This window comes from Cryptomeria japonica, chromosome 10 (genome assembly GCF_030272615.1).
Source record: "Cryptomeria japonica chromosome 10, Sugi_1.0, whole genome shotgun sequence".
NCBI classification, from domain to species: Eukaryota; Viridiplantae; Streptophyta; class Pinopsida; order Cupressales; family Cupressaceae; genus Cryptomeria; species Cryptomeria japonica.
The window spans coordinates 217993393-218065481 of record NC_081414.1 but is presented as its reverse complement, the minus strand read 5'-3'; the positions used below and the strand labels follow the sequence as shown (position 1 = coordinate 218065481).

Sequence of the window (72089 nt, the reverse complement as noted above, 5' to 3'; positions counted from 1 at the left end):
TCGTGAAGACTGAAATGCAGTCGAAATTGCAAGTGTCACAATTTTAGGACGCTACATTTAGCCCCCACTTTAGCGGGAGTATGTATGCTCATACTTCCGGTAAAGTACAAGGAAACAACATTGAAAGACTTTCACCACGTCAAGGAGGCAAGATACACCAAGCCCCCAGTGGACTAAGGATCTTACGAATTCGATTGACAAAGTAAAAGGGAAGATCACGAGGGAGAACCATGACTATCAGTAGTAAGGTTCCCTCACTATGAGTCATGCAAGAGAAATACCAGAAATTTTCAAGGCAGAGCTAAGTTCACCAAGAAATTTTCAAGTATCCTGAAGGGATAGACAGGGTGTATGCCCCCCTACGTTAAAGCGATTGCACACGCCTCAACGGGGGTGATTGCTTTAACGTAGTGATACACATAAGAAATGAGAAGGGAAACGAGCACGTTATCACAAAGATTTAGCCCCCAAGTGTGAGATAAACCCAAGGATAATAGACACAAAACACAAAGCATGAGGTGACTTCGCTTTCCTCGGGCTCAGTATACTGTATGATAAGTCATGTATATATATCATATGTATGTATGCATAATTGTTCTTCATTCCCCAATCAAGGAAGGTCACCTAGAAGAAGGGAACACGTGTTTTTTGAGTCAACATGAGAGAGACCAAAAGAGATCTCAATGCTTTGCATCGTCCTCAAGTAGACAACACCAAGGACAACAAATAGAAGAATGAGAATAAAATATAGAAGAAGTAACAAAAGAGAGGAGGAGAGAATCTGCTATGCTAATGAAACTAGTCTAGCACGTCATCTACCTCCCGATCTTGCTGATCAATGTTTTGGGAAGGTAGGGAACACGCTAGAGGAGGAACATCCAACACAGCAGATGGAGCTATCACAAGATCCAAACAAGGGCTATGTTCATGTTCCAAGCCACGTTGTTCTTGTCTAGGAGCTAGGATAAGTGCTTTAGAAAATTCGTTAGATAGATGGTTATCAATATCAACAAGTTCATATTCACTATCAGAAGCAAGAGGAGTAACATTTTCATCATGAATAACATTTTCATCTATATCATCATCAAGATTTATAAAAATAGAATCTTTAACTCGCACAAGATCAAGACCATCATGCATCTTATGTTTAGGAGATTTTGGAGAAAATGGAATAATGCTTGTTGAAGGTGTTTTTGGAGATCGTAAAGTTTGAGAAGCAGCTGCTTGAGCCCTAAGACGACGCTTTCGTCGGCATTCACGTGCAGAATGATTTCGTCTAGTCTTAGTAGGAAGTGGAGAAGATTGAGGAGGAGGAATGTTCTCATCCTTATCACTTGGGTGTTTAGGTTGTGGTCTCTTAGGCTGGATAATAGGAGAAGAAGAAGGTCTCTTCTCTCTATAGAAGGAAGGAGGAGGAACTGCTCCATATAAAGGAGGAATTTTTGGTTTAGGAAGAAGACCAAGTCCATCATGACGAGGAGGTATAGGTCTACTTTTAGAAGGTTTATTAGGCATAGACATAGTCACATCCATAGGAATGGGTTGGGCATCTTCTTGAGGAAAGACATTAGTTTTATCTTTCAAAGGAAGAACTTCCTTCTCAAGAATAATAGGAATCTAAAGTTTAGGTGTTGTAGGCTCACTTAGAGATAGGATCATATCTGTTTTCCACTTTTGATAAGATTTGAAAAGATGATCACTTCGCGGAGGAAGAGATTGGAATTGTTTAGGCCAAAAATAATCAATAGGAACGCTAGAAGTTCTCTCAGCTGGTTTAAAGAGACTATGATTGATAGTAACAACTTCACCATTATGAGGAAATTTTAAACACTTGTGAATAGGAGAAGCAATAGCTTTCATGGAAGATAGCCAAGGATAGCCAAGCTTCACACGAAATTGTTCAAATGAAGGAATAATAGAAAAGTTCACATCTAGGGATTTGTTATGGACCTCAATAGGTAATGTAATAGAACCAATTGCAGGAGAAGAAAATGCATCAAATAATTTCACAATCACATCTGTTTTGTCATAGATCACTTGATTCAATTGCAAAGTAAAAAGAAATTCTTCAGTAATAATATTAACCATGCACGAAGGATCAATAAGCACTCCACGGCAAGGTGTATTCTTGACTTTTGCAACTATGTATAAAGGACCATCAGGTGCCCTGATAGTTTCACTAGAATCAAATGTGATGGAAGGTTCTTTAGGGTTTTCTTGCTGCTCTACAAAGTTAATCACATTCGGAGTCATAGACACAAGACCATCAGATGAGAGAGAGGAATCATTAGTCTCAATCACATTAGAGATATGGGAAGGTAATGGATCAGTAAAAATCTGAAGATTTTGGTTAGGAGGAGCTACAGATGTATTTCCTTTATCATTCACTCTAGAGACAGAAATAGTATTATTATCAATCAAATCTTGAATTTTACCCTTTAAAGAAAAACATTTTTTAGTATCATGCCCAGGCTGACGATGAAATTGACAAAAAGATTTGTTATCAAAACAAGGTGAAGTAATCTTTGTAGGATCTATTTGCCTTATAGGAGGAAGAGTAAGCACATTTTGTTCCAATAACTTATTCATAATACTATGCAATGATTCATTCAAAGGAGTATACTTTCTTTCTTTCTTGAAAAACTTAGAAATAGGAGGCACACCTGATGCTGCATTCACATTGTTGTTGATGATGTTTTCATTGAATTTGATAGAATCTCTGTTCGGTTTAAACTTTCCAAATGGTTGTTGACTGCTATCACCCTTATCACTCGGAGCCATAGGATGTGATTGTTCCATTTGACTCACAGTCAGTTGATAATTGTGAAGAGTTGCACACAACTGTTGGAAAGAAGTAAACTCAGAAAACAGAAGTTTGTCTCGAATATCTTTTTGTAAATTAGAAATAAAGATTCTTTAATATCATTGTCAGGCACTGGAAAAGAAATTTGAGCATACAAATGCTTATATCTACCAATGAAATCAGTCACTTTTTCTTTAACACCTTGTTTACAATGCATTAAATCAATCAAAGTAACTTTAGGACTTATATTGTTTTGAAATTGTTGAATGAAAGCATTTGCAAGTTGTTCGAAAGAAGTAATAGAATAAGAAGGCAATGAGCAATACCATTGTAGGGCTTTGTCTCTGAATGTTCTAGTAAATAGTTTTGCAAGCAACCTTTGGTCATAAGCAAAATCGGTACATATTGTTTGAAAAGTCTTAACATGTGTTAGAGGATCACCTTTACCATTATAAAGTTCCAAATGCGGGATTTCAACATGTTTAGGAGGGATAGCTCGAACAATGTCAAGAGAAAGTGGGCTCGCAACATCAAATGTGGGCACACTAAACTTAGATTGATTCATAGAGACAATTTGTTGCTGTAAAGAAGAGACAGTTTGTGCAAGATTGTTAATGGTTGCTTCAGTCGAAGAATTCATATTAGATGTGTTAGATTGAGATGGAGGTGTTATGTTATTGAAAGAAGGTAAAGAGTAAGGTGGTGGGACACTATGATAGTTAGTCATAGGAGATGATTGGACAGGAGGAATGGAATGGTTGAATGAATTGCCCCCTTGTGTCATGTTCATTTGTGGAGATGTAATAGGAACACTCATTGAAGGAATGAATGAAGAAGTCGGATTAAATGAAGGAATAGGATCAACTGAAGAAGAAGGATTGCCCCCATGACTGGTGATCATAGGAGGAATGTCTTGTATAGAAGTAGTCATTATGTTTGATGTAAAGGTAGGTATGCTAGCAATAGAAGTTGTCAAAGGAATAAAATGATTGACTTGAGTAGGAGGTTGTGTATAACCTAATGTTTCGGCACAACTCTTCATAGGCATCACATTCGAATCCACAATGTGTGCAATACCACACAAAATATCAATTCCATTCTTATGACTTTGAAGCATATGTTTTAGACCCTCAATTAAAGGAAGAACTTGACTATCAGGGTATTCTTGAGACATCCATTGTCGAAAATCGTCAAATTGGTTATCCAATTTCGCAAGTTGTTCTACAGAAACCTCATGGAGAGCTTCTTCATCATTAGGAGGATTAGAGGAATTACCCATGTCCTCGTTAAAAAGGCTATTCAAATTAGGTTCCATCTCCTCGGTAATTAAACCTCGGAAAGACTTAATTCTACGGCTTCGTCTAACGGGAATAGTGTAAGTAGGGCTTATTGTTGTAAAACTCATGCACTAGAGAGGGAGAGAAAATTTTGAATTCAGAGGTAGCAATTTTCAGTAAAATCAGCCAATCTTCTAGATTTAAGCTGTTAAATGCAATCACGACAGTCTCTCGAAATTTTGGAAAAAATGTCCGGGACCGTGGCACTCGGAGTGCACACGGTCCTTGCAACTTTTTTCAAAATTTGCAGGGATGAAAGTAATGATGATTTTAAAGCTAATCTGAAAAAATTGAGTGATTTTACGATCTGTAGATAGGCCAAATTAAAGTTGCAATCTCAAAATTGAACCCTACCAAGATTGTCGAAAAATGTAAAATTTGAATTTTGAAAAAGAGAGGGAAACTAAAATTTTGAATTTTATAATTTTAGAGGGAATGCTAAGAGCAATGCAAATTTTGAATTTTAAAAGTTGACTCAATTTCACGCAAAATTCAATTTTGAAAGCGGAAATCAAAGTTGTTGTAATTAAGCACTTAATTTCAAAAGTCACAAATTGCAAGAATTTGAATAAAGCACTAAAATTTCGAATGAATGCAAACACACTTTTCAGATTTAGGGCAGTAAGAACACAATTTTGACACAAAATTTCAATTTCAACAATTTTTGAATGATTAGAAGCCCTAAACCAAGCAATCACAAGACCAACTTTGACTGTAATTTTGAAAGTGTTATAATTGATAAAATCAGCCAAAATTCTGGATTTTAGCAGAAAAATACAGTAAGATCTAGCTCCCGAAATTTCGGAAAAAATGTCGGGGACGATGGCGCTCGGAGTGCACACGGTCCTCGCAACTTTTTTCCAAATTTTCAGGGATGAAAGATATTGTGATTTTATTGCAGAATCCAAAGTTACAGCTAATTTGGAAACGTTTTGATCAGTGAAATTGTCGGACAAAGGTTGAATCGAGAGGGTTTCAAAAATCAGGGTTTTGACACTTAACCACTTAATTTTCAAAATTAAAGCACAGATATGAATTGATAATTTGTAATAGAAGGGCAGATCTGAAACAAGCATTAATAATTAAGCATTTCACAAGTTCAATTTCCAAAAAGAAAATTTAGGGTTTTTATGCAATTAACCTCTAAAATTTTGCAAAAGATCAAACATGGAAATGTAATCAAGGAATCCAATTTTCAAATCTAACCATGAATAATCAAAAAGGATGTTCACGTCGGGTTCACCAAAATGTAAAGCGAAAAAATCGATCGAACCCTAGTTGCTCTCCCCTCTTCCAACTCCAAGGAGGGAGAAGGGAGGTTACTAGGGTTGATGGTTTTCACTTAGGGGAGACTTTACATTCAAAAGAGGGGTTGAAACCCACAAGATCCAATCCCACACAATGCAAGATTGGATTCTAAATGAGTTTCAAGGGTTAAGATAGCAAGGCTACCCTCTTTTGTAAAGAATGTAGATAGAATGATTAAGCTAGGAATGCATAGAAAGTGAGAAAGATTCACTTATAAACTGAGATAGGGATATAGGATGAAGCTGCAGACCTGGAATTAGTAGTAAAATGTTGATACGACGCTGTCCTGCAAATTTGAGCGAAAGTTGACGGGACAATGGCGCCCGGCGTGCACACGGTCCTCCGAAAAATCCGCGAAACGAAGGGGGATCTGTTCATCTCTGCACAAGGATTCCAGATCTTCAATTTCAGCCGTGTACCTGCAACCTACACACAGAAAAGTGAAGACGATTGGGGGGTTAGGGATTAGGGGTTTGCCTTTAGGTCAAACCCCAGTTTTGGAATTAACCAAGAAATGAGAAATGCTTTAAATGTAAATGTCTGTAATGTAAAACAAGTACTAATACCTTGTTGTAAGGATGTTTGTATCCTTATGTGCGAAGGTATAGATGTTGTTGTATGTTGTATGTTGTAGTATGTGATCTCCTCTTCAATGGTTGAATCCTTGTCTTGAATGCAACACTTAGCCTTGAATGGAGACTTAGAATGATCAATTGCTTGAAGGAATGTTTGAATGTTTGAATGCTTGAGTATCGTTTCCACGCTTTTTCCCATCCATACCAAAATGAGAGAGAAAATGTAGTTTATATACTTGCCAATTAGGGTTGATAGACTAATTTTCCCGACCTTAGGCCGACCAGGAAATGTTATTTTCCAATTTGCAAACAAAAAGACCCGAAGCCCCATAGGAGACTGGGCCCAAAATAGGGCCAGGGACCAGGGCGCTGGGCGCTCTGGTCCCACCTCCCGGGACAGCAGGGTGCAAAGGAGGTTCAGGCCAGGGTGCAAGAAAATGCAGTTTTTGATGTCGTGGACAAGTTTGGGGGTCTCCATTCAGGTTCCGTGTTGCGTCGCCATCGTGAAGACCGAAATGCAGTCGAAATTGTAAGTGTCACAATTTTAGGATGCTACATTACCTTCTCTTTCTCTCTCATTTTGTATAAACTTCCACCAAGTAACGACATCACCTCTCATTCTTGACTAAGCCACTTTAACCCTTTGGGCCTTAGTCACACCTTCATACTCAAAATGGTTTTCCATATCCTCTATCCATTCCATTACTGACTCTACTTCCATCTTGCCACTAAACAGTTGTACTCCTTCCAAAGAATTTCCACTCATTGCCTTCAAAGCCTTCAAGAATGGTTCTTGATCAATAACAGGGTCTGGGGCAGGGACTTCATCCTCTATTGACAACATTTTACCCTTCTCATCTATCTTCCCACTCACTTCTGTTGTCTTAATTTCCACTATACCTAGTTTCTACTCCAACTACTCCAACCTTTCCTTGAGCAATTAGTTTTCATCTTCTTGGTCAACGACCTGCTTAGTCGATTCTGCATTTGTCACCATCTTTACTCCTAATACTAGATCAGTCTTAAACTCTTTAACCCAAATCTTTAACTTGCTCTGATACCAATCTGATAGGGAGGATCCTGGATTGCTTGAGTCAACTTGACTCACTCCAAGGATTTCTTCCTAGCCTAACCTGAGAATACTTCACTCTATTCCCCTAATCCACTCTAGGTCCTCCCTATCGAGGGTTGATACTCTATATTTTGTGAATTCACTTTCGTAAATCTACCAACTCACTAATCCACTGGATATAACCAAACACCTTGCAGGGTTTTCTCTACCATGGATTATTCCTACAACTTCTTCTAAGTTGTTCTTTTCCTCATGCATGGGTCTTTCTTCCTATTGATCCCATCTTCCCCCTGATCTAAGGCTAAAAGCTTTGATTCCAATCTACCCTGCAAGTGATTCCTCTTGGTCACTGATATCTAGTCGGGCTATCATCAAGCTTGCCTAGGGTCAGTTTGCTGAAATGATTGACACCATTCCCTGGTCCTCTACAAATGGAACTATATTATACATGGCTGACTCTTATTGACAACTTCCAATGGTCATGTGGATCCCACAATGGAGTCTCAAGACAGAGCCATATTTACGACTACTTGTCACCAATAGAAAGCAAGAAACAAAAAGATGACTTTATTTACAGAGCTGAGCTTGGCATGAACTCAGAATTGGAACTCACAAACCATAGAAAAGAAACATCTACATTATCTGCATTATCACTTGAAGATTTAAGCCATGTTAGCAACAGAAAGGAAACCAGAAAATGATCTTCCAATTGTTATTCAAAAAGAAGTATGTTCTTGTAGAATCAACACTTCCAACAATTCCAATCAAACCTATCCAACCTATCCAACCAGTTACAGAATGCCCATTGGGTCTTATATAGCCTCCTAGACATGTCATGAATCATCCTTAACAGACGAGATTCCAAATTGACACAATCGGTTTCTATTTGTAACTATTTTTTTATTTCTATTAGGTCATCGAGTTAGTACTACAACCCCTATCTTGATGTTCGATAGTAGTTTACAACTCACTTGCTTTTCTATCAGGTCATCAGAGTAGCCTCAAAACACTTACGCCAATGTCTAATGATATTTCACACATTGTGCACTTTTAGATTGGTTTCCATTAGGTCATCGGGTTAAGAACAAAACATTCTTGCTGATGGCCGATGGTGCACGCCTAGCAAAAGCCTCCTTATCGGGTTGTCATGTTAGCTCTAAACAAGTTATGCCAATAGCCAATGGTGCACTCTAAACCACATGCTTTCCCATCTAGTTATCAGGTGACACAAAAACAAGTTATGTCGATACCCAATGGCTCCTTCCGAACTCACTCTGCTCACTCCATTTTGCTGGCGACTTGATCGGCTCATCGAGGTAGGTAGAAAACACTACCTTTGATAGTCTGATGGTCCGCTTTACCTCACTCCAACCGCTGGCAACTTCATCATGCTATCAGGGTAGGTAGGAAATAGTCTCATCGATGGCTAATGGCACCTCATCGGGTTATTGGAACAAGTGTAGCCGAAACATGAAATTTTTAAAAATGAAGACAAAAAGAACTCCAAGCTCCAAACATACAACCTAATGGACTTGAATTAGTCCTTGTGCTAAAATTGCTAAAATTGCAATGGGTATTTTCTCACCCTTAGGTGCTCCTGCACTAGATAATATGGAGGTATGGATGGGGAATAAGATGGATTTCCCTTGTCGAAGGTAGAGGAGGGATGAGAGATATGGTATAGATTGGGATTGGGTGCAATTTGTTGAGATGGGATGGATGAATGTATGAAAGGCGAGTGGGAGATTATGGGATTAATTTGGTAGGCAAATTTGTGAACTTCCATGAGCATCTTCTCATACCAAGCTTTGAAATTTTGGGTAGTCATGGTGAGAGTGAAGTGTTAGGTTGGAATTGGATGAATATCTTTTGGAGGGGATAGATTATGAAGATGAGGATTAGGACTTGGCTTGGAATGGTGATGGATTAGATTTCATTAGATTTGGATGGGATTTAATTTGGATTGGAATTGGAGGAGTCCTTGGATTAGGACTCGATTTGATTGGATGATTGATTAATTGGATTGGATTGAATTGGATTTGATTTGATTTGATTTGATTTGATTGGATTGGATTGGATTGGATTGAATTGGATTGGAATTGATTTGGTTGGATTAGTCCTTGGATTAGGACTTGATTTGATTTGATTGGATTGGTCCTTGGATTAGGACTTGATTTGAGTGGATTAGTCCTTGGATTAGGACTTGATTGGATTGGAATGGGTCCTTGGATTAGGACTTGATTGGAATTGATGATGAATTGGATTTTATTGGATTAAAGGATTGGATGATTGCTTGATGGAGGATTCGATAAATGGATTAGGAAGATGGATGGATTTGATTGATTGAAATTTTGGAGATTTGATTGGATTAGAGGGAGAATGATTATGGAAAAACAAATAGATAAAAGGAATAATAAAGGGGGAGGCTACCCAAAGTCAGACGAATGATTTGGACAAAAATATTGGTTGAGGAAGGATGATTGTTTGAATGGATGAAAGTGGATTGGGGATTGGAGAATTTCTTGGATAGATAGAAATGGATTAAAGATTTGATGATGAAAAGATGGAATTCAGAAAGAGGGATGATTGATTGGTTGTGGGGGATGGACTTGGGAAGAGATGTCAAGTAAAGAAAACACAATGGTCAAAAGAAGTTAGACTCAAAAGACACTCATGCTCCTTCACAACATATCCTATGGCGAGAAAAGACAATAGTCAATGGATCCCAATTGGTTTCCTAGCTATGCTTACCTACAACAGACACTTAGATGCTTGACCCCACTGGCTCCCCTCCATGAAACTCACTTCTTCGAGGCAGCCAAGCATCAATTCACATGAAAACTCCTCATGGTGAACTTTGTGTCTCTACTAAGGGCTGTAAAAATATGGGCAGCTTCGGAGGTCCAACCTCCTACACCAATGACTAGAAGGTTTTTGGCCACTATGCACAAGGTGTTTAATATGGCTTCCCATTAGGAACTACCCTTTGCAGTTGCACAAGCGCAATTGAGGCCTATAGCCCAACGAAGCACGAAGAACTTAGTAGTCACACAAGCATGATTGAGATCTGTAGGATCCTACTAAGCACCCAATGTGAGAGTGAACTCTCAAATAGCCCCAATCATTGATTTTTTCGATCTCAATGGCCTATTTATTATAGTGATTTGGGAACCCCAAATCCGGGTGTACTCACTTGGGTCATTCCCCTCTCACCGTCTCTAAGAGCAACTTGGGAGGGCAGGGCTACTAAGGGTAACACAAGCAATAAACTTAGAAAAGGCCAAAGGGGTCTAGATTTCTAATTGCCTAGATATGAGAGAGCATACTCTCCTACCCTTTGACTCTTCAATACAAAATTATTTTACCCCCTAATTATATCTAGGTGCCTAATAAAAAAAACACAATGTTTGCTTGAACCTCCTAGGCAACCTACAAAACCACTTGATTAGTAGTTTTTGATACTTGATCTTGGGCACTCGAAAGAAACCAAAATGAAAACACAAGATGATTAGCCAAAAAAAATAAAAGATTGAGAAATCAATTTTCTTATGATTTTCTAAGTGATTTCAAAAAAAGGTTTGATAAAAACTGATTTTATATGCTAAAAATATGGAAATCTAAAGTTAAAAAAGAAAGGGTTGACTTTGAACATGTTAAAATAATTTTTTAAAATGGATATGAAAAATATAAAGACAACCCATTTTAGATCTCTGGATCCCCTTTCCAACGCATTTTGAAATTTTGAAATCCAACACCTGAACGAAATGTTATGCCTATTTTATGAAAACCATTTTTTTTACCTAAATGCATGCGTTGAACCCATGGCGCTCACGCTGATTCAGAGGTGCTCACAATGAAGCACGTGCATAGGCATTGTTTGCAAATTTTTATGATTTTTGACTATGCAAATGCATTTTGGTGCAAGCGTAGGCACTGTTTTTCTTGCGCATGCGTTGATTGACAGGTTTTTTTTAAAATTCAAAAAAAAAGTCAGGAGCATTTTTTTACTAAGTGCACGCATTTTGGCACTTGCACATGTGTTGTTTTGCATGTGTACGCACTAATTTACCAAAAAAATATAGAAAAGGTAGGCAGAAGATTCAAATTTGAATCACCCACACTGTCTTTCCTACAGACACGTTGAATCAGTGAGGCAGACGTGCTGTTGTGCAGACGGACGCGCTGAAGCCATGATATGCGATCTAAAATCACAAAAAAGCTCATAAAAATATTAAATTAAGGGATGTGGGTCCTATCAAGCATGCCAAAATGTCTCACAATAAAATGGTTAGTGATGATTAATATTCAATAAAACTAAAAACCATTTAAATAAGATATCAAGAAAGATTAAACAAGAACATCATGAAAACTAGACAACGTAAATGGAATATACTCATGAAGCTCCCATTGCAAGTAACTCTTCCTTCTCCTCCTCGCCTCCATGAACTTTTCTAGCTCCAAAGTTTGACTAATGGAGAGTTGGAGAGAGATGAAGTGAATGTGGATTGCTCTCATTATGCTCAACAAGATAGGTTGGATCAATATTTGGATTGAATTGTGATAGATAGATGAGGATTTGGATTAGACGAGGATGAGAGAAGAAATAGGTTGCATGACAATGCATGAGAAGTAGATCCTTTGTGAGGAGAATAGGCTCCAATTTATAGATTGGAGAAGGCCAATGGAGGGCCAAGATTGATTTGATCATGAAGGGTTGAGATTGATTTTAGATAGAAGGCATGGATCAAGGGTGCCTGGGGAAAATAAACAAGAATATAAAATTCCTTGGGAAAAGGGGGGAGAAATTTGAATTTCAAATATGAGTAATTAAAAATTACAAAATAAGGACACATTAAGGGATTCAAAGAAATTTAAATTTCTTTGAGAGACTCAATGTTGATGTGACATGAGTGGGAATTAAAAATTGAGGGATAATGATAAGCATGATTATGAGAGATTCTAGAAGGATTAATTAGTTTGAGTGGGATTAGGAAAAGTGATTTGTAGGAATCACATGACTAGGTTAATTAATTAAAATTAATTAACTAGGTGAGTTTAGAGGAAATAATTATTGGAGGGGACTTTAGAAGAATAGGGAAATAATTAATTTATTTGATAAATTAATTAGTGGACAATAGTGATAGAATTAATTAAATTAGATTTAATTGATTCTGAGATGAATGAGGACAACACAATTAAATTAATTAATTATGTTGATAGGCTTAAATTAATTAAATATTAATTTAATTAATTTTCGGTGTCTACCAGAATCCATCCTCTTTTTGCAGCTTTCTCCCAATAGTATTCAAGATATTTTGACTCCCCCAATTAATGGATATTGATTTGATGTGGTGCATGTTGCATCAAGTTTATTGTTTGTATTTCTATCCACAATACTAATTTATCAAAGGCTCCTACACATATTCATTTTGGTCCATTTCTCACTAGTTCATAAGGGTCCTTTACTCTCAAATATTATAGTGGCATATACATGTAATGGAGGCTATTGTGGTCCAATTTTTTTGCTACCAAATTCTTTAATTTTTGACACATATTGTAGTGTATCCACAAATCTAATATTAATTAAAGATGATTGAATAGATGGCCCAACTCCTCCAACACCTATCTCCCTCTATTCTTCTCCATTATTTTGTAAAATATTCTTGAGTTCCTTACATTGCAATTACACATGATTTTTATGGTTGTATTTGTTGGACACAAGATGTCACTGAGAGGGGAGTGAATCATTGATTTCAAAATTTTTAACCCTTTTAGTCCTAAGAGTGATTACCAGTTAACAACCTAAGGATTATGTAAACCTACCAGTAAGATAAATAAAGACAACACAATGCAACCACACAAAGGTGTTGGTATTTTGGTATGGTTTTGTCATTGATGTCAACACCTACTAAAACTCTATCACTTTGGAGAATCAGTAACATTCACTAGCAAGCAAGTGACTCATGTACAGTCACCGATATCTGGTACACCGGCAAGATATAATGATGACCAACACTTGGAATGATATGGAAAACACTTGGTAATGTCGAAGACATCGTTTGGACATCTTGTCCTGGAGTTTTGTTTATTGGTATATTCAAATTTGCATATTTGTTGTTCCCAACTAATAGGTCCAGGGTTACACCAGTAGGTTTATCTTTTCCAAATCAGCATGGCACACTATGGAGATGATTAATTACTGTTGTAAATGCATTAAGCCGACATGTTCAATCGGTTATTGCATTAGATATTGTATTATTTGTAAAATATTTTTATTGTAATATCTTGTAGAGCCGACCTACTAAAATTGGTCTTAGGTTATGGTATAAATGTAAGATCTTATTTGTAAGATCAAGTGTGGAATGCGAAAAAGGGTTGTGTGAAGGTATATGTGAGAATAAGCAGAGCTATACACATAGACATCATTTGAAGATTGAAGAAGGGTTTTTGTGAAGACAATCAAAACTATACCGGTACTAAATCCAGCATATGAAGATGCTATTTTGTGTAGTACACTGTTATTGGATTTAACCATCCAACTGTAGTCAGTGTGACTCCCATTTGTGATTGAGCAGTGATCTCTAGGCGCTTGGCCGTTCTACATGTGCAGACCCCATTTATGTACACTTACTATTTGCAGTAGTATCATCTGATTGTGGGTAAGGTTTCCCACCATGGTTTTTCCCCTTATAGGGTTTCCACGTACAAATATTGGTGTTATGTGTTGTGGATGACTTTGTCTTTATGTTTCATGCACTAATCCTTACCGATATAGCAATTAACTATTAAAACTGTCTACTGGCATATTAAACTAGTTTACCAGTATTAAGCATTAAGTTGGTTAAGTTGTTTTGGTTTGAATTTATTTGACAATTGATTACCCCCCTCGCCTCAGTTGTCTTTGGGACCTAACAATTGGTATCAGAGCCTAGTCCTCTTTTGCAGAAGTTTAACAGCTTGAGGAGATCCAATGTCTACTAATTATTTCAGGAAGGACAATCCTAAACTTGATGGAACCAACTATGGCATATGGAAGATCAGAATGGAGACACATCTAAATTGCATTGGAAAAGAGATCTGGGATATTACAAAGAATGGTTATACTGCTCCTACTTAGAGTCAGCCCACTCCACCCAACTTGACTAAAGATGAGGAAAATGATTGCAAAGCAAGAGAAGAACTTTTGAGCGCATTATCAGATCAACAAATCATGGGACTATTAGATAGGTCTACTGCTAAATCTATTTGGGATCATTTGGAAAAACTGAATGAAGGAGATTCCACAGTCAAAATTGCAAAACTTGAAAGCTTCCAGGTCAAGTATGAACATTTGAAAATGGAAGAAGATGAAAGGATTTCTGCTTTTATGGAAAGAGTAAATGAGATTGTTTTGGGTATTAAATGTTGTGGAGGAACCTTAAGTGAGGATGAAATTGTTTCAAAAGTTTTAAGAGGATCACCACCGGCATATAAAATGAAAGTCACTACTATAAATGAGTTAAGAACAATGCCTAATACATCAGTAACTAGAAATACATTGATTGGGAAACTTTTAGCTTTTGAAATTGAAGAATTTGGTCTTGTTGCTACTATAAAGATAGATTTGGCCTTTAAAGCATCAACATCATTTTCTCCATCATTTGACAAATCTGATTGGAAAGCCTTTTATGTAAGAGAACTTGAAGAAAGCAGGAAAGAAAATGAAGAACTTGAAGAACTTGAAGCATTATCTGCAAGGAAAATGCCTAAAGGTCTAGTTGGAAGCAAGTATGAAGGTAAAGAACCCTTTAAATGTTTTAACTACAATAAGATTGGTCATATGGCTTCAAGATGCCCTGATAGACATGCTAGACTAAGAGAAGAAGCTAGAAGAACATACAAGCCTAACCCTAAATATCAGAGATACAGATTTAAGAAGAATAAAGACAATTCTTGCTACATTGCCGATGAAGGTGTGACTGATGATTCTGATGAGGATCCAATAGACAATGGATGGGTTTTTGTTGTTATAACAAAAGATCAACAGGCACCTACTGCTCAACCGGTAGAACAGGCCTTAGCAGCTAAAGTTGAAGTAAATGATGAATGGATTATTGATTCTGGATGCTCACATCATATGATAGGAGACAAAGGTAAATTCTTGAACTTTCAAGAATACAATGGAGGCTTAGTGAGATTTGGAGATGACAAAGCTTGTTTGATCAAAGGTAAGGGTACAATATCTCTTGATGGTAAGCATAACACTGACAATGTTTACTATGTTGAAGGATTAAAGCATAATCTTTTGAGTGCTGGTCAATTAGTTGAGAAATGATTTTAGTTACAATTCAAAAATGGAAAATACAAAATCATGAATAGAACTGGTTTAGAAATTGCAACCGGTAATCAGACTAGAGGTAATATCTTTCATTTGAATAACAATGAAAAGACATGCTTGATTGCTCATATTGATGAAAGTTGGTTATGTCATAAGAGACTCTATCATGTAAACTTTGATTGCATATTGAAAATCAGTACTACTAAGGCAGTTAGAGATTTACCTAAAATTGTCAAACCTTAGAATATAGTATGTAAGGAATGTTCATTTGGAAAACATGTTAGAGCTAGTTTCAAAAGTATTCCAAAAAAATCCAATAATGCTCTTGATTTGATTCACACTGATTTATGTGGTCCAGCTAGAACTAAAAGCTTACAAGGTGATATATATTTCATGCTAATCATTGATGACTATTCTAGAATGTGTTGGGTTACTTTTCTCAGAGAAAAATCAGAAGCACTTGGAAAGTTCAAATTGTTCAATGAAATGGTAGAAAATGAAACCGGTAAGAAAATAAAATGTCTAAGATCAGATCAAGGAGGAGAATTTACATCTAAGGAGTTTAATACATTCTGTGAAGTAAATGGAATCAGAAGACAACTATCAACACCTCAGACACAGCAGCAGAATGGAGTTGTTGAAAGGAAAAACAAAACTATCTTGGATGTAGCAAGAAGTATGTTATCAGAAGCAAACCTACCACATGTATATTGGAGAGAGGCAGTTAGTACATCGGTCTATACATTCAACAAAGTTCACATCAAAGGTGAAACCGGTAAGAGCCCTCATGAACTATGGTTTGGTAATACTCCTACTCTTAAATATTTCAGAATATTTGGAAGCAAATGTTACATTAGAAGAGATGCTTTTATTGGCAAATTTGATCCTAGAAGTGATGAAGGAATATTTCTTGGTTATTCATCTAAGAGCAAGGCATATAGATTGCAGAAAATTGTTGAAAGTACAAATGTAAAGATTGATGAACAATTCCGAGGAACTTCAAGGTATATAGACTGTGAACCAGCAACATAAATTTTGACAAATGAATCTACTCTAAATCCACCCGTACAAAATGAAGATCCAATTACCTTGGTATCATCTGAGGATTCCACAGTAACTGAGGAACAAGAACAAACAAAGACACCCCAGTATGTAAGACTGAATCATTCTGAAGATCAGATAATTGGAAACAAGTTTAAAGGAGTTATGACTAGAGGAAGATTGGAAAATTAAGAGGTATGTCTTATTTCTCAAATCGAACCATCATCTGTTAATGAGGCATGTGAAGATAAATTTTGGATTAAAGCTATCGAAGAAAAATTAGAACAAATTGAGAAAAACAACACTTGGACATTAGTTCTCCGGCCTAAGGATAAAAATGTAATTGGAACCAAATGGGTTTTTAGAAATAAACTTAATGAAGATAGTAAGGTTGTCAGAAATAAAGCAAGACTAGTGTGTAAGGGATATTCTCAAAAGGAAGGAATTGATTACAATGAAACCTTTGCACTGGTAGCTAGAATTGAGGCAGTCAGATTATTTTTGGCTTTTGCAGCACACAAGAACTACAAAGTTTATCAAATGGATATTAAATGTGCATTTTTAAATGGAGATATTGAAGAGGAAGTGTATATTGAACAACCTGATGGATTTTCTTTGACAGATGACAATGATATGGTTTGTAGGTTAAGAAAAGCTTTGTATGGATTGAAATAAGCTCCAAGAGCTTGGTATGCAAGATTGGATAAGTATCTTTTAAAGATTGGTTTTACTAAAGGAAATGTAGACAACAATTTATATTACAAAATAACTAATGATGACATCTTGATTATATAAGTATTTGTTGATGATATAATCTTTTGAGGAGAAGATGGATTATGTAAAGAATTTTCTATTAAAATGCAACAATAATTTGAAATGTCTATGATTGGAGAAATAAAATTCTTTTTAGGATTGCAGATCTCACAAACTGATAAAGGTATATTCTTGAGTCAATCCAAGTACTTAAAAGAGTTACTAAAGAAATTTGGGATGGATAGCACTAAACCGGTAAGCAAACCTATGACAACAAATGACAAACTATCACTAAGGGATGAATCTACACCTATTAATCCAACTAGATACAAATCTATGATAGGAGGTTTACTGTATTTGACATAAAATAGACCTGATATTATGAATGTAGTATGTATTGTTTCAATATTTCAACATAATCCTAAAGAAAATCATGAATCAATAGTAAAAAGGATTTTCCGGTACTTACAAGGCACTATAAATCTTGGAGTATGGTATCCTAGAGGTGAAAACTTTGAATTATGTGCATACACAGATGCAAATTGGGTAGGAGATGTGGATGATAGAAAAAGCACCACTGGTGAAGTATTCTTTCTTGGAAACAGATTAGTTTCTTGGTTGAGTAAGAAACAAAGTTGTACATCTTTATCAACAGCAAAATCAGAATATGTTGCAACAACAACTAACTGTACACAGGTACTATGGCTTAAGCAAATGTTGAAAGACATAAAGGTAAAATGCAAGGAACCCATTACTATCTATTGTGATAACACTGCAACAATTGATAAATCTAAGAATCCGGTATTACATTCTAAAACCAAACATGTTTCTATCAAATTGAATTTTCTAAGGGAAAATGTTGAAGCAAAGGAAATAAAACTAGTTTATGTGAATACTAAAGAGCAGATTGCAGATATCTTTACTAAACCTTTGCCTAAGGAGACTTTTGAATATCTCAGAGATCAGCTTGGGGTCATACCCTCACCGGTAGAGACTTAGGAAGTTGATGATTGTCATCAACTGACAAAATTAATAGAGAAATCTTTTTCCCGACTTTGATGGGAAGCTACTTCTTAGGGGGAGTAGTTGGTATATTGAATTGATTGGTATTTTGTATATGAACTTGGTTTTGTTGTAACTTTGGCATTTGATGTCAAAGGGGGAGAGATTGGTATGGAAAAACACAAGGAAAACACATGTTGCTCACATGAGGAGAGATTATTACTCTCTGTATCTATATTTTGATTTCTAGTTATGACCTTTTTAGAGAATGCTGGTTTTTGGTATTTGGCATTTTTGTTTTGGCAATTCGATGGTTTTTCCATCTTGTGTTGCCATCAATGCCAAAGGGGGAGATTGTTGGTATTTTGGTATGGTTTTGTCATTGATCTCAACACCTACTAAAACTCTAGCACTTTGGAGAATCAACAACATTCACCGGCAAGCAAGTGACTCATGTACAGTCATCAGTATCTGGTACACTGGAAAGATATAATGATCACCAACACTTGGAATGATATGGAAAACACTTGGTAATGTCAAAGACATCATTTGGACATCTTGTCCTAGAGTTTTGTTTATTGGTATATTCATATTTGCATATTTTCTGTTACCGACTAATAGGTCCAGGGTTACACCAACAAGTTTATCTTTTCAAGATCAACATGGCATGCTATGTAGATGATTAATTACTATTGTAAATGCATTAAGATGACATGTTCAATTGGTTATTGCATCGGATATTGTATTGTTTGTAAATTTTTTTTATTGTAATATCTTGTAGAGCCGACCTACTAAAATTGGTCTTAGGTTATGGTATAAATGTAAGATCTTATTTGTAAGATAAAGTGTGGAATGCGAAAAAGGGTTGTGTGAAGGTATATGGGAGAATAAGCAGAGCTATACACGCAGACATCATTTGAAGATTGAAGAAGGGTTTTTGTGAAGACAATCAGAACTACACTGGTACTGAATCCATCATATGAAGATGCTATTTTGTGCAGTACATTCTTATTGGATTTAACCATCCAATTGAAGTCAGTGTGACTCCCATTTGTGATTGAGTAGTGAGCTCTAAGCACTTGGCCTTTCTGCATGTGCAGACCCCATTTATGTACACTTACTATCTGTAGTAGTATCATCTGATTATGGGTAAGGTTTCCCACGGTGGTTTTTCCCCTTACAGGGTTTCCATGTACAAATATTGGTGTTATATGTTGTGGATGACAATGTCTTTATGTTTCATGCACTAATCCTTACCAGTATAGCAATTAACTATTAAAACTATCTACCGACATATTAAACTGGTTTACCGATATTAAGCATTAAGGTTGTTAAGTTGTTTTGGTTTGAATTTATTTGACAACTGATTCACACCCCCCCCCCCTCAGTTGTCTCTGGGACCTAACAGAAGGAACATCACATAACACCAGTATATATGAGGAAAACCCAAGATGGGAAAAACCTTAGTGAGAAATGTTGCTAGAATCTACTGCTCCAATATAGCCTTACAATTAAAATAATGTATTATAACTTTAGGGCACCAACCCTTGATAGTTTATGGGCACTAACCCAAAGGATCACCAACCCCTGCTATTTATGGGCACCAACCCAAAGGAGCTACAACCCTTGCATCAAGCACCAACTTAGTGATCACAAAACATGATATCAAAAACAAAAGTAATAGCTTGGTTACAAATGATTTCTGTAACCACTTATGAATAAACTATCTACCAGTCCCCCTTCTCCTCAACTTTACTGGTAGTATCTTCTATCTTCCACTCAGCCTCCTCTCTGCCAGTTCACACTCTACTTCATTCACTTCTTCCTCTTATTGTCTCTACTGGTAACTTGTCGACTCAAGCCTTATTGGTTGTTCATCTGATAGACTCTCCATTTGAATACTAGTTACTCTACTTACGGGCTTAGCCTTTCCTTATTCTATGCCCATCGTAACTTCTTTGCAATACACTCACAACCACCACACTCTGTGTTATCTTCTTGCTGGCTTGAACACTACTGGTTCACTTCTGCACTTCTCCTCTTTTGTTGTTGGTTGCTTTAACCTTACTAGTTAAGCTCATAGTCAAACCCTCTTACCGGTTTAACCACTCTTGCTAGCTATTTGCTCCAAATGCTCAGTTACTTGTCTCTTCCCAATTTGATCAGCTCTCTACTTTTTTAGGGTCACTTAACTCCACCAACCAACTTCACACCTCTTCAACGTTGAGTATGCATATTTATAGCCAAGTTTTCCCACCAGAATAGAAAATCAAATCTTGGTGCGCTAGGGCAATCATCCACTGATCTTGAGGCATATCGAATCAGATCAAATCAAGCATCAGAGATGACAACTTGCTCCAGATTATCCATCATAGCTAATCTTGTGGCTTCCAATACACATTTTCTATTTTTAGCAAACACGGCCCTATATGTCGACCTGCTTTTATCAATCACATTAAATATCTTAGTTGTTTCCATCGACAAGCAAGCACAAAGATTGGATTGTCCTATTTTGATCAACTCACCAATCTTCTTTGAGTCACGAACCTTCTGCAACTGATCCGTGAAATATGTAGTCGACTTTAATGTCGACCAACTGCCAACTACCTCACTGACACAACATTTCACCATCCTCTACATGCTTACCACTTCAACTCCACATGACATCTCTACTGGTATCCATCTGAACTTAGACCTATGTGTCGATTCAAAGAGGATCACTAACCAATCGTACCTATCAGTCCTCTAACCCTATCAATACATCATACCTTACCAGTTAACCTTCTTGCCATTGCCTTCTCTATCTTGTTGGTGTATCACATCTGCCTAATCATCAACCATTCCATATTGGCTCCTGCACTACCAGTTATAATACACTGTCCTTGTTCAAACTTTGCAATTCATAGTAGATATCTAGGTAGAGTCATCATGCACCTCTCCATCTAATGAGAGTTCTTCACTTTACCTCTTTGTACACTTACCGATTGATGATACAACTGCCTGCATACCAGTGATACTCCTAAAGACTCCATATCATCAATTTGCATCCTGGTTGATCTTCTTACTAGTAGATAACCCTCCTCTTTGCATGTCAGTGTGGATCAATGTCTACCAGTGCATTCACTTACCTTCTTTCTTCATTTGGCTAGTCCTGATCTCAACTAGTTTGTCAAAGTGACAAACCTATCACTACTTTAATATTCCTTCTTTGTCCTGGTGGATCAACTTGCCAACTCTAGTTGACTATTAGATACACATCTCGGGTTTCACATACCTTAGGCAAATGTGTGTTTCACCAGTTCATCTAGTGTGAGTATTTAATCACCTGCCTTCTAATTTTCTATCTTATATTAGAGGGATATGATGCATTCCATGTATATTGAGAGATAAGCTCAGTATTACCACTTACCGATGGAAGTGGATTCTTCTCATTCATTTTGCTTCTGACATTTCACAAAAATGACCTCCTTATGTGAGCATATACATCTCCTACACATAACCCGATAGGCATCCCCTTTGTCTACCTTACTAACTTGCAATAGTCAAAACTTTGTTGGTCATATCAGCATCCTGTGATGACCTTGTCTTCTTGTGGGAGTCCTGTTGTTTCACATCCAACTACATACTTGTTCTGCACTTCTTCATTAGCTCACGTTTCTAGTTTATTGGTCATATGCTTGCCAGTTGTCAACCAAACACTTTGCACTCATCACTTAACGGTTGTCATATAATACCAATCTCCAATACTTATGTCTTCAACATAAGTCAACACTAACTTGTGTATCAGTGATCAACAATACTGGTTGACATCAATGACAACACAATGCCAACAATCTCCTCCTTTGGCATTGGTGTCAACACATGTAGTATCTAGTATACTATAGACTCTTTCTCCCCCTTTGACAATAATGGCAAAGGGTTTTGACATCCGACATACTACAAGCTCTCTTTCCTACTTTTCTACTAGTTGCTTCTTCCCTTTTTTGATCATTATGATCTGCAACCTCTCAACCAACAACACTGGAAATGGAGGGCTCAGATACCAACTTACACCAATTGAGTATACTAATTTGATACCAATTGTAGAAGCACTCAATTGTTGAAAGATGTGTTAGTGAATACTGCTTACCTGCCGGTTAGACTGCATCTCTCCCATCTGATATCAATCATAAGATATAATTGTGAACTCCCCTTGAATCATAGATCTTAGGTCTTCATTTGTTGTTAGGTCCTAAACTGGGGCTCTAATCTACACCTTATACTGGTTGAGATGTGCATATATGATCAACTAATGATCTTTCAACTCCATTATATCCACCATAGCTTATGACATGATCTTAAATAAACACAATGCCATAGTACATCACTATCATGCCAAAATATCAAACTGATTAGCCCATAATAATGTATGCACATAAGGTCAGCTACCAGACCAACACATGTCATCCAAGTCTTTTCAAATGTCACCTAAGACATAATCCCCTCAATCCATGCTATTGGAGTTACTGCAATGATCCCTGAACTCATTCACTTACATAACCTACAATATCGGTCAATATCCATACCGGTTGCATACTGCACATACTGGTTTCCTACATTGGATCATCATCTCCATCGGAGTGCCTTCCTCTAACTCCTATATTCTTGTGTCAAGTACCACTGATTCCAATTTCTAATTAAACCATCCAATGACACCTGCATTAGTAATTCATCTTACCTATATGGATGTGTAGTCAAGGCAATAGCTACACACATTGTCAACTCATCTTTTCCTCACACTAACAATAACCTATTTTTTCTTTTGTCCTTATCAAGCAAGCGGTTGAATGATTTGATCAATATGTAGCTCCCCCTTAGACCTACATCTCCTTTAAGCTTTAGGAGATATCACTTGTGCATTGAATGGACAATGCATGTCCATGCTCATATCCTCATGTTTATTCCTCCATACATGCTTGATTTCTTTCTTTTTCTCATTAGCAATCTTTGAGGCAGTGTTGACCTTCTTCTTCTCATCTACCCTTGCTGTACAATTTTTTTTGTAGTATCATATAGCATCCATTCCATATGAGTGAATGGAGGATCTCCAATTAAACCGGTTTGTTCCTCTTCTTCTGATCATGTCATTGTGGCCAACTACCAATCTCCATGGATTTCTTGATTGTTTAGGAACACTTCTCCTTTTGTTCCATGCAGGTCTTTGTTGCTCATATGTCCTATGATTGTTCCCATCCTAAGCATGATTGTTCCACCTGTTGCCATGGGATTGTGAGTTCTTCTTCCTGCATTCATAACTTCTATGCCCAAATCTATTGCAATTATAACATATAACATTTGCATAACCGAGAGAGGGGATATGCATGTTTATGCTCTTTGAACCTTTGTGCCCTTCTACATGATATCTATGGCAACCTAAATTGTTTCTCCTAGATCCCTTTCTATATTATTTTGCTCTATGGCCATAACCATTACATGCAAAGCAGTAATCAGAGGAGGACTTATTACTTACAAATTTATTTTGCCAAACATGAGGTGATCTTACTGCTTTGGCATCTCCATTTTTGCTTCTCCGGGGATGGTTACTAGGTTGTCCATTTTTTGCATTTCTTCCACCTGGTCCCTTCTTCTTCCACACTTGTCTTGACTTGGGGGTAGCAACATTTCTTTGTCCTGTGCTGGTAGGTGGTCTTCTAGACTATCTTTTCAAGTTCTTGCTACCGGTGAAGCTGTCTTCTCTTAGCTTCCCTTTTCCTTTTGCATCTTCATTATTCTTCCTTGCAGTACCAGTCTTATTCTTCATGTCTTCACCGGTTGTAGTCAGATCAATATTCTTCATTGGGGCATTTTAACAATGAAAGTCTGAGCCTTGTCCTTTCCATTTGAGGAGATGAAAATAATGTCTTTGTTGGAGACATCCTTACTTGTGGAGCACTCACTGGTATCAAATCCTAATCCCCTAGTCTCCTTGGAATGTTTTTGTTTGCTCAACATTTTGTCCAAGGCATCGGTGTTGCCATCATACCGGATCCTCACCTTGAGTTCTTCCTTACACTTCTCAAGGTCTTTCCTGAGATTCTTCACTTTATCATTTAGTCTCTGACACTCTTTGTCTTTGGCCTCTAATTCTAATGCTAAATATTTGCACCTTCATATCTCAATATCCAAGTCTGATTTGGATACACATTCACCTTCTTAGCATCATCCACTTGTGCTTTTAGATTAGCGATACCTAACTCTGACTCTTGAAGACTTTTGACTAACTGGTTTTGTTCCACAATAGTAACATTCTTAAACATCTTGTATTCTTTTCTTACTCTGCTAAGCTCCTTGAGTGCATTAACAAGTTCTCCTTCAAGATCTACTCTAGCTTCTTCTTCTTCTCCGTCTTCTTCATCACTACCAAACAAATCTTTTCGGTGGGATTCATCTGCATTATCACTTTGAGATGTGTGCATCTCACTTTCTATCTCTTGGACCATGAAGAGATGAGTTTCCTCATCATCATTGCTGCAGCTGTTAATTGATCTTCCTTCATCATCTGCACATATGCTTGTTGCATTGATCTTGTTTTCACAGACTGATCCAACAGTGGTAGGCTCATTACCATAGATCTTCTTTAATATGGCCCACAAGCTTTTTGCAGATCTACACTTATCTACCTATGAAGAAACATCACCGGTAAGTCCATTGAATATGACCTTCATGGCTTGTTCATTGAACCTAGACCTTCTTTCTACTTCACGACTAGTGGGAGGACTGACAAGACTAGGGAGACCATTTACAACTATCATCCAAACATCATACCCTAGGGAGGACAGGTAGACTTCCATTCTGCAACTCCAAATCAAATAGTTTGATCCATCAAATACTAGAGCAGGGATTGACTCAAACCTAGCTATTGTGTCCTTATACCAAAATCTACCCAAGCTGGAGAAAGCTTATCGAACCGGGAACCTAGGCTCTGATACTAATTGTTGGACACAAGATGTCACTGAGAGGGGGGTGAATCAATGATTTCAAAATTCTTAACCCTTTTAGTCCTAAGAGTGATTATTGGATAACAATCTAAGGACCATGTAAACATATCGATAAGATAAATCAAGACAACACAATGCAACCACACAAAGGCACATCACATAACACTGGTATATACAAGGAAAACACAAGATAGGAAAAACCTCGGTGATAAATACTGCTAGAGTCTACTACTCCAATCCAACCTCACAATCAAAAAAATGCATTATAACTTTTAGGGCACCAACCCAAGGAGCACCAACCCCTGATAGTTTATGGGCACCAACCCAAAGGAGCACCAACCCCTGCTATTTATGGGCACCAACCCAAAGGAGCTACAACCCCTGCACTGAGCACCAACTCAGTGATCACAAAACATGATATCAAAAATAAAAATAATAGCCTAGTCACAAATGAGTTCTGTAACCACTTATGAATTATCTCTTTATTGGTTCCCCTTCTCCTCAGCTTTACTGGTAGTATCTTCTGTCTTCCACTCAACCTCCTCTCTACTGCTTCACACTTTGCTTCATTCAATGCTGCCTCCTACTGTCTTTGTTGGTCACTTGTCTACTCAAGCCCTACTGGTTGCTCATCTGACAGACTTTGCATTTGTATACCCATTACTCTTCTTATCGGCTTAGCCTTTCCCTGTTCTATGCCCGTCGAACCTTCTCTGCAATACACTCACAACCACCACACTCTATGTTGTCTTCTTGCTGGCTTGAACACTACCGGTTCACTTTTGCACTTCTCCTCTTTTGCTGCTGGTTGCTTTAACCTTACCAGTTAAGCTCATAGTCAAACCCTCTTACCGGTTTAACCACTCTTGCTAGTGATTTGCTCCAAATGCTCAGGTACTTGACTCTTCCTAGTTTGATCAGCTCTCTACTTTTCTCTCGATCACTCAACTCCACCAACTAGCATCACACCTCTTCAACATTGAGTTTGCATATTTTTAGCCAAGTTTTCCCACCAGAATAGAAAATCAAATCTTGCCGCGCTAAGGTAATCATCTACCCTCCTTGAGGTGTATCGAATCAGATCAAATCATGCATTAGAGATGACAACCTTCTCCACATCATCCATCACAACTAATCATTTGGCTTCCAATACACATTTGCTATTTTTAGCAAACACGGCCCTGTATGTCGACCTGCTTTTGTCAATCACATAATATATTTGAGCTATTTCCATCAATAAATGAGCACAAAGATTGGATCATCTTATTTTGATCAACTCACCAATCTGCTTCAAGTCTTGAAGCTTCTGCAACTGATCCATGAAATATGCAATCAACTTTAATGTCGACCAGCCACCAACTACCTCACTGACACAACATTTTACCATCCTCTGCATGCTTGCCACTTCAACTCCACATGGCATCTCTATCGGTATCCATCTCAACTTAGACCTCTATGTCAGTTTAGACAGAATCACTGACCAATCGTTCAACCGATACATACCTATTGGTACTCTAACCCTACCGGTATATCATATCTTAGTGGTTAACCTTCTTGCCATCACCTTCTCTATCTTGTTGGTGTATCACATCTCGTCAATCATCAACCATTCCATATAGTCTCCTACACTACTGGTTAGATTACACTAGCCTAGTTCAAACTTTGCAATTCACAACAAATATCTAGGTAGAGTTATCACCTCTCCATCTGATGAGAGTTCTTCACTTTGCCTCTTTGTACACTTATCAATTGATGATACAACTGCCTGCATACTAGTGACACTCCTAAAGACTCCATATCACCAATGTGCATCCTGGTTGATCTTCTTACTAGTGGATAACCCTCCTCTTTGCATACTGATGTGGATCCATGTTTGCCAGTCTAGACACTTACCTTCTTTCTTCATTTGGCTGGTCTTGATCTCAACTAGTTTGTCAAAGTGACAAACCTATCACTACTTTACTCTTCCTTCTCTATCCCGGTGGCTGAACTTACCAACTCTAGCTTATTAGATGCACGTGTTGGATTTCACATACCTAAGGCAAATGTGTGTTTCATCAGTTCCGGTGTGAGCCTTCAATCACCTGCCTTCTACTTTTCTGTCTTATCTCGGAGGGATATGATGCATTCCATGCATATTGGGAGATAAGCTCAATATTACCACTTACCAGTGGAAGTGGATTCTTGTCATTCATTCTACTTCCGATATTGCACAAAAATGACCTCCTTGTGTGAGCAGATACATCTCCTACACATAACCTAGTAGACATCCCCCTTGTCTACCTTACTAACTTGCACCAGTCCAAACTCTATCGGTTATATCAACATCTTGTGATGACCCCGTCTTCCGGTGGGAGTCATGTTGTTTCACATCCAATTGCATAGCGGTTCTACACTTCTTCATTAGCTCACCCTGGTAGTTTACTGGTCATATGCTTGTCGGTTGGCAACCATACACTGCCAACACATCACTTACCAGTTGTCATACAATACTGGTCTCCAATACTTATGTCTTCAACACAAGTTAACACTAACTTGTGTATCAGTGATCTGTAATACTAGTTGACATCAATGACAACAATATTATTGTTCCCTATTATAAATTTCTATTTTGAAATATTTTTTATTAGTAAAGTAGCTCTAACTAGGACACTAACCCTTAACATAGTCAAATACCATCAACAACACATTAACAACATTAAGAAAAAGGGTGAAAACCCTTAATACAACAAGCTGCAAGTAGTGAGAGAATAACTAACCATGGGAGAAATCCCCAAAGAACAAGTTTGGACAGGTGAACAGGAAAGTGTCAAACCAAAAACAACCCAGACCCAACTCAAGGAGGAGTAGAGACACCAAAGCCTTGACAAGGAGGGGTTTGGGGGAGGGGGGAGGACTTCCCCTTTTTCTTACGACAAACCATAGTCTAGATGATACTATCATTAGGAACATCAAGTGAGAGATAAAGTGGGGAGGACCTCACAAGGTTACAATCACTAGTCGTAGCAAAGTGTTGCCATAGGATTGTAGCAAGCTGCAACAGAACAACACCGGGATGCTATAGAGGAACAACATCAAGAGAAGAATTGGTAGGAGTAGAATAAGGTTGCAAATCCTCAAGGGAAGAATGAGTGGAAAAAACAACATAAGTAGTTAAAGGCACATCATCCTAGGAGGAGAAATCATCTACACGAGAGGATCCAACCATATCAGAATCAGAAGCATAGATAGTTAAGTGGTTAATGATAGTATCTTTCCACCAAGTAGCAATAATATTATGATACGAAGTAGAGAAATTTGAAGCCAAATAACCCATGGAGAATCATTTTCGGCGATGAAAGGGGAGGCCCTCAAAATCCAACAGTTGTGTCCAAGGCTTGTCCCCTACCATGAAATCCACATCTCTCAAGAGAGGCAAAGAGATGTCAATATTGACTAAGATGTGGAAAAAGGTGGAGTGACCCATTGAGGAAATGGCATCATCAACCTTCAAGAAGTGGCCAATAGAGTGACCAATGGCCTCATAGCAAGAATGCTCCCATAAATGGAGGAGAAGATTCGGAAGGCAAACCCAAGTCAGATGCTACCATGAGAACCACATCTCTTGGGAGAGGCGAATAGATGTCATTGTCGACTAAGATGTGGGCAAAGGTGAAGTGGCCCATTGAGGATGTGGCATCATCAACCTTCAAGAATTGACCAATAGAGTTACTAATGGCCTCATAGTGAGAATGCTCCCTCTTATAAATTTCTATTCTGAAATGTTAATTGGTCATAGTTTGTCTAGTTTTAGAAATATGAATGTGTTTAAAAGTATTATATTTTTGCTAAAAGTAATCTCAAAGAGTGTATTGTGAATGTGTGTATGATATTATAATTGTTTCCCTAAATTGTATTTGCTTACATATCAAATATTAAATCGAGTAGATAATAAATTTGATTTCCACATATAATATTAACAAAAGAGGGGAGAAGATATAGAGATTCACCAAATATAATCTAGAGTCCAATAAATATACATGATTGTGATTGTTAAAAGTAAATGGATATCCTTAAATTGTATTTACAAATTATGAAGAAGGATCTTGAAAAATTATAAAAGAACAATCTAACATAAGAAAAGATAATGCACAACCAATAGATTGAAAATTCAAGTCCTATATGGAGTAATATTATTCCTCAAAATTTTATAAATGGACCTTGTTCTTTACCTTCTAGAACAATTTGATAAATGTCTAGCCAATGATTGTAGTACATGTAAGAATCCTTGATAATTAATACACTTTAAATTTTTTAGGGAAACATTTCCCTTCCTTCCTATAACTATTCGACTACCCTCTTTGATTATAAATGTTTTTAAAATAAAATACAAATAATTCGTAAAAATATTTCATTACCAACATTATAATAATAACTTTATACTTAAATTATATTAACTCTTTATAATTTGATGGGCATGTGATTTTTGCATCATTTTTTTGAACATTTAACATGTGCCAGAAATAGGTGATACATCTTGTAATATTTCATTAAACATATCATGAACAAAATTTGTAATACAAATTTCTTAAAAATGATCTCTTATTATCAGTTATAATCACAACCTAAAAGAACAAAGATGTGTTTGATAATAGGTCTTCAAAAGTGAACTAAGCCATCCTAAATCATATTTTTAATAGAGGTACATATAGAACCATATCAGTGTTCACCAAGTCATCATTTTCACTAGATTTATTTAAGAAACTCAATGGGCCATTTTCTTGCATCTTAGGAAGGTGGTGCAAGATTTGTTTGTTTGTTTCTTTTCTTGAGAATTTTCCCAAAATTCCCATCCCTTCTATTGCCGGTGAACAATAATAGTTCACTCCCACAATAACTATGGCAAGGGGGTTCCAGAAGTGTCAGAACTCTTCCAGGGGTTCATCTAGGATTATAGGGGTACCAGAAGTGTCAGATTTATTTTTTGGTTACATGATTATGTTTTTGATTCTTCTCATTATTGTCTAACTTACATTCATTTTTTATTTTTTCACAAAATTGCCAATCATCTTGGTGTCAATTTCTTTAATGAATTGTCTAAGGGGTTGAGCTTAATTGGTTAAAATGTTGGGTTCTCATTGTGGAGACCCAAATTCAATTTCTCATATGGACATCTAAAGTGGAATTCTAAGTTATGACTCTTAATTTCTATAGGAGGTAGTTTCTAATTAAAAGGTGGACTTTTAAGAAGTGATTCTTGGTCTTCCATAAGCGATTTCTAATGTGTTTGCTTGTAAAGAGCTTGTATAAGTCTAATGTTGATGCTCATATGAACAGGATTTTAATAATTGATATTCAAAAAAAAAAATATCTTTAACAAAATCATCATGCTGTCCTGGTTACAAGATGAACATATGACCAACCTTATGAAAATAATGCTATGGTTGGCCATCAACTTCTGCTATTCCTGAAGCTTGATTACACATTTCTTATTTTGTCATTCATAATTATAATAATTGGGTACTCTTTATTCCGTCTAAGTAAATCCTAATTTACTTGCTAATCCTTGTGAATGTTCTCATGGGTTCATTTTGTCAAACAGTTACCGTGCCTGCTTCCACATTTTGGACACAATTCTAATAAAGACATTTATAAATGTAATATCTGATAATGACCCCTCTTCTATTATGATATTCACTCTCTTGTTTCAGAACATTCATTCAATAGTCCAGCCATGGGAATGTCTGATTTTACATTTGCTAACTGATTTAATGTGAAGGCTTTTGCTTTCCATGAGATGCAGTCTCCTTGAGGTAATTAGCTTTGCAATTCATATGTATTCTCTGCTTCAACGAGCAACAATGGCGTTGTGCACTGGCATAAGCAGAGGAGGGCATTGGTCGAGGAGAGCTACAGGAAGCAAAACTTCCCTCGCAATGTGAAATGTTGCAAACTTGTTGGTTTCTTGATGCTGGCCCGCGATCTCTGTTTCTTCAGGAGTTTCATGCATAATATGCAAATTTTGTAATTTGAATCAATTGGCATTTATTAAATCACAAGTCTTGTAATTCAAAACTAGAATAATACTTGTGGATTATGGGATTTTAATTTTATCTAATTTTTATCATTTAGCACATTGTGACTCATGGATATATTATCCAATTTCTGAATTTGATATATTATCCAATTTCTGAATTTTCAGGGCTACTTGTGGATTGTGGAATTTTTATTTTATCTTATTTTAATCATCTTGCACATTGTGACTCATGGATATATCACCCAATTTCTGAATTTTCAGTAATGTCTTTGTATGGAAACCTTTTAAATGTCATTACAAATGTATTATGACTTGGCAAATAAAGCATAAATCCATTAGGGCATGCACGCTTGTTGATAGATAATTTAATGAATCACAGTTATAGAAATTAACCTGTAACCTTTAAGTTTTCACTTGTGAATCAATCATAAGAGCATGCAGACTTAAAACTTATCTAAAACCAATACGTTTGAACCTCAAGATGGTCCCTTGAAATATATTCAAGGACCTTTGAGATGACCTTGTGACTTTATTAAATAGTGATCCTAGGGAAGAATAAAGATGTCAAAACATACCTCATGATGCTATACATGTCAAACTATATTCAAAACTCATATTTAAAATGATTGGGATTTGATGATAATCTTATAATTTTCATATATATTGTGAAGATAATATTATACAATCTAATATACAACACTTGTGAGTGGAACCAATGTTTGACAAAATTAGATTATAATCAGTTTAATATTACAAAATGATTGAGAACATTGCAATCAAGAATTAGATGATGTAAGAATTGATTTTTTTTTTAATATATTGACAAAATAATGAAGATTCTTTCATGTGTGATTCAAAAATTCACATGGCATTCATGCCAAGGACTCAATTTGAGATGTTTTTTAAATAACTGACAATTTCAAAAAATTTGATAAGGTAAAAAATAAGAATAAAAGTCTCTCTTTTGACTTTAATTTGCATATAGACATAGATGGCGAGAAGGATTCCTCTAAAGATCTAGTTATTTGTAGGCATATTTTTATTATTAGTTTTAGATCCACCAATCTCACCTCCACTCTAATAATTCATTTCTTACAAGCCACTTGATCAATGGTGCCAAGTTAATATATTCCTAAGCTAAGAGAAACTTGAACAAGGCAAGAAAGACTTCTCAAAGATCTACTATACCTATTTTACAGATTTTACTTCTCTCTTTCCTCTTCAGGTATTTGTAATCACACAAGCATCCTGTACTTCTTTTATCTTGATACCCACTTCCTTGGCCCCTCCCAAAGAAATATATTGTTGTCTTTTAGTCTTAAAGGAGTATAATTCAATAATTTTTTATTTTAAATGATATATTAGGAATCTCTAACAAGTTGATAGTAATAGAAAGGCACCAAGATCAACAACCATGAGGATTCTATAACTAGTTACTATATTGAGAATTAATAGGCATTAGAAAGTACTTGTACTAATCCCATGACAAAACATGTTGGCAGAAGAGCCTTTAACTCTTGAATATTAGTTCACCCACTATATGTTGGACATTATTTGATCACTTGAATGTAGCACCGAGAGTACCTTTTAGATTTTTTTGCAAGATTTTATCTTGTAGGACCTTAAAACTACTTTGTCTTGATAGAGAAATATCTTAGAGGACATCCTAATACCTTTTAAGTATTCCTAACAAAATTTATGGTTGATGAGATTCTTAGCTGAACTAGTAGTGAGTTTGTCAATGAACCCACTCACAACCACTTCATGCATGCTAAGAGCACTAAAGTATTTGTGGAGCTAAAATAAACACGTATGTATACCATGGTATATATATAAGAATTTTATAGACTCTAGGTAAGATGTGTGGATAGCATGGGGTCTAAAATTGGGTATGTTTTTATCTTACTCAATGCCGTGATTAGCTGAATGTGTAAAATATAGGGTGTGTTTTCTCTTCCAACAATAAAGGAGGAGTAACAAAAACTTCTTGTTCTTGTGGCAATCTATCACTAGAGATTATGTTTATAATTTAGATTGAGTTAGTACATAGTGTTGATTCAATGTGATAATTCGAGTGTAGCCATGTTGGAAAAGATCCTAATTTCATGTGTGGAATATGCACATTGATGTGCATGATCACTTTCTTTGTGAAATGCATTCAAGGACCAAGGATATTCATATCAAGTATCATTTCTTAAGAGATAAAGTTGCAAAGAAGAAAGTCAAACTGGAATATGTTACTACAAAAGAGAAAGTTGTAGACATTTTTATCAAATCCCTTTCAAAGGATATATTTGAATATGTTAGCATATTTTAGGAGTGGTATCTCCTTCTTGTTGTCTCTAAGGACCTAAAGAGTTGCATAGGTCCAGGGAAGTTGTTTTTAATGCATCATTTTACATCCCTTGAATCATTGGACTCACATTTCAAAAGTGGAAAAATAGTCAAATAATGATACAAATACAAGACAAAAAAGTCAAAAGAGATATCCTAAAAAGGGAGAGTTGTTGTAAGGTGAGCATGCCAAGCCAAAATTCTATTAAGTAGATCTAGACAACCCTTTTCAATTGATGTCAAAGGGGGAGAATTTTGTGAGAATTGTCTAAGGGGTAAGGAGTTGATGAGAATTTTTTTTGGACAAATAGTGTGGTAATGCAATTTCTGATTGGTTGTAGTTATGGACACTTCATTGGTGTTACCATCAATGATAAAGGAGGAGATTATTGCCATTATGTTGTTATTGATGTCAAGGTTGTGTCATGACATGAATTATAGTTTCTCTCATTTAAATATTTGATTATTATATCCAAATTAGTAAGACAAATGAACATAATCTTGGTCTTTAGATCTCTCTCTAAAAGTTAGGATTTGTTCATATTTATTAAGGTTTTTCTCTGAAGTACTAAACCCTAGTTGGTCCTTCATTGTCATGCCTTGATTGACCTCCCATTTTAAGGTTATCAATTAATCCAAGCATGTCAAGGACTTTAATCTTTCCTAAGTCCAAGAAATTATTTTTTCCTAAGTCCAAGTCAATCATTCCTAAGTTCAAGAAATTATTTTTTTCTAAATCTAAATCCGAGTAAAACAACGGTTGGAAGGATCAATGAGATTAATGGTCATCAGTTGATCATGGAGCTAATGGTGGGTCCAAGATACAAAGTCATGAGTTCACAAGATCTTGACATGCATACACCTATCAAAGGTTCTCACTCATTGAAGATCCCTCTCCATAAATTTTGATAGGGTAACTTTTTTTCAATTGAAAAGCTCTAATGCATTATGAGCTTTGTGGTGGGTTGGAATCTTGGAGTTACGAGTATGTGAGATTTGAGCACATCAGTTTTTGTGTCAGTTGCTCTATGGTTGGCACATGGGTGCACTTTGTTAGTGATAGTGATCCACCGTCACTACACTATTCCGCCATTAGTTCATTCTTAGCGAGCCCCCAAGGTCTTATCAGATGCTTAAGTCTTTCTTTTGACTTATGTGTTTTTATCAAAACATGGGTTCATGAACTAGTTAATTTCCCTAAAGATTGTTTCATTGAAAAGAAAAATAAAGAAGAATAAGAGAGTTCAATGAAAGTGATTTTCACCAAAAAGAAAATAAGAAGATTGTTTCAACCTCTTTCTAAGTTAGAAAACCCTTTGATTTACCAAAAGAAGAGTTTTCTAATAGCCTTTTTCATTGAAGACAGAAAGGAAAACTAGTTAGCAAAGGGAAGAGTTCACCAAAAATAAGAGTTCATCAAAATTAATTTTAGCCAAAAGAAAGAGAAGACATGTTCGCAATATAATGATAATGCCACATGTCATGATTTTGTGCTAGTATGCTCGGTCATCTATATAATCTCATCAATCATAGGATGCCACAAAAAGTTTATATGTGGACTTTTCATTACCACATCAATCTACCTACTCTGAGGTTCCCATGTTACCCTTCCAGATATCAGATTAAGTTAAATGATAATGCATATGGATTTCATGTGTCCTTAGCGGGCTCTGAGCTTGGTGGAATCTTTTAAGGAAGATCTACAATTATCCATTGCTTGATTGAGATCGGGTAGCTCTCGCTCACTCACACATTAGGGTTTGTGGATCCTGATCAAAGGTGCAACACCACAAAATGTTTACATGTGTCCCTATCAAGCCAAGCTACCAACGATGTGGACATTTGATCAATGATGTGTCATAGAGTTGGTTCTTTATTGAGGCAATTGGTCTTTCCTGTAGGTTGGTGCTTGCAAATTCATTGTAAGGAGATTGGTGTCTCTCGTATGTTGGTGCCTATAAACATCTGTAAGATCATTTTATTTTTGTAAGAGGTTGAATTTGGGCAATAGATCCAAGCAGCTTAACTTATCATGGTTCTTTCTCTTTTGTGGTTTCCACATAAAATATTGTGTTCTTGTATTTCTTCTTTCAAGAGGATTTTGTTCTTTTGGCAATGTTAGTATTGTCTAGGTTATTGTTGATCTAAACATGGAAATTGAGTCTAATTTATTTTATTATACTAATTCACCCCACATCTTAGTATAATTGTGCTCTCATCAAAGTGTCTTTTCGCATTTCATGGAGGCAATCCAAGGGTTGGGAACATCTAGAATGAAAAGTCTTCTTTGGACACCTTGTCTGATGTTTTAGAGCTCTTGGCAAGTCTATATAAATAGATCCTTGGATGAAGAATTAAGGAGTAATGATTGAATGTAGAGTTACTTTATAGGAACTTGGACAAGTTAAGGCATATAGAGGTTGTTTATGGGTACACAGGTGTTTCCATGTTGGAAGCCAAGAGGAGAATAGAAGTGAATTTAATCTCATTATTTTATGATAACATCATACTTAACATTTCTTCTTGATGGAGTTTTTTCCTGCAAAATTTTATCCATCTAAATCTTGTGTTATGTGATGCTCCATGTTGTTTATTTTTATCTCTCTTATGATGATGCTATGCTTTATTTATTTATTTATATGTCTGCATAAGGTAATGTTAATAAGGATGATATGATGGTTGATATTTAGCATCATAAAGAAGAAAGACTTAATGGTTTCTATATTAAGAAAACTTAATTTCAAATTTGCATATTTAGATTTTATATTGTAGTAGTCTAAGCCTTGTATCTCAACCATTATAGTAATATATTGATTATTTAGATAGAGATTGAAATTATCAACCTTTGGTCTTATAACCTATATATTTCTCAACAATTATTACGTTAGGTGCAAGACCATTCCAACAATGTAATAAATATCAATATGAGTATGTGTGAGGTATAGTAGACTCCTCACAAGTTGTTGATACAAGGTAGTGTTGACAAGACAAGTCACACAATGAGCCTCCATTTTTATTCTTGATAGAAAAGGTTGAGGTGAGCTTACAAGAAACCATTTGGAACCATGAGAGTAGATCAAGAGTATATTTGGGTTGATATATGCTTATCTTAGAATTATTCCACATGATCTTTCATGAATACTAAGGGTGGGGGGGGGGGGGTGAATTTGTATACCAAAAAATATTGAACTCAAACTCTTAAACAGTTTAGTAGATAACCGGTATAACAGATTCACTAATAAACCGGTTAAGATAAATGCAAACCAAATAGAAAATAAAGCATTCACCCACAAAAGCACAATCACCATAACAAAAGATATTTTGATGTGGAAACCCAAATGGGAAAAACCACGGTGAGCAGAAACTCACAAGTAACTATCTGCAGAATAGAAATCAGTCCGGTTAAGGTCATACAATGTTCTTCACCAGAACAGATCCTATTAGGAACCTAGATCTCTGTTAGGAGATAAGTCTTGTTAAAGACTACCTTGCTAAAGGATTTCAGATCCACAGTTGTGAACCACCTTGTTAGAGGATTTACAAAGGCTTTGCTGGGCCTACCCGGTTAAGGGTTTTGAGACTTGTCGAAGATGTAAGTAATCAACAAGTGAGTGATCTATATACTAGCATAGTATGCTTGGTTAAATCCTTGATAGCTCATTGTTAATGCATTTTAGCATTACTTCAGTCTTCAATATCTCCACACTCTAACTCTTCACACAGACCTAACCTTCTCTGCAAAGATCACACATAACCTTCTCACACATCATACATCTCTCATTCATATAAACCCTAGACATGATGTCCTTATAAAGGAAACTAATTTCATGTCGGTCCAATAGGATTAAACTACAAGTTCCTAGGTTTAGTGCATCTAGACACATTTGGTAACACGACACACAATCATCGCCAAAGTGTTGGTGGATGATAACTCATCATAGAAATACCGGTTGGTAACTCATCACAGAGTAAAACTGGCTCATACAATATACTGATTACCGGTTGTAAAAAATGAAGACTGGTAAATGTTAACTACCATTTTTTTCCTTCATACCACTTGAGATCCTTGAACCACTTGAGGTCTCCATACTGCTTGGGTTCTCCATACCGCTTGAGGTCTTCAAACCGCTTGGGTCTTCAGTCAATTTGTGACTGGAAAACATCTTCTGCAAAACATTGATAGTCTAAAGACTATAATACATAATACTGGTTGGAATAATTACCGGTTGAGCATAACACATACATCAAGAAAGTGTGTGTCCATCAATGACAATCAAAACATCATCAAAATGCCAACAGTCTCCCCCTTTGGCATTAATGGCAACACTTAGGAAAATTTTGACATCTAAGTGTTTTTACAAAAAAAATATGCCATAATCAAAATTACTCCCCCTAAGCATATACACTATCCCTTTTTGCAAAAATTATAATGTATTTTACTCCCCCAAAGTGGTAATATGAAAGTATACATGAAATGGTAACATTTTTCACCAAAATTTAAATACTAGCCCCCCTTTGCCAACAATGACAAAGTAATTTAGAATAACCCCTGTTTCCTTATATAAAAATAGAGTAAATGTTTATGACAATAAGGAATAAAACTTATTAAAAATAGATTTAAAATCCCACATAAAAGTTTTCATGGCCAAAGTCCATGGCTCAAGAAATGAGGTAGCAACCTCACTTTTTGTTTGCATCTGGAATACCAATTCTTCCATAGCATCAATGGTACTCATCTCTTGAGTTACCGTGGTGGCTTCTAGATTGAGAAAACATTTCTGAAGAATCTGCAGTCTGGGTAATAAGACCAGTTGAGGCTCCTACAAATCTTTTGTTCGGTTACAGATTTCTGATTCCACCCTGGCAGTCTGCAGTTGATAATGAAGAACCGTTTTCCCATATGTAGTAAACGAGTCATAGGGCATCTTGAAGTTGCTGATGTATGCCTGGAACTCTGATTGGATTTTATCTTTTTTCTTAAGCATATTATCACAAAAAAGATGGGGTTGGCATATTTTACTCTACAGTAATTGGCCCTCATCCATAGCACCCCTGATATCTTTCTGCTGCTTCAGAAGTTGTGACCGAAGCTCATTCAATTTCTTAACTAAGGCAGTGTTGAGTGCCTTTTCATGCTTCTTCTTTGCATTGGCTTCAACAACTGTTCTAGGCATTGTACCTGGTCATCCACTACGGTACAAAGAAGTTTTAGCTTGGACATAGAGGAATCAGTACTGGGGAGGTTGGTACCGGGAATTAGTCTAGTGAGGGTGTCAACCGTAGTTTGTATGACATCCCTTTCCTTCTTCCTTCGCAACTCTTCCAGTCTTTCTTGTGCCAATTTGATGCCTCACAGCAGCTCGGACTCATCTATTGATTGAAGGTCAATCGGACTGGTGGTGTCAGCTGGTTTGGCTTGACCACCGGTTGCCTTGGGAGTCTCCGCTTGTTTGGTTTTCTCTGCTTCCTTCTCCTCTCCTACTCTTTTCTTTTCCTCTTCATTCTTCTTTTGCTCCTCTTCTTGCTTCTTCTTTAGTTCTTCCTTCTTTTTGTCTTCTTCCTGCTTTTTCTTTTCTTCCTCCTTTTTCTCCTCTTCTTTCCTCTTCTCCTCTTCTTTTCTCTTCTCCTCTTCTTTCTTCTTCTCCTCCTCTTTCCTTTTCTCTTCCTCTTTTTCCAGAGAGACATCCTCAACATCTAAAGTATCCACATCAATAGGATCATTCTACTCTATCTCTCTTTCATCTTGACCATCAAATGTCTCATCTGGTTTGCCTGTGGATAGGTCAGGTTCCTGTTCAGCCTTCTTATTGGCTTCAGATACTTGGTGTATCCTGACAACAACTTTTGCATGTAAATGAGTATCCTTCTCCACTTCAGAAGCTTTGCCTTCTAGCAGCTTGAGTCTTCTCCTTCTCATGAAGAAGAAACCTTTGTTCTTATCCATTATCTCAAATAATTCAGAATTAGAGGCATCGAGAAAGTATTGTGCAAAGATGCTCTCCCTTATTTCCTGTTCCTTTTCAATGGCAATGCACCATTTGTTATCTAAAGAATTGTATAAAGAATCTGGTGTCACTGATCTAATTTCTGATGGCAACCAGTCATTAACACATAAATATCTAATAACCTCTTGTTCTACTTCATCTTTCTCATTATCATTAAAATTGTCAAAATGCTCTTTTAAATCATCAAGCAATTTTCTCCTAATGTTCTTGATTGTCCTCTAACAATGTGTCATAGGCTTATAGGAGGAAATATCTATGTTTATCAGTGCTGAAGTTGTAGGTGCACTATCGGTAGATTTTGCCTTCTTGCTTGATTGTCTTGTCTTCTTAGGTTGTATTTCCGGTTTAGTATCCTCTGACTCCGGTGAGCTAGTTTTGGTTTTTTGCTTCCTTTCGAATACTTTAGCGGGGGCAACCTCAGGTTTCTTCTTGGTAGGTGACCACTTGGTCACTTTTGGATTGGCTGAGGTAACCGGTGCCGATACCGATGGCACTGCCTTGCCCTTTTTCTATGTAGGATCTTCAACCGATGTTACCCTTTCTAAGTAGGTGCCGGTTCTCTTTTTCTTAGCATCTAGTGGTGAGGCAAGCATGGTAGAGGCATACCCGATCAACATATCATACATCACTTCATACCCCATTGGTTCAGTTGCTTCCTTTCTTGGTTCCACTGCTTCCATTATGCATTCATCTACCTTTATGGTGAAGCAGATGTCATCTTATATTTCTTCACAATATCTCCAGATATCCTCACCCTTTGGCTCATTTTCCATTTGAATTCATCAAAATATTTATTAAGAACCCCAAGATATTTGGTTTCCATTGCTTGAAGACTTTCCCTAATTTGCTTGGAGACCAGTTGGTCAACAGACCATTGAACATCACCTACTCCAGGGAAATAGCCTTGAAAGTAAAAGAATAGGTTGACCAAAAGTTGTCCAAACTTGAACCTTAGAGAATTGTCCTGTTTGATGGACTTCAGGTTCAATAGTAGTTGCTTCTACAAACAGGTACACAAATCAAATGAGGCATCTTCCTTAATCATTTTGTAGGCGGCATTCACTGTTGCAATAGGGACAGAGTTCATTCTGCTAGCATAAAACATTTGGTAGCCAATCACCATGCAATCATACTTAACCAAATCATTTTTGATGGTGTTGACGGTCATCACCCGTTGGTCACTTAGAGAACCGGTGAGCTTAGTCATTTCAGTCTTGGTGACCTTCCTTAGAGCTGGCATCTCTCCAATGTTATAGAAACTAGTGACAACATGAATAGCTTTTAGTGTGATGTCATGTGTCCGCTCAAGATACATTTTATCATCGTGCACTCTGCTCAGGATGATGCAGATGTGATCTTCAGTGAACTCTTCCAAAAAATAAACCGCATTGTGCAGTTTCTTCCTCTCTAGGATGCTATATTCAGGTTTGATTTTCTTGTCATCCCCACAGAACAGACCTAGCTGGGAATGGATTACTAGGGATCCTAGGTCTTCCAATTTACAATCAATATATCCTGAAATATCTTCCTCAACTATAACTCTGACGGGTATCTGGGATAAGGCATTGTATTTCATCTTCTTTTGAATAATTTAAGTTGAATATATAGGTACACTCGAACTGGAGTACGATGCAGAAGCCATGATAAGAAAGGAATTTGAGAAATACCTTCAAAAATTGAAATGTAAGGTTTAGCAATGTCTCCCACAATACACCACTTCGGTTGCTCGATTACCGCTTAGTGTTCTTCACTGATAGATTGAAAATATCACTAGATTCCTCTGCAAGATTTTGAATTCACTTCAAATTGCTAGTCGAATCGCTCTTTGTTGCTCTGCTCTTGAAAATTATTTGCTCGAAAATAGATAAGTGAAAATGATGACCAAAATCTTTTTAAAAAGACTTTTCACCTACCATAATAAATGCATCACCGTTAGGGTACAAACCATAATTTTGCCTTTTATCGCTTCCAATCTTCTGCTGATTGATAGGTAACATATATCGGTTAAGGTCTTTACCAATATAAACCAGGGGTTTGAAATATTTCATCGATATGTTCCCCCTAAGCTTTTCTGAAGCTCAGTTTGCCGGTTCAGAAACTTCCACACTAGGTGCAGAAACCGGTTCATCCTGTGACACTTCTTCAGGTTTCTTTTTTCAAGTTTTATTCATTCCTTCTTGAACAATTTCAAGAACAATCTTCTCTTCTGGAGTATCGGTATATGATCCGATAGGTTCTTTCTTATTTTGCAGGTTCTGGCAGTGTGTCCCGATTTGTTGCAACGATAGCATATCATTCCAGGTGTTCTCCATGGTCCATTATTCATACTTCCATTCTTCCTTCTGCATGTTGCAGCAGTGTGACTGCTACCATGACAGATCAAATAGGTTGCTCTCCAACTGGTTGCCGCTTGATAACCATTTGACCGATGGTAATAGGTATTATACCGGTTGGGATTCCGGTTCACAGAGCGTTCTGGGATAACTCCATGAGTCCTTGGAGGGTATCTCCCACTGTTGTGCAAAACAGACTTGCATTCAAATGCTCTATGCCCAAACTTGTTGCATGCATAGCAGTTTCTATTGAATTTATTGGATCTACGATTATTGTTTAGAAAATAAGGAAAATTGTTGTAGGCCTTGCTTCTACATACATTAGCAGTATGTCCTTCTTTGAGAAAATTAAAGCAAATAGGTTTAAACTTTTGCTTACCTTTATATTTTGATGTTGGTTGCTTCTTCGATGCTTCAGCTTTTGTTCCTGAGGTCTCACCTTCCTCATACCTAGAGAAACCAAGTTCGGTGGTATTCTTTACCGGTTTTGCTGATTTATTAGCAGTACTCTGATTGAATTTGGCAAGTATCTCCTTTGACTCAATAAGTTCCTTGGAAATAGTAGCATTGGATTCCTTGAAGGTTGCATTCTCAAAAATAGCCATGTTTAGTTCACCTTGCATTTCTTCTTTTTCCACTTTACTCTCTTGGAGATGAGTGGTAAGGGTACTGATTTCTTGCTTCAGCTTGGAGATCTCACGATCTTTGTCTTTTACTAGATCTTCAACTTTCCTTTTGTTCTCAAGCTCTTGACACATTCTGATAGTTAGTCCTTCCAACTCCCTTCTCAGGTCGGCATTAGATTCATTCAGTTTTTCAACTTCTTCAACTAGGGCATCCATGTCTGCTTCATCAGAAGAGCTATTTTTAGTAAGTTCCATCAGTTTCTCAGCATGCTTTATTCTCTTGGCCAAAGAGGCTTTATACTTGACTTTGAGTTCATCATAGGCTCTCTCAGTCTGAGTGAGACAATGAGTAAGTTCCCTCACAATGTATTCCCCCATATCTCCTTCCAAGTGGTTAGACTTATAGAAAGGTTGGCTCTGATTCCAATTGATGAATACTAAGAGGGGGGGAGGTGAATTAGTATACTAAAAAATACTAAACTCAAACTCTTAAACAATTTAGCAGATAACCGATATAATTGATTCACTAATAAACCGGTTAAGATAAATGCAAACCAAATAGAAAATAAAGCATTCACCCACAAAAGCACAATCACCATAACACAAGATATTTTGAATGGAAACCCAAATGGGAAAAACCACGGTGAGCAGAAACTCACAAGTAACTATCTGCAGAATAGAAACCAGACCGGTTAAGATCAAACTAGTTAAGGTCATGCAATGTTCTTCACCAGAACAGATTCTGTTAGGAATCTAGATCTCTGTTAGGATATAAGTCTTGTTAAAGACTACCTTGCTAAAGGATTTCAGATCCACAGTTGTGAACCACCTTGTTAGAGGATTTACAAAGGCTTTACTGGGCCTACCCAGTTAAGGGTTTCAGACTTGTCGAAGATGTGAGTAATCAACAAGTGAGTGATCTAGATACTAGCATAGTATGCTTGGTTAGATCCTTGATAGCTCATTGTTAATGTATTTCAACATTACTTCACTCTTCAATATCTCCACACTCTAACTCTTCACACAGACCTAATCTTCTCTGCAAAGATCACACATAACCTTCTCACACATCATACATCTCTCATTCATACAAACCCTATACATGATGTCCTTATAAAGGAAACTGTTTTCATGTCGGTCCAATAAGATTAAACTACAAGTTCCTAGGTTCAGTGCATCTAGATACATTTGGTAACATGACACAAAATCACTGCCAAAGTGTCGGTGGATGAAAGCTCATCATAGAAATACTGGTTGGTAAGTCATCACAGAGTAAAGAATACTAGTTCATACAATATACCGATTACCGGTTGTCAAAAATGAAGACTGGTAAATGTTAACTACTGCTTTGTTCCTTCATACCACTTGAGATCCTCGAACCGCTTGAGGTCTCCATACTGCTTGGGTTCTCCATACCGCTTGGGTTCTCCATACCGCTTGAGGTCTTCAAACTGCTTGGGTCTTCAGTCAATTTATGACCGTAAAACATCTTCTGCAAAACACCGATAGTCTAAAGACTATAATACATAATACTAGTTGGAACAGTTACCAGTTGAGCATAACACATACATCAAGAAAGTTTGTGTCCATCAATGACAATCAAAACATCATAAAAATGCCAACAATCTCATCTTAAGGAAGTAATTTAACAATCACAAGTCTATCATAAAGAATCTATCATGTAAAGGAAATTGTTTTGAGTCAATCATGGATGAATAACATGTAGTGATGATCAATTAATAAACATACCAATACCAAAGGAAATAAGTAAGAAATCCATCTTGGCATACCAAGACCTATGGGCTTGTTTGAGGACAAATAATGACTTCTAAATTCTACATAACAAAGAAGAATCATGAATGAATCCTTGTGGTCATGTCATATAAAACTCCTCATATAGATTATCATGAATAAATGCACACTCTTTCTCACGGGGGCTTCACTTAGTGAACCTAACTTATAGCACATGCATTCATGACATACTAAAGAATCCCCCTATTTTAAAAATATATTGCCCTAAACTCCTTTTTTGTCGCCCCCTCCCAATACACAATCCAAATTAAAAGCCCTCCTATTTTCACTAATATGCAATATATTGCACCCTTATTTTTGGTATATTAAACCCCCCAATATGAATACACGTGATATAATATTGCCTAGCTAGTGAAGCCCCTGTGTTCTTTATGTCCATCTGATATGTGAGCCAATAATGAGTAACAATAATGGCTAGAGTGAGGTGGATGAAAATTATTTTGGTATTGACAAGTGCAAAAATATTATTACAAACTATGCCAAGAACTTGTGAGAGTTCTTCAATGACAAGTTATGCTTTGTATTTTTAACATTTTTATCTATTGCATACTTGGTTCAAAAGATCTACATGCACATCAATTAATCTTTCTTCCCTTAGGAAACAAAACTAAATCAAATATCCATTACTAAATTTCGTTCAATAATATCCCTTGCATTCTCAATTTTTTGTGGATAAAAAAGGTTGCTCTATTTACATGTATGACGTAAATCATGATACTGTGACCACATTTTTCTTGTATTTGATAAAACACCAACTAGCTTCTTGCATGCTTTCAAATAGATCTTATTGTACAAACTAACATATAAGATTAAATTGCTCTAACTATTCACATACATTATTAAATCCGAAACCAAAAAAATCTCTAGAGAAATTTTAGTATCCAAAACTTCTAGAATATTTTTCATACAAGCACTAATATTTCTTCATAAGAAACTTTAGTAGCTCCATTCTTATAATCAACAAAGAATAGCCAGCACTAATATTTCTTCATAAGAAACAAAAGTTCTAGATTGCAAATTTAATTTTTTTATTACATTGATTATTTCTCAAGGAACATCCAAATTTTTTTAAAAGGCATAAAATAAATAAATGAGAGAAAGATTTTAGTGAACAAAGAATAGCAAGGACCAAGAATGTCTCATTTGCCTTCCCAACTAAATCGTAAGAAGGGCCACGTGTCACTGCTAAATTTCACCCTAGTTTTAAGGCTTTTTGTCCTCTAAAATTGCAATAGCTCAATTGAGCATTCCCGCGTAAACTCTTGAAAAATGCAAAGTAGATTAATTATTAGCTTACGTGGACAAACGAATATGAAGGGAAGGGAAGAGAAGGCACAAACCCAAAGGACGACGTTTAAAACCCAATCAAAACTTACTCGATTGCGCGTTTCTTATTCCTGCGGGAGAAAAATATAAGATATAAAAGAAAGAAATCGCTCTGTATTAAATTGTGATTTGAATGGGATTTTGCCTAAGGATGCGATCGTCGCAGATTTTTGAAATCGCTCTGTATTAAATTGTGATTTCAATGGGATTTTGCCTAAGGATGCGATCGTCGCAGATTTTTCCAGAGTTCGTTGCCAAATTACCTGCTCAATTTCTTTGCAGCGTGAATACTGCTTTTGCGGGTTTGGATTGTGATTTCTGAATTCAAGGAAGAAAATTATAGAATTTTCTTTATCGTCTTAGGATAATGAAGAGAGCAGCGGAAAAGGAAAAGGAAAAATCAGACAGTCGGAGATCAAAACGGTAAGTTAATATGAAAATATTTTTCTAAGCATGGGGACTCCATGGTTAATCTGAATGAGATTTCTGACTGTTTATTGTGATTTGTGCTGCGTTAATATCAGTATTAGGTTCGCTGAAGGTTGTGATGAAGATCTGCGTTTACCGTTAGAAATAGTCGAAGCACAATCGTATCTGATTTTAGTAAAAGAGCATTTCAAGAATGACAGAGGAAAATATGCAGGGTTTATTCAAATCCTCAATGATTTTAGGTCAAAGACGTATGTAATCATTTCAAATCTTTATTTAGTATAATGAATACATGATTTTGTGCATCCAAGGATCTAATTGATAATGAATTTTACGCTCTTTGAATCGTCATTTTTGGTTAATTTGCAGATGTGATACGATTGGGGTTATTACCAGATTGAAAAAGTTGTTTAAGGGCCATAAACTTCTTTTAAGTTTTAATAAGTTCCTTCCAAGAGGCTTTGAAATCTTATTTCCTCTCAAAGACTTTATACGCAAGAAACACCAAGTTCAGCTTGAGGAAGCCGTGATATATATTCGAAAGGTTAAGGTAATTCCGAATATGATTTCTTTTCTCTCTTGTTTATTCATTTGGATAATAGATTATAGGGCACGACTGGAAATAATGATAAAGAACAAATTGTCCGCATATAGAAATTTCGTTGTCTTTAATTGTATTAAAAAATATTTACATTTGAAAGCTACATGTTATATGCATTTCTTGTTTTGAAATGTTTAGATTTGTTCTAGAAATGATGAATTGGTATATAAGCGCTGGATAAATGTTGATTTCTCATAATAGACGCGCTTCGAAAATGAAGAATATATACGCAAGGGATTCTTTGAGATGCTTACTGGGTATATGAAGGGAAACGTGAAGATCAATGATATACATACAGAGGTATAAATTAAAGATATTCTAGAGGTTTATGACTCCGCTTTTCCATATTCTTAAAGCTACAATTTCTTTGCAGAGAATTAAATTTAATCCGGTTTTCTCAGGTGAAATCGCTATTTTGTGATCATCAAGATCTTGTTGATGAATTCGCGTATTTTCTACCTTCCTCCACAAGTTCAGATCTTATATTGACTTGTGTTAAAGATTCACAAAGAGAAGACATAGGCAAGGTGAGTGAGTTGTGTTACAATTTGTGATGTCTTTGGCTGCTTTTCCATCCCTGTGAGATTTAAATTTTTCTAGTTTTTAAATTTTGCTTATTGTTCAGTTATCTGGTCTTGCAGCAAGGACAAAAATATTTAACTTTAAATAATAATTGCCCTCAAAGCTTTCAATTTGCTTTGGAGAAAGATGTGGAAGGAACATCTGATGCTATAGTGAATGAGCACCCTAAGAAGGGAGAGAAAGAGAAGGAACTCAAAGAAGGTTGGCAGAGGAAGGAAGAAGAAGATAGGGGTGAAAAAAGGCCTCCACATAATATGGAGAGTGAATTATATGTTATGGATCAGCATTCTCATGGTAGAAGGAATTTGATAGACAATAATCAACAGCGTTTGGACTTTTTTGAGAAAGTAAAAGCAACTATTGGAAACGTTGCATATCGAGAAATAATGAAATGCATCAATATGTACAACACAAAAGTAATCAACTCAGAGCATTTGCAGTGTCTGGTATGTTACACAGACATAGTTTCTCTTTCTTTTATTAATATAGCTTGTATCAACTGCTTTTGGTTATTGATGAATTAGTTATTGATGAAAAATAAATTAATGCCAAACCGTTTCAAAATTTCGTAGGCAGTTTCCATTCTTGGGAAATGTCCAGAAGTTGTGGATGAATTCAATGAGATTATTTCTCAAAGTACAACTGGGAAAGATGGTAAGAATTTCAGATGTTTGAGTTCAACGAAATGGCCTTAATTTCAGCCTTAAATTCATTTATTTATTTTTTAAATATTTGATAACTATCTTGTTAAAGTATCTGATTGTTTGAATATGCATAATGCCTTCAGTTCAAGTGAGGTTTCTGTTTTGTTCTGATTACTTAAACAATTGCTCTGTGCTGCTTCTAACTGCAGTCATCATTTAAACCCTTACAGAAGAAATTTATGCTGCACAAGAAAAGAAAGAATAAATTTGCTTGTTTTCTATTTCCTTAGGGTTTAAATTAGCTGGTCTTTGAAAATATTTTTGGCCGTTACCTATCTTCTCTTTACTGTGTCAAACTAATAGAGGTTCTGACTCAGGAGAGGAAGAATGTACAAAGCATGATAACATGGAGAAGGAAAAGGAAAAATACAGGAATTTCGATGTGGTGCTGGAGAAGGAAAATGAGAGAACGAAAGAAACAGGCTGTGAAGAAAATAAAGAAAATGAGAGAAAGGAAGAAAACGACAGGGAAGAAGACAAAGACAGACACACAGATCCACATCATAAATCAAAAGTGGTGGTTATAGAAAATGAGAGAAAGGAAGAAAAAGACAGGGAAGAGGACAAAGACAGACACAAAGATCCACATCGTAAATCAAAAGTGGTGGTTATAGAAAATGAGAGAAAGAAAGAAGAAGACAGTGAAGAAGATATAGATGGACACAAAGATCAACATAAAAAATCAAGAGCAATCTTGGATGACAATGCTTTCCCAGATTCAAACAATGGGAAAATCACATACCAACCCATGTCAGAGATGGACCTTTCTCATTTGGAGCAATGTACTCCTAGTTACCGTTTGCTACCACAGAATGTAAGGAAAATCTCTATTTTTTTAATGGAAACTCTTCAGTTGCAATATAAGCCACTATTGTGTATTGGAAATCCTTATTGTAAATGCAATTCCTTTGAGCATTTCTTCTCAAGCTATCTACTGGCCTGCCTAGATATGGTTTCTTTTTTAGTTCATTTCATAATTTAGAGATGTTTGGTTGTTATTTTTGTTTAATGTTAGACTGAAGAATCAACATTAATTTCATTATGTTGCAGTTCGTGAAACCCATTGCCAGCTGTTCAACTGGTCTTGCAGCAGAGGTATTGAATGATATCTGTGTATCAGTAGCATCTGGTACAGAGGATTACCGAAAACAAAAGCAAATCAACCCCTATGAGGAGGCCATTTTCATTTGTGAGGATGACAGGTACTACATAAACTGAAGTTCATCTTATAGTTACATATAGGAGTACTTTTTAGGATTGGTAATGTGTTATTCTGTGGAAAATCATGAGTTGTCTAGAGTACTAAGAAACAATCCAAGCACACTACATACAGTGGGTTAGAGCTTATCATTTGGTGTTAGATGCTTTCTATTTCTAAAGATAGCATATATGTTTATTATTTTGTATTTACCATTGTCAAATTGTGAATTGCCAGATTTGAGTTGGACATGGTGATAAAGAATTCAGAAGCTGCAATTAAGCGTATACATGAGTTACTGGAAAAGATACATGACAACACAAGTCAGACAAATGCTGATTTCAGAATTGAAGACCACCTGACAGGTAGCTTCCTTTAAGAGTTGTTACAATTAGAGTCACAAGTTGGATATTTAGCTTAGTTGTTGGTAATTGTGACGAGTAATATGTCAACGTTTGGCCATTGCAGCTATGAATTTAAGGTGTATTGAGCTCTTGTATGGTGATTTTGGGCTTAATATAATGGATCTGTTACGTGAAACGCCAGATCTTTGTTTACCAGTAATTGTAAAACGACTTCAGCAAAAGCATGATGAATGGGTCGATTGTCGTACCAGATATAACATAGTTTGGGCAGATGTTTATGCAAAGAACTATCAGAAATCTCTCGACCACCATAACTCCTGCTTTAAGCAAAGAGATACAAAAAGTTTGAGCCGGAAAAGAATAAGAACCCATATTCATTTATGATTTTGAAAATACTATGGGGGGATTGTTGTATATAAATAATAATTCTGATTGTGCAAAGATAATTGAGGTTTCCTCAATCTTGTTGGAATATTTTGCTGTGTAAAAAATGCATTCTTCATCTCTGATCATTTAATCATTCGATCCTTGATACATCTCTGCAATGCATTCTTTATCTCTGATCATTTGGAATATTTTGCTGTGTAAAAAATGCATTCTTCATCTCTGATCATTTAAACATTCGATCCTTGATACATTTCTGCAATGCATTCTTTATCTCTGATCATTTAAACATTCGATCCTTGATACATCTCTGCAATGCATTCTTTATCTCTGATCATTTAATCAATTGACCCTTGATACATCTCTCATTATTTGATCAATTGATCTTCGATAACGTGATTAAGAAGTTCTAAAGAAGAATCTCTTTAGTGCTGTTGCAATTTCTGTTTTCTTCAACTTTCTTCACTTCTACAGGAATAGCAGTGAAGCCTATTATTTTTATGCAGATGCATATCCTGTTAGAAGCCTGCTAATTTAATGTTAGGTTAGTCTACGATATAGAGGTTACCACCTCTAATGTTTGTTCTCTAAATTTATCTTATAATTCTGCCCTGTTCTTTTAGTGATCAGCCTCTGCGGGAAGCGAAGTTTGGAAACCATGATTGTTCCTTATCAGTGATAATAAGGATGTCTGAATATTAACATTTTTAAACTAAATTTGTCAAAGATCAAAGAATAATATACAAAACCCAAAATGAATTTGCCATTGTATTGCATTCGGTCTCTCTTTGTTATATTGAATCTTCTTGAGTTGATAATGAAGAGCTTTATTGAAAACGTGATTAATGTTTTATAACAGCGTATTCCATTAAAAAATATTATGTCAAAAGCTAAAAATTAATTTGTGTAATAATTATGTCGGTGACCAAACCGAAAATGAAGAAGATAGTAAAAATTATTCTAATCCTTGTGCTGATGTGGTTGACATGCCCAATGATAGGTATGGACAAGATATCGCTGCCAATGTGCTACCCTTGTACACGAGCAATTAGAGGAATACGATGGTTGAAAATTCATGATAATAACAAAAATATTAAATGCAAGGGTGACACTACCTGTTTTAAGAACTCTTTAAATACATTCTAAATGTACAGTTTAACCCTACTATAACACCTTTAGTTATTACCAGCTCCAGAAAATTTAATAATGTGCTAGGACCTGACATGGTTACTAGTAAAGATTCTCAAATTGATAACAAAATTGAGAAAAGACAAATAAGAAGTGACATATGCAGGTAAAAGATAACAGATAGATGATATCTAATCAAAGACAAGTCTGAGCAAAGGATGTCTCTTGAAGAGATTACTACATAGGATTTAAAAAGTGAAACCTCTATTATTATTGAAATAGGTAACATTCTTAATATGGAGTTTGGAGAAATGTGTGTTTAATCTAATTCTGAGTCTTTCCCTATTAATAGTGAAAATGAAGGTTCATTTGAGGAAGTATTCAATACCTCAACTAATGGGTGGATTAAAATAAAAAATTAAAAGAGGAAATAAAGAAGTAAATATTTAATGAATTTTGTCATTTAGAAAGGGGATGAAACAAACATGATATGAAAAGTTAACCATGAAAGCTAAATATCATAAATATCATGTAAAATTAATCTAATCCGACCAATAAAGCTATGAAAATGAAATGCATAATGAAATGAACAAAACCAAATTCAAAATAAAACGAAATTCATAGCACTCTTTTGGTGGTGCTTCAATTGATGTTGCTCTCAAGTAGATGAGTGCACAAATGTGATAAAGAAAAGGCAATTTGACAACATGATCGCGAGGATAATCTAAGAATCAATATGGTTGCAAGAATGAGAAATAAGAGTCCAATTTATCTAATCTAAGAATCAATATGGTTGCAAGAATGAGAAATAAGAGTCCAATTTATAGATAAATTGGGATTGATTGGATGCTTAAGATTGATTTGGGACTAGAAGTGATGAACGGACAAGATTAAATGAGAGGAGTTGTTAACTAAGAAAAAATATGAAATTGCATTTTGAAGTGGAGGAAAAAATAGAAATGAGATAGAGTTAAATGAGAATAAATATTGGAAATATTTATTTTCAACAAAATATGCCATTTGAAAGTGGACCAAAAGAGTAGTGATGACTGATGAATAAGTTGATTGGAGAAAGAGAGGAGTTAAAATGGAAAGAGAGAAGTTAAAATGGAAAGAGAGAAGAGTTAAGTGGGAAGATAAATTAGCAAGTGGGAGTGGAAAGTGGAGAGGAAAGTGGAAGATAGAAGAGTTAGAAGTGGAGACAAATTAGCATGAAAATTAGATAAGTAGAGTGAATTAATAAATATTATTTATTAATTCCTTCACATGTTAGTTAATTAGGTAATTATATAAAATAAATTTATTTAATTGTGTGAAAGATAAAAGAGAAATAAATAAATTAAAATATTTATTTATAAAGAAGGAACATTAGGATAGGGGGTGAAATAATTAAATAATTATTTGCTTGGATAGTTAAATTCTAAGATGATAAAATGATTAAATAATTGACAAAATTATTTAATCACGTAGATGAAAAGAGTGATCGAGGACAAATTGACAAAAAATGATAAAAAAAAATGATCAAATTGGAAAATATAATTAATAATTAATTAAATAATCAATATTATTTAATTAACGAGAGAGACACAATGTCAACGAATGATAAAGACCAAACAACTGACAAGAAGACATGCTAATAAAAGGTGTAACCATAGGCGACAACCAATTTTTAGTGTCTACATTTGGCCCCTCTTTGAGACAATGCGATTTAGAGCATTGTTTCAAAGAAAAATCAAGAATTTTTTTTATTAAAAGTTGCCCTAGCCATAACAAGTTACAAGGGTGCCCATTTGAAAAATTATGCAAAAACTTGGAAAAAGAGGCAGATGTGTTGAAAATAATGGCACGATTCAAAAAAAATGAACAAAAGTGATATCAAAGATCAAACAAGCAACCTGTATGGGTCCCAGCTTTACAGTTTGTGTACTAGAGCACAAGGCTAAGAGGACTGACTGAAGAAGTGTTAGTAAGAGGCAAAAATTAAATGGAGAACAATTAGTAATGATGAAACCTTGCTTTCATAAGTGCACTTTATCTTTATAGAGCTTTATTTAATATTAAAAATGAATACATTGCACCATGACAAATAAAACCAAAGTGATAATGTGATCCCTTTTGTAGAAAACATACACATTGTAGACAATAAAAGCTTCAATCCATCCTAAAACAATAGTATGTTAAAGGTCAAGGTATGTGTGACAATAACAAAGTGAACACACCAATATAGTCACCTAAGACATACTTGCCCTAGAATATTAAAATACCCCACAAATAAAAGACAAAAACAAAAGACAATGAACTATCCTGACCTCTCTCATCACTTGTGGATATCATTGAGGCATAGGAACTTGATCAAAGATAAATCAATGAAAAGTAAGACTCACTAGACCAAGTGAATCTATTCTAGTTTTGTTGTCAAAGTTGATAGTTTATGTTTGATAGGATGACCATGATGTCTAGTTTTAGGAATGAAGTACCCTGTTTAAGATGGACACAATCTAGTTTCGAGTATAGAACACCGTATATAAGATAGATTATAGTTGATAGAGGAATGATAATGTTTGATTGATTGACATGACAACTTTGATTTGTCTAATTGCTAACATTATTAAATAATTTGTATATAGTTGTGTGATTTGTTAAGTGCAATGTTTTTACTTATTTTCTATTTGTGTCTACTCAAATGTCTATCTTTACTAGGGATAATTTATTGATGAAATTAAATGATTGTTTTTGGATTTTTGAATGTTTTCAATTTTTAGGTTTTTTAGGTTATTTGATTTTTTGTGCTTTCTTCAAGACATTATTTAAATGTTTTTGTTCTTTCTTCAAGATTTATTTAATTTTTAGGATTTTTTAAAGGAGTTTATTTGATTTTTAGGGATTTTTCTGATTACAAGCAAGATATATTTGTTTGTTTTGATTGTCTAGCAAGGAAAGAAATATTATGAATGGATAAATGAACTATTGAGATGGAGATGAACATGTGAAAGATGGAAGTAGATTATTATGGAATCAAAGCTTATTAGGTTTTCAATGACTATCTCGCAATGGGATAACATGTTTATCCAAACTAAGGGATTTAACAATGTAAGGAAATGATATGGTGCATTGAATGACATGTGGTGCACATGAAGGGACATGTCAAGAGGTTTTCAAAATCATGTTTTTGCATTTTTTATTTTTGTCCTTAATTTTGATCAAGATCAAGGATGGATTTGGTAGTATGGATGGAGATAGGATACATATAAGATAAGGAAGATCAAATGTGATAATGAATGATGCAATAAAGAAATGGATAAGATAAGGGATATGGACTAAAATGTGTGGATACATTAAAGTAGATAGAATGCATGATACTTATGAAGATCCTTACCCTTGTCAAGATTAAAGATGGAAAAAGGGAAAAAGGATGATGATAGGATGGTGGATAATGGAGGATGAGGGATGATGGATGATGATAGGATGGTGGATAATTAAGGATGAGGGATGATGGAGGATTTGGTGGGTAGGATGATGTGGATAGATATTTCCCCCAAGTGTAGAGCAGAAGAGGACGATGGATTACACATGACACCTATTTGTTAGGTTTTCATCATGGTACTTGCCCAAAGTGCCTGTTTGCTAGGTTTTTACTAGTGGATGATTTTTTTTTACATTTTTATTTATTTATTTTCTCTTTTGTATTTTTGACTATTTTTTGAAGATAATGGATGCATGTTAGGAGATGGAGGGCTCAAGCATCTTGTTCTTTGGATGGAAACCTTGAAACATGTGTTGCAATAAACCATTGCTACTTAAGGTATGCTCAAAGACATTGGTAAGATGATAGATAAGGAGATGAGATGGATGATTTAATGAAACTAGGGTAAGGATTTATGCAAAGAATTGGATAGGAGGGATGAAAGCGTGGAAAATAGGTGCTGGATAATGGAGGGAGTGTAGGAAGACTTTTTTTTGAATGGATGGGAATGGGGGAAAGAGAAACATTAGCACACGCCTTGAGGGCTAGCGGAGTGATGGAGGTGAAGAAAATTTTGGATTTTATAATTGAAATGGAGGAGTGGATATGGATTTTGGGACATAAGGACCCAAAATATATTTGAAAGGTGGGAGATGATTAGATAGAGGGATAGCAATTTTGGCTACCAACTTTGATTTTTCTTTAAGATGCTATGCTTTGAGGAGCCACTTGGGGACCCACATGGTTTTTGACTTTTCTTTCTTTCGTAGTTCCTTGGAATGCATTGCTTCTACAAGTGACTTAGGAACCCAAATGGCTTTTGAATTTTCTTTCTTTTTCTCAATGGGCCTTTGTGGCCTTTTGGATATTTCTTTTTTTCTTAGATCATATTTTTTTGTTTGTTTTGCATGTCAATTAGATGGGACATGTTGATCCTTCAATGTATGTGGATTGCTAGACTTATGGGTTTTATGCTTGGCATCCAAATTGCTTGGACGAGCAATATGACTCATGGGTGGATGATGAATAATATGGAGGTATTTTGGATATCTGAAAGGTTCTCAAATATGTGTACCTTTGTTGATCTTGAATAGGTGATGAAGGGATATAAGGACCTAAAATGGATGGAAGGGGTGAAGGGCTATATGCATGTTTGGATTTAGACTAGAGGGATGTGGGATTTAGTAGGGCTACAAATTTCTTTGGAGTAATATATGTAACTGAGGACATGACCATTAGGATTTGATCTGATATCGAGGGTTTCTAAAATTCCTTGTTCATGTAGGCCTAACCCTCTGCCTTGATAATGCATGCTTTGACAAATAATTTTATCAATTGGATATTTGTCGCCTTTAAAATAAGATGCAAGTCCATTTTGAGGGAGGATATGGAATGGAAGAAATGATAGGCTCATGGATTAAACCGGGTTGGACGAAAGTTGAGGAAGCCATTTGATATGTAGGGGGTTCCTAAACAACTTGGGTATAAGTGATGGGATAATGAGGTATATTAGAAGGCATGATAGGATCTTGAGATGGATCTAGATTATGAGGGGGATTAGAAGGAACAATGGGATCTTGAAAGGGATATGGAGAATTATGAAATGGAGATGAAGGGATGTTTTGATCTTGACAAGGAGGAGGAACATCAAATTCTATCTTAAGGGTTCTTTTTTCTTGACTTTCAATGGGATCGTTGGAAAGGATGAAAGGGATATCTTGATCTTGCTTAGGGAGTGGATTATCAATGCGATATGGAAGGATGTTTTTCTCTTAAAATAGAAGGGGGTCATTTTGGATGAAATAAAAAGGGATGGTGGTATCATCAAGGAAAATGAGATATTTTAAAAAAATTATTGGATGAAATGAAAAAGCTTAGGGATCTTGATCTTGATTTGTTTCAAAAGTTATTTCTTTGTACTTTGGATTATCCTCTTGACATGGGGTTGGACTTTAGATATGTATGGGGGATTCATGGAAGGAGTCCTTATTTTAGCATGAGGAAAATGGATTTGGAATGGGACTCTCTAGAGTGGGTTTGCTTGGAATAGGGGCATATAGTGGCATTAGGTCTACGATTTTGAGTCATGGGGCATATAGTGGCATATAGTGGCATTAGGTCTAGGATTTATGTAAAAAATGATGTGGATGGAGAAGGAGGTCATGGAGGGACAAAGAAAGAGGAAATTTTTGCCCCATGTTGCTAAATGTGCAGAATACTCCATTGGGTCAGATGTGCTTGAAGAACTACAGGGATACATAAAAATAAATTATCCTTTGAAACTAGGCAACAAAAGGTTATGTGACCCTGAGTGTCACACTAATCATGTTAAAATAAAATTGTTAACTAGCCTAGCTATCACCCATGAAGTCTTGTTAGATGAGGATGTTATCAAAAAGGAGGAAAGAAAGAGGGACCCAAGCTTCCTTAGATTTTTTGCTAAGGAACCTAATGTCCTCAAAAGAATTGATTTGTATATTGATAATTTTAAGAGGTTATATAGAAAGTCAGTTGGTGAAGATCTCTCACCCAAAAAGGATGAATTTCCCATGAGAAATCCCAAAGGGGTTGTAATTGTTGATGCTCTAGATGCCATTTCTGTCCAGGAACCCTCACCTAGTCCACCCCTACCAAAGAGGCAAAAAAAGGATGATCCAGTGCCTTTAGTCTCATATGATGATACTGAAGGAGCAGATGAAACTGATGAATCCTTTAGTGTCTTAAGACCTTTAAAATATGGAGAGGGAGTTGATCAGTTACAAGGATCATCCCCTATATATGAAGAGGATACATATGGGAAAGGGGCTCAGACTAAGGGGAATGTGCCACCGAGAGATGAGGAGGATGAAATGATTTTTATTTCCTTGAAATCTATAGAAGATGATGAATTCATCAAAACACCTAAGTCTAAAGACTTTTGGATAAAAATGAAAATGAAATAATTCAAAGAAAAGAAGAAAATAAACATGATGGGTGATGATGAATCACAACACGATGAAACTGCCATGAAGACTTTTAAAGAACTAAGAAATTTTGATGAAATAGATGTCACCCTAGAAGAAGCCAAAGAAATGGTGCTAAAAAGAAATATGCTAATTGTTCCCAAGATCACTTTAAAGAAAATGTTATTATTAGATCGATTCATGTATCAAGAAGAGCCAATACTTGTAGTAGAGTTTGACTCAATGCAGGTAGTGAGTGCAATGGGGTATTTAACCCCAAAATAGAAACTCTAGTAGCATGGGTGAGGTTCAAAGGCACTGATAAACCAAAGTTAGTTGATATGGTCCATGAGACCAAATGTGTCACAATTTTGTAAATAGTCAAAGATACCTCCCCTTTGGAGGTGGCCACCATGACTATATGCATTCGGCAATGTTCACAAGAGGTGTTGTAAAGGGCATACAACAAAAGTTGTTTGAATATGAAAAGATCTAAATTTATATGAATAAGGAAATAAATAAGTTAAATATATTGAAAATGTTAATTTGAAGGACCATTTGAAAGGTGGATTTTAGCTAGTTAGAGAAAGGCACTTGTCCTTCACAAGCATGCACCACCAAATCCCACTTATAAAAGTGTTGATACTGAAAGATGGGTTGAAGAGAAATGAAAGTATGAAAAAGAAATTGGATAATTGAAGAAATTAAATGAGGAAAGCCAACAAAGGATGTCACAACAAAATCTTTGTATGTTTGAAAGGATGACAAATATGGTAAAATATATCATGGATAAGATAGAGAATGTGTATAGAGGGTATGAGTCACTATTTAGAGCATTGGAGGTGTTCAATGAAAATTAGCCTATATTGGAGCCATTATCCAAAAGGTATCAACCAGGGCATCATATTTTCATCACATTGTGTAAAGTGCTACAAAGAGATGCAAGTTCTCCCCCTGCAGTTAAAATGACTAAAAAAAAGGTGAAAATTGTAATTGAAGAACTTAAATATAAACTTGCCAAAGAACCTGGGATTAAGACCAAGATTGTTTCTTTCCACACATTCAAACATTGGACTATTCCTTCACTTGTGGATAAGGATAAACATATAAGAGATTTTAGTGACTGGAAAAGTGAATTCAATTAGATGGTTCTATGGAATATCACTCATACATGTAGGAAGAAAAATATATTAATATGAAGAGTTTCAATGTCTTTCTAGATAGAGTGATAACACTAAATAATGGATTATATACAAAGTTTGTCTCAAAGGTCCATGCCATAATGGATAAAAGATGGAAAGATCATATGGTGAATGTTTTGGAGGTGAAGAGGTATAAATGGCCTAGTGACTATGATGTTTACCAATGCGAGAGATAGTATTTTAAGCCCTTTTATGATTGATGCGGTGGAGTTCTAGCCAATGGACATGAAGTCCACACTAATATATTTGGCCTAAAATTCCGACGGAGGTTTCCAACGGAGAAGGTATATTGTGATCAAATTTGATTTTTTTTGAAAAAATGCCCGGTTTCGTCAAAATTCCAACAATAATGCAACATTTGGTTTTGACAGAGAAGGAATTGGCAATGGCATTTTGGTTTTTTTAGAAAAAGTGCCCGTATTCATCGAAATTTTGATGATTGCATGCATTACTTAAAAAAAAAAAAAGACGAAGTCATTTCATAAATCCTACGTCTTCGTCCGTTGACCTCTACCATTACTTCATCTCGCCTCTACCATTACAATATCCTGCCTCTACAGGGAACCAACTGTGGAATGAAGTGGTGCTGCAAGAGCAGCTATACCAGGATACGAGGTGATGGGAAACTTTCCTGCAGCTTCATGGTAGGAATTTTGTTATGTTTTTTATTTGTTTTTGTATTTTGTTAGGAATTTTGTTATGTTTTTGTTTTTGTGTTTTGTTAGGGTTCCCTAAGAGCCTCCCTCCCTTCAACTGAACTATCGAGAGCCTAACTTGCTCAATCGAGGCTGAACTACCTCCATCCTTTGGATTGGCTTCAGTCCCTCTTCCCTGGGATGGAGCGTAACAACTGTGGATCGATCCTCTGACCAGAAAAAAGAAGATGGAATAGATCTTCTTCCACCAAAGAATATTAGGGGCATACAATAGTAGGGGCCCCAACATAACCCCTCTCTCCATTTATCATTGTTCTCGCAGACATGACTGTAGAAGCGACCAATGTCCATTTAGCTAATAAATCATCGATCAATTGATCATTTTTCTCGTAGACATGACTGGTGAAGTGACCAAAATCAGTGACCCTAACCTACACCACACATTGAATGAAGGTTATCCCAGAATATGAATTAGTGAAGGTGAGCCTCCATCTGGAATGGGGAACCCTTGCAAGGAGAGGTGTTAGTTGTTCTTCACTGCTTCCCTTCGTCCGACAGAGGCAACAAAGAAAGTAGCCTCGATGATAGATCCATCTCGTGATCCTCTGGGCAACTACTACTATAGTTTTCCTTCACTTCTCTATGCTCTGATATCTACTACTACTCAAATTGAGGTGAATATACATACAAATTGAGGTGATATCCTTGTTGCAGAACTGTGAGAGCACTGTCTAGTGATCAAGTGCTATTTTTTGTAGGTGTTTTGGAAGGGAGCATAAGTGTACCATTAGGAAAGTGGTATAAAATGGTGAAAGAAGATAAGATAGGGAGGTAAGTGATGAAGGATGTAATGGTGAAAGAGTAAGTTAGGATATGTTAGGAGTTTGGAAGGTAGGAAAGTGAATGGGGGGAGATAAATTAAGGATGTGAAGGATGGAATGGGGTTAGGTAGGTGAAGTAAAAGTAAGTGTGTATGAGGTTAAGGTTTAGGATAGGATGTAGGAAAGTGGAGGAGGTTAAGATGGGGGATATGAAAGGTAGATGGAAGGTAATAATGATAGGAAGTGAGGTAAAGGTTATGAGGCGTGGGTTATAAAATAGGGTGTAGGAAATGGAAGGAAGGGTCATATCACTTTTAGAGTTTTCATCAAGATGAGTAGCTCGAGTATGGACCTCAAATCTTACAAGCCATGAAGATCCACTTGTAGTAGAGGAGCATATACTTGCATCTTGGGAGCTTATTAGGAGTTCGCCTTGAATTTGGGAAATACACATAGAGGAGATAGAATATTGATGAATACACATTACCTAGCCTCATCATGCATAAATACAAGAGGTATAGACTATAGAAAGCACATATCATGAGCCAAATGATCATATTTGAGAGTTGCTTCATCTCCAATCCTCTACATTTTTATGATCCACAAATGGGGTTGAGGTTAAGTCTTGGTTACTTAGCTTGGACTTATGCTCTAGGTTGCATCTATATGTGAGCAACTTAAAGGCATAATTTTCAATGCAATTTTTTATAGGACTTGATTCCACTTTGTGGTACTGGGAAGATAAAATGCACCAACTCACATTGGAAACCCTCTCCAAATACCATTTTGGAGTGCTTCAAAGTGTGTTCTATTTCAAAATGTTTTTGACATAGATGCATAGATGAGTTTCACAATTTACATAATAAGGTTTCATAGTGGTTCAACATGAGAGTTAGTTTTTGGAGTTCTTGTAGTTTGTATATTACATTCAAGACAAGTTACTTGTCAATTATTTCATTAGGGGTGGAAAGCCAAAATTTCAGTTTTCCTACACATGGCCAATCCAAATGACTTTAGGGTTGCTATGGAAAAGTCTCTTATGGAACAGGAAGTACATGGGAGGACACAAGAGGCATAAGAGAAGTTTGTAACCAGATATGGCAAAGTCTTTCATTTTAGGTATGAGAGACTATAGGGCTATCAAGCTAGGCTTTCTATGACTCAACAACCTTTTAGGGGAGAATCTAGTGTCTTTAGTAATTAGGATCTTCTAATTATGGTGGGGCCTAGCCAACATAGGGTTATATGAGAGACACATGTTATGTATATGTTAGTATCAGACAAAGAGTGCCCACAAGGTTTTAGAGTAGGTGGACACCATCCTAGGATGTCAAAGTAGATAGTTGATATGTGGGTCTTTACCCTCCCAACCACTCAACATATACCACCATGGGTCGAACCCTACAACGGCCAGAAGCCTTTACCCTCTACAACCTTTTCCAACATTCTTCCAGTCTCTGCAAAAATGAGAGCTTGACAACATTCTTTCACTTTTAGCTAGCTAAATTTTTCAAGAATTTTATCTGTAGATTTAATATTTCTTTTCTTGAATGAATCTATTAATTTTGAGATAATAGATCTTGCCTTCATGAATTGATCCTAGTTTATCCCTTTAACCCTGATTAATTTATTTAGAGTGTTTAGTTCCATTTTAATTCTTTCTTTTACAATTAAATATTATTAAAAAATTATATTATTGTTCCAAATTTTTTGGATATTTAGCAGACACAAATAAAATATAAATGTAATCATTCCATATTTTTGTAGGAGATATTGGAATGAGACTAATAGGAAGAGTAGTAAACATGAGTCACAATGAGAACTTTAGAGTAAATCTAAACATTATAAGGAAGATTAGCTTGGAAAAATAGAAGTGTAACTTATTTTCCAATATGCAAGATTATTACTTGGGAAAGAATCTTGAAAGAGGATTGAAACAATTCCTTGAGCTAACATTGTCTCACTTGTCCAAAATTATGAGGAAGGATTCATTAATGAAATGGTCATTAACAAGATGGAGAGAATAATAATTAGGAAGAGATAGATTTCACATGGTACTAGGTGACTAGATTGGAGAGAAACTAGAGTCAAATCATTTAGCTTGGCCATGACACAGAGTCTTAGAATAGATGCCAACCTTGGCGAATGGAATGAAAATCCCAAACAATTAATGAATGGTGAGACAAGTAGAGGCATCTATAAATTTTGTTTTGAATAAAATAAAGAAAAAATGGGACTAAAACTGAGGGAAATGCACATGGAAAGGATAAAGGGTTATTTCTATGAATACTCATCCCACTCCGTGCCTTCTTAGATATGAATAATATTTTAATTATGGATTTTAATGAATCCTATTTTCTTTGGTTTAATAATAAATTGAAATAAATGATAGATATGCAATGCAAAAAATTTGGTTATGATTTTGAGTGATTTAGGACTACAAAATTTTTACTAGACCACACATCTTGGCACTTCTTACTTTTAGAAGCTCACTTCTCTAATGTTTGATAAGATAGATATGAATGATTGACCTTAAACTACATGTTTTAAAAGATGAAGGTGCATTCAGGGTTTAGATGATCTTCCATGACTAAGTCAAAGGAAAGTGATATAAACCTATTTTAAAAATTATATTATCATTATACTCAAGCCATTTGGAAAATATAAAAAAATATATCCAATCTCTTAACTATTCCTCTATTGGTACAAACTTTAAATCACATTCCATGCATGAAAATAATTGTAACCATACACAATTTCACACCCAATAGATTCTCTCAAACTAGTTTACTATCTTAACATAGGGTCAAGGAAAAGCGGGCCAAAATAGGAATCCAAGTGTCTTAAAAGCCTTAAAGACCATAGTGGTGAGGATTGAATTTCTTTCTTTAGTGGTATCTTTCTCTAGATTAATTAGTTGGGGATTCTATTAGGACCTTTTCCTAATATCATAGAATTCCATTAGATCACGTTTCTTTGATGCATCTCACCAAATAGTTCATGCACTTTCATGTCTATACTTCCACATTTTACAAACATGTTAAAGAGAGTATTTCCAACCGTAAGCATCTGATATTAATTGCCCTTACCTTCTGCTTTGATGGAAGCCCATACTCTATTCCAAAGCTCCCATTTTGGCATAGGTAGAGAGTATGTTGGCAAATAAAACTGATCGAAATGAAAATCTATTTGTTGCATTGACTGCATTGTGAGGACGCTTATGTATTTCATCGACAACATAAAGAAGGAAAGGACATGAGAATATCTCCTTGGGGAGGTATTCTATGACAACTGCGAGGTAGATGAGAGTTTCTTATGCCATTTGCTTTGTTCTATGCAGTCAAACATGGGAACACTGTTTGAATTCAAATGCTAACGGTGATTGTCTTTTTAATAGAAACGGACAAGAAGGGATGTCAAGGGAAGGAATGGGCCCACAACACACCTAAGAAGTCAAAGCTTAGTGTGTGTTGTTTAAGGCTACCCCCTTAAGACATCATGAGTGATCGACTCTTCACTCCTAAGACCTTCAAAAGTATTTAATGGCTTCATTGAGTCCTTTGGTCTTGCAAATGCACCTGCACCAACTTGAATTCTCCTTCAATGCTTGATTGCCTGTTCACTTAGAATTAAATTAATTTTATAATTAAGAGATCACTTAAATTATAGGTAGACCCCTTCAAATGACAGGGTAGGCTTCCTTTTATGCCTAATATATGTCTTGAAAGCACTTTATCCTGATGGCTTTAAATTAAAGTACTTTCTCTTCTATTTGGTATTGGTGGAGCAGAGGTTGCATTGCATCGTCCTAGGATACATATTTCCATAGATAACAGACAAGTAAAATGTATCCCAAGTTGATGCAAAGCAACCTCTGCTCCAGAGATCACCAGAAAATAGAGAAAGAACTTTAATTTAATGCCATCAGGATAAAAGTCTTTAATCAAGATAGATAAATGGTATGCAGCTGGATCTATTTGGAATGCATTACTCAAACACCACAATCAATTAGTCACCTTTGAAAAGAAAGTGGTATGATGAAATATTTAGGCATAAAATAGATGAAATGCACTCCATACTACTACTGCACAATATTTTGGTCGATGATATTTTGAAAATAGTAAAGGAAGGTGTATGGAACAACCAAATTCTTATCATTATAAACAATGAATATTTTAAGATCCTTTTATGATGTGTAAGTTGAGAATATTTTATGAAAGGTCCCTAAATGAATATACTTTAAATTGATTTTAATATACCTTGAAGTGTGCAATATGGAAGGTTTGTATTCTTAATCTCTTGCCCATTTCTTAATTTAAAAGATGATATCTTTATTAAATATCTTTAATAACTTGATTTCTCCTTCAATTCTTGATGAATGCTTGATTGCCTATTCACTTGGAATTGAATTGATTTTATAACTAAGAGATCACTTGAATTGTAGGTAAACCCCTTCAAATGACAGGGTAGGCTTCCTTTTATACCTAATATATGTCTTGAAAGCATTTTATCCCAATGGCTTTAAATTAAAGTACTTTCTCTTCTATCTGGTATTGGTGGAGCAGAGGTTGCCTTGCATCATCCTAGGATACATATTTCCATAGATACAACACAAGTTAAATGTATCCCAGGTCGATGCAAAGAAACCTCTACTCCAAAGATCACCAAAAAATAGAGAAGGAACTTTAATTTAATGCCATCAGGATAAAAGGCTTTCATGATAGATAAAATTTGAGTTTGATTGTCATTAGTTACTTTGCCAAATTCTTCATACATAACTCCTAAATCAATTTCCTACTCACAAGAATTTTTTTAAGTCTCAAATATAGGGAAACGAAAGGCTTCAAATAGAAAAATTGTACATGCAACTAAATCCATTGACTAATCAGAAGAACAAAATTAAGAAATGGTTTGATCATGTGAGAGATGTTGTAGACTTGCAACTCACTAGCTACTTAGTTTTTGCGGGTAAGAATTTTTTTTGTTTTGGTTATGGTTGTGGTGTTTATAGGGAGACATTTACAAATTTATATCTATTTTCACTATTTAATGGCTTATGGGTTTGTAATGGTAATTTCATGTTCTTTCATATTTTTGTATATATTCTTTATAATAGCCTATTAGATTGATTTGTTCTATTATGAATAATGGTGTGGGTTAGAGGGCCTTGCCGTTGGTGCATGAAAGCATTGAACGAGTTCTACTTTTAAAAATTACATGAAACATTTTAAATTTATTTGATTAAGTGCTATTTACAAAAATTGATTATCAATGATGTGTCTTCTCCAAGAATTGTCTAGGATCTTTCCATCAGATAATATGTAATATCGAATGACTAAATCTTTTCTTTACAAATGCTTATTTTATTTAATTATTATCTGAGCATGAATTAAAATTTATATTTGTATGGAAGCAAAACATACAAGTTGAAGAGTCATGTGCAAGCAAATTTCCTAAAAGAAAGCAAGCAGGCATTATCCTGAATGACATGGAAACAAGCTCATCCGCTGCCTAGAAGAGAGAAATTGGAGAATGGTAGAGGAAAGTGTTTAAGGGTGATAAAAAGATAGAGAGTATGCAATACAAACAAACAATGTCTAGAGTGTCTGATGTGATGTCTCTAATTTATGTCCGGAGGGACTAACTAATTTTGGAGTTCCCTGCGAAACCTAATGGGCCACGCTTGTAGGAAATAAATGTGTTCATGCAAGGAGCACCTTTTTTCTATTATGAGAATGATGCTTTTTCACCAAGGGATATTTGGAAGTCAATATCCACAAATTTCTATAGTGTGGAACCAGAGTTGGCAGACTCGAAGTATTTTTCAGCTTTCAGAAGACCAAGAGGTTATGTACACAATCTCCCAATAGAAGGGTGATTTAAAGCATTACCTCTCCCCCTCATGACTATTCAGGAAGCACTTCCTCAGACAAAGAACTATTGGACTCCATGGGATCAAAGAAAAAATTTGAAGCATAGACTCTAGATGATGTGGTGGTGTCCTTCGTGAAGAACTTTGCACTATAATTGAAAATTCATGAGGGAAACTGCAAGATGGTGAAGAGAAATACAATCTTGAAAAGTGGGAAGAATGGATCTTGGTTTGGGTGGGGCCAAGTTAGGTGGCTCCTCTAGAGGTTGACGAGATAGAAATCATATTAGGATTTGAAAAAGATCACACTTGTGGAACTTCGTGTGTGAGTGATCACGGTGTTTGGGTAGTGCATTCCAAATAGATATAGTTGTATTCCAAATGGGTAATATCTTGATTAAATAATTTTATCCTGATGGCATGCAACTATATCTATTTGGAATGCATTACCCAAACACCGCAATCGATCACTCGCACACGAAGTTCCACGAGTGTGATCTTTTTCAAATCCTAATATGATTTCTATCTCGTCAACCTCTAGAGGAGCCACCTAACTTGGCCCCACCCAAACCAAGATCCATTCTTCCCACTTTTCAATATTGTATTTCTCTTCACTATCTTGTATTTTCCCTCGTGAATTTTCAATTATAGTGCAGAGTTCTTCACGAAGGACACCACCACATCGTCTAGAGTCTATGCTTCAATTTTTTTCTTTGATCCCATGGAGGCCAATAGTCCTTTGTTTGAGGAAGTGCTTCCTGAATAGTCATGGGGGGGAGAGGTAATGCTTGAAATTGCCCTTCTATTGGGAGGTTGTGTACATAACCTCTTAGTCTTCTGAAAGCTGACAATTACTTTGAGTCCGCCAACTCTAGTTCCACACTATAGAAATTTTTGGATATTGACTTCCAAATATCCTTCGGTGAAAAAGCATCATTCTCATAATAGAAAAAAGGTGCTCCTTGCATGAACACATTGATTTCCTCCAAAGCGTGGCCCAATAGGTTTCACAAGAACTCCAAAACCAGCTAGTCCCTCCGGACATAAATTAGAGACGTCACATTAGACACTCCAGACATTGTTTGTTTGTATTGCATACTCTCTATCTATTTATCACCCTTTAACACTTTACTCTTCTTTTCTCTAATTGCTCTCTTCTAGGTAGCTGATGAGCTTGTTTCCATGTCATTCAAGATAATGCCTACTTGCTTTCTTTTAGGAAATTTGCTTGCACATGACTCTAAAGCTTGTATGTTCTTCTTCCGTACAGATATAAATTTTAATTCATGCTTATATAATAATTAAATAAAATAAGCATTTGTAATGAAAAGATTTAGTCATTTGATGTTACATATTATCTGACGGAAAGATCCTAGACAATTCTTGGAGAAAGGAAACATCATTGATAATCATTTTTTGCAAATAACACTAAATCAAATAAATAATAAATGTTTAATGCAATTTTTAAAAATAGAACTCGTTCAATGCTTTCATTCATCGATGGAAAAGTCATTTGACCCACATCATCTCTCGCCGTCAGAATTCTGACAACAACTAATGAAATGTCTGACAAGGATGTTGTATATCCGACATCACTTCCATGTCAGACGATCGTCGAGGAGCAATCATAACATCCATCAGAAATTCGATGGAAATCCGATGATATTTCTTGTGAGGGGTGCAAATATAGCCACCGTCATATGAGTTCATTACATCATTGGGAAGCCCGACGATGAGTTTTAGATGGTAAAGTTTGTCAGAAGTCTAACATTTGGTCATCGCAAATCTGACAATTAGACGTCAAAAATTAGGCCCAAATGTACTAGTGCCACTCCAACAGAAAAAAAACCTTGCTAGACCCATTGGTCATGAGTTACTATTTGGGCCATGAAGATAAGGAGCTGCACTTATGTTCATTGACTTTTATCATATTTTATTTATCGCTTGTTTGAAAACTTTGTTTTAAATTACAAACATTTCAAACAATTTAATTATTCTTTGTTATCACTAATGAAAAATCATGTCCTTTCATTTTCAGGTGGGAAAACTAAATAGTAATTTTCTAACAGTCTAAAGCTTGTTGCTTCTCCCATTTTGTATATAAGGGAGAAACCAAGATCGATGAAGGGGTTGGAAGAACTCATAAGAAAAAATATATGGAACAAACTATTATAACCTTTTTGCAGTGGTGAAAATATTAATGCAAGGATCATGTTCTGTTCTCAAATGTTTGTATGGTTGTATTTGATATATGTTATGTGGTTGTCTCCAATTTGGTTTCTTTCTTATTATTTAAATTAACGTATTAAGGATTTTTTTGATTCATCAAAGAAACTCTCTTTCTCTATATGATTTATTAAATAGGTTTTCATAAGGTAGAATTAAAATCCATTTAATAGGTTAGAGTAAATTGAAGGAATCATTTGGATTAAGAAGAAGAACCTATTAACATTGAATTTATGCATGTTTATGCAAGACGCAAAATTTTTAAGGTGCCAAATGATTTGAATTATAATCAAAATATAGATTGATATGGTTTAGACTTCGTTGTCCTATAGGAAAGACACCAATCTTAAATGTTCTTAGAGTTTCTTTCCACTAGATTCTAAATTGTTTTCTTTTCATTACAATAGTAGTAGTAGATGTAGTTTCATATTTATATTTATATATTTTAGTATCCTCCTACCAAAACAAAATAGATAAGGAAGAATAATTGTATGATTGATGATATTTACTGTCATAATTTGTGTGAGGATTCTAATTCTCATTATTATATCAAAGAAAGTAAATAATTATTGATAATAAAGGTATACTCGCCAATGCATAGTAAAGCCTAAAGAGTAAAATACATCTACCTTTGGAAGATTCTTGTTCGTTGGACAAATCACTTGTGGAACCTGATTATAGAATTTGGCATACTCTTAGGGCTTTGCAATTTGTTGATTTGGGAACTAACATATTAGTGGCTCTGTTGGGGACAATTCTGAAATATTTTGTTAAGTTTATCCTAGAATCTCTGGATAAAATTAAAAATTTAACATTGTTGATTTTTCCTTCTTTCATTAAAAAAGATGGTGTCTCTTACCAATCTCCATGTTAAAATATTTAAAAAGTTTTAGATTTTTCATGTTTGGAATATTAAGGTCGTTAAAGAAGGGGTATCCCATTCACCTTGTAAAGATTAAACAAAAGGGTAAAACAAGAATCAAAGTAAGAAAGATTCAAACAATACCCTAACAAACCCTATATCTACAAGTAGTACTATTACTTTAGCCATGAATAAAGATAAATCATTGTTAGATAGAATAAACCAATATTATAATCCACCCGTGAATTGTGTCACAAAGGCTAAAAAGGAAATTCAAAGACAATATGAGGAAGAAATTACTTTGGCTTGAGCAACAACAACATATAACCAATTTCATAGTATTGGAACATAAAATCAAACGTCTAGTCTAGAGAATGGGCATTAAACACCTAGTACCACTCCTAGGTTTTCTTCTTCACCAAATACTCAAAGGTTACACATTATCCAAGTGCACCAAGTTACTTCACCAGGAGCACAAGGCGAACCTACCACTCAGGAATTACAAGATCAAATAAAGGACATGCTGGATAAAGTAGAGTGCTTGAGATTGAAAAGATAGAGAGACCTTATTACTAAAAACAATGTTGAGCTTGACATCCCAAAACAATAATATACCTTTATCTTAGAATAATGTACTACAATATTCACAGAAAATGGCTAATGCTCATGTGTCATCTCAATTGTAACAAAGTACGCCAATGACAAATGACATGCCTACCATGCAATCTACTATGTCTGTTCATCCTTCTTCTCAATTAAAAACATCCATTGGTAATGTATCTATTCAAAACATTTAGTCATCCATGATACTTAGGAATACTCAAGTATCTGCCACTCAGGTATCTACTAATACTTCTCTTCCACCTAGAGTTACTGCATCCCAAGGAGGGATGCGGTACCATAACTATGGGTATAATCCATATACTAGAGGATACCAATTGCCTCAATACAAATATTAGTATGATGGCATGAACTAGAATTTACAAAATCTTCACCAGTATCAACAAGGGCCACTGAATAATGCAACTCAACAATATCATTGTTTTCAACAGGGCCCAAAAGTGTAAAATCAACAGACACAGTATCAACAACATCAGAGATAAAATCCATTTGGAAGGAGACCTATGAACCTGGCTAGGTTTAGGCAATTGAATATTTTTGGGATCCTATAAAGTGGAAAATTTGTGGCTTAGCAAATTCACCACGGGGAAAGGAGAATTCATTAAGCTCAATTTTCACTTGGAGGACTTTACATTAAAAAGAGGGGATGAATCTACTAGATCTAATCTTAAATGATACAAGGATTGAATACTAAGTAGATTGATTGTGTTTAGAATGTGTTTGGTCCTCTTTGTAAGTTGAATAAGTAAAGTGCTGAAATTTAAGATAAAGTAAGCAAAAATAGTGAAATATAGATTTGGGATTTTGTTGTGCACCTAGATCTGATAAGTTTGAGATGATTTATAGTTGCTCTATGAAATCTGCCAAATGTTGCAGGGACCATGTGTCCAGACCAGTTCACCCTCCTATCGGTCCTTTGAACTTCGCACGCGTCGAAAAGGGTTTTCCCATCTCTGCAAATAAAGGTTAACTCCAAAAGTACATCTGCACACCCACTTCCTGCACACAAAAAGAAGAAGAAAGGGGTTGGGAATAGGGGTTTGCCTATGTCAAACCTGATAGTTCTAATACTTAATATTAAGTACAGATGCCAAGCTAATAAGATGAGAGGGGGGGGGGGGGGGGGTGAATCATACAACCTTAATCTTCCATAAAAACAACAGATTCAACCTCAGTAACATATACTCTAGTAATATAACCAAAATTGCTAAACATGCAAACTCAAAAGCATATAAACATCATAAAACTCATAACACCAGATTTAACGTGGAAACCCAAATAGGGAAAAACCACTGTGGGATTCGAACCCACTAAGAAATATACTCTTCTAGAGTATGCTCGATTAAAAGTAAATCCTGTTAAAGATTACAAACACATTGCTAGATGTGACCAGGTTAAGGGATTTCCCTTAGATCTATTAGGATCTTCACCTTGTTAGAAGTGACCTTGTTAAAGGATTTCAAACACTCAATCAGAATGTCACCTTGCTAGAGGGTTTCACAAATAAGACTGTTAAGTCCACTTGGTTAAGAGATTTTCTGTCACTTTACAAAATAACAGTAATAAAAATCTATCTGTAACTTCACATCTAAAATGCTAAAGAAGATTCTTATTTGCTCAATACAATAGGACTCATCTTGTCCATCTGTTGGGCTCTATACACTGTTATTCAAATAGGTCTTCAAGCTTCAGTGCTCAGTAATCACTATGTAGCATCCCTGTGCATACACTTGCTCGCATACATTGTTTATCAATAGTTCCTTATTTATAAACAATTGCTAACCGCTTAATCTCCTTGATCACATATCCCATGATCAATCATAGCCATCAGATCTTCACGCTTGACTAGGTTCAATGTATCCTTCGATCTAAAAATGATTTACCCCGCCTTGGAACTTGCATACATTTCTTGGAACTTTTGCTAGGGTATTGCGGTTCAATCTGCACTATAGATCTTCCTGCTGATTTTCCTTTACCATAGATTCTTTAACAAACTTCATGCACGGCATACCAATCATTTAATCAGTTCCAGCTCATTAGCTTCCTTCATTAAATAATGCTTTTATTCATTCAATGCATTCTATTACTACTCGGTTGCAACTCGATAAATACTAAACTTTACTCGGTAGAAATTATGCCTTCATTAACTGATAGCGATAGCCTTAGGGTTTACTGACTAGATTCCTAGGGTTTACCGACTAGGTTCTTTGGGGTTTACCAACTAGGTTCTTTGCTCGGTAACATAGTATAGTATTAACCTTACAATCAACAACATATGTAGGATATCAAAACAATCTAAACATCATGATCTCATCATTGTCTAACTTGGTAATAGTTGCCCATTGAATAACTTATTCCTCCCCTTATTCATCATATTCTTTCTGTGTCTTTTATCG

The 72089-nt window shown here is 35.7% G+C and overlaps 1 protein-coding gene across 1 annotated transcript; it reads left to right on the top strand.

The window, feature by feature from the left end:
• The first annotated feature begins 45677 nt into the window (after positions 1-45677).
• Positions 45678-50002, top strand: LOC131040430 (paired amphipathic helix protein Sin3-like 6). The gene is made up of 11 exons (XM_057973332.2): positions 45678-46060; positions 46162-46317; positions 46436-46616; positions 46869-46967; positions 47069-47194; positions 47309-47695; positions 47822-47903; positions 48271-48767; positions 49004-49155; positions 49389-49516; positions 49620-50002. The coding sequence occupies exons 1-11, from the start codon at positions 46005-46007 to the stop codon at positions 49898-49900; spliced, it is 2145 nt and encodes a 714-aa protein (XP_057829315.2). The 5' UTR covers positions 45678-46004; the 3' UTR covers positions 49901-50002.
• Positions 50003-72089: the final 22087 nt, after the last annotated feature.

Coding starts and splice junctions, on each gene's coding strand:
- LOC131040430 (XM_057973332.2), top strand. CDS start 46,005: ATGAAGAGAGCAGCGGAAAAGGAAAAGGAAAAATCAGACAGTCGGAGA. Junction 46,617..46,868: donor TATATATTCGAAAGGTTAAG/GTAATTCCGAAT, acceptor TTCTCATAATAG/ACGCGCTTCGAAAATGAAGA. Junction 49,517..49,619: donor AATTGAAGACCACCTGACAG/GTAGCTTCCTTT, acceptor TGGCCATTGCAG/CTATGAATTTAAGGTGTATT.